Below are 72,089 nucleotides of genomic sequence, written 5' to 3'. Positions count from 1 at the left end.
TCGCCAGCAGTTCCCAGTAATACGCATTCCATTTCTTTTTCGAGTGGTCAGCTTTTTAGAGAAGAAAGCTACCAGCTGCCAGACCTCATCAACGTGTTGTTGATTTACGCCATATCACAGTCTGGCTCGCATCTACAACCACAGCCAACAGTGCATTTGGCTCAACATGTGTCAACAATTCCGCATCCGCTTGGTTTGTTTTCTTAAATGCCGCGATCATGTCGTCCTTCCAGGTAATTGTCGAATTGCCTTTAGCCTTCGGTCCCACCAGCACAGCTTTCAGTGGCTCTTGAACTTCAGCCTCATGCAGCAGATGCTGCCGATAGAAGTTCAGCATGCCTAGATAGCGTCTTAATTCCTTACATGTGGCTGGCTGGGGCACTGACGGATAGCCTCTATTTTGTCCGGCAGCTGTACCGAGCCTGATGGAGTAATGCGGTGGCCTAGGAAGTCAACTTGCAACTGTCTGAAGATACACTTCGCCACGTTCAGCACAATTCCATACTCACTTAGTCGTTGAAAAGCGTCGACGAGACGCTGGCGATGTTCTTCTGGTGAGAGTAAGAAGAACAAAACTTTGTCCAGGTAGCGAAACAGAATGACAGGCCTCGCAGCACTGAATCGACGAACCTTTGCCACGTTTGCGCCGCATTCTGGAGACGGAAAATCATAAATTTTCTTTCAAATAAGCCAAATGGCGTAATAATGGCTGTCTTTGGTATATCTCCGTCAGCCACTGGAATCTGTGTGTAGGCCTTGGCGCAATCTAGTACACTATACACACAAGTGCTGATCAACGCGTAGTTGAAGTTGCGGAGCAGAGGTATCGGGTACCTGTAGGTATTGTCCAGACATTCAGTGTTCTGTAATCCCCACAAGCCCGCCACACACCAACCTTTTTGGGGATAAGGAGTAACAGCGAAGACCAGGGGCTGTCAGATGGACACATGATGACCTCTTTGATCATGTTATCAAACTCGGTCTTGGCTATCTCCAGACGGTTCAGCGACAATCGTTGTGGTTGGCAGGAGATCGGCGGCTACTCAGTTCTCTTGATATAGTGCACAGTGTTGTGCCTAATGTCCTTCAGTATACCCGGTGGCTTTGTTAACTCTGGAAAGTCCTTTAATAGTGCAGTGTATTCATTGTCAGTGGTGGTAATCAACCAGACAGATTCGGTGGATATCTGGCATCGGAAACCCGCGGCCGTCAGCTCGGTGGTCTGGTCTTCAAGACGGGTGTTGATCATATCTGGCAAAAGGTTATAGTACACCAAGAAATCCACTCCTATTATTGGCCTGGCCACGTCTGCCACCGTGAAATTCCAAAGGAACGTACAGCCGAGGCCAAGATCCAGCTCTATTCTGTTCAAGCTGTACATTGCAAAAGGCGAGTTATTTGCGGTCACCAGGCAGAACGATATACACAGTTGGCACTGATGTAGCATTGTATGTGGGTATGAAGCCAGTACCAATCAAGTACTTACAGCCGGTGTGTTGATTGCACAAATATGTGCTGTGGTGTTGGCCAGCAATCGGATGAAGTGTCTACGTTCAATTGCCTCTGACATTTGAGAACGCATACAGTTTGGTGCAGTATTGCATACGTTCCTCGAATCGCCGGTGGTACCAGCACACGTCCTTCTGTGCATCAGGTGATGGCGCAGGCGAGCAGGACGTGGCCCTGCTGTGGGAGCATCTCCTGTACCTTGGCTAGTTGTGATCTCCACCAATGCTGCAACACGCTACTAGGTGACTAAGCTGCTCCATCAGTTGCAGCTTCGCTGCTAATGCATCATACCCAGCTTGTGGTAGCTGTACTTGCGCACTGTGTGGCTGGTACCATAATAGAGTTGGGTGAGATGGCATCCAGAACATTGTTGGCCAATTCTGCCATGGCGTCTAATGACATCTCTGACTGCGTTACGATAATTACCTTGAAAGATGGAGGAAAGCGACTGCTCCAGGTTGTACTCAGCAAATGATTGGGTATGGTACCAGCGTCAATTTTACTTCTAGGATGCCGCAGATACTGTGACAGCCTTCAGTCTCCAAGACCTTCATTTTGTGATGCAGATATGCGGCGGATCAGTTCTGTCTTCAACCACTTGTATACATTCCCTTCAGGTGGTGCGACGATGATATCTTGCACTTCTGCCACACATTGCTGCTCCAATTGGCTCACCACCAATGCAAATTTGGATGCATTTGCAGTAATCCCTGAATAAAAAGTTTACCTCTATCTGGGCAAATCACAGCACCAGATTTTGTGGCCAGGACGGCGGTAGCCTCACGGCTAGTCCTAATACTGCCGGGTTAGCAGCCACTTGATTCTCATTCATTATTTACTGGTGTTACATATGTGCAGGAAGGCCAGATCACATCGGGGTCACCACTTTAGCCACAGCGTAAATAAATTACATCCTACGACTCTGCCATGCCTGTTACAGAAATGAAGCATACATCAGAATATGTTAAACACACACACACACATGACTGTGAGTTGCTACAGAGTACAAAACCTCCTTGCTTTGTGACCAAGCACTTAAAAATATTCCTCTATCAGTGCACACTTGCAATGCACTTATTGCAGTCAGAAGTGAAGCAAAGCAAAAAAGGCTATGTACCAAAGAACTTGATAGATGAAGTCATGGAGGACTGCCAGGAAACGAACTGTAGAGGATGGTATACTTGAGTGTTGGACTGTGACAACTGATGAGGAATTGTGGGAGAGGCCAAGGTTCACACTGAACTACAGAGCCACAGAAGAAGAATAAGAAGAAGACGAAGAAGAAGAGGACCAAAGAAGTCTGTGGCCACGCTGATAGACTATGCAATTAATGATGATATTCTGCAGGATATGTAGCTCCCACACTTACCTATAGATATATAGAAAATACTCACAATTTGCATTAGCGACCTTGACACATTCTCTCAAACTGCTGACCAGATACCTAGCTGAGATGTAGCCATCCGCAGGCACTGTGAACATTTCCAGCATGACAGAGATTACTCTGAAAGTGCTGCAAATCAAGTACGTGAACTATCTAACACACGCATTCTGCGACCCTACAAGTACAGCACTGCGAATGGATCTACCATCAAGACCTAAGGCCATCAACTTACATCTTAACTTCAATGCTATATGCTGTTGTTGGATCACATCTCAGATCTTTTATGATTTCCTCTAACCATGCTGATATTGAAGAGATTGCTGATAATTCAACCTGCTTCACTGGTTCCCTGCAGAAATTTGTCCATTGTCTACTCTACCACTGGTAAATCACTCAGTGGTACATCATATTGTCATTATGCCAGGATGACCAGTTCATGACTGGCTTTATTGTCAGCCTCCAAGCAAAATCAAGACTGCAAACCAAGAGTTTTCTTCCATATTAGCACCAGGTTCTGTTGCCTTTCTGACAGTAGCTGGGCCTCATCACTTCAAAATTATCCTTGAGAAGAGCAACGGATGGTGTTCTTGTGTTGACTACCAGTAGCTTAACACCAGAACAATTACTAATCGTCACCCTGTTCCACATCTGAAGAGTTCGCTATATGACCATTGATAGGAAGACAGTTTTCACCTCAGTTGGCCTATCAATGCTTTTTATCATTTACTCATTGGAGCATAGTACTAAAACCTGTTGGTTACACTCCATTCAAAGTTACAAATTCCTGAAAATACCATTCGGACTATGCAATATTACCCAGGCTTTCCTGCACTTCATGAATGAAATCACTGGAGATTTAGTTATACTGCATTTATTTGATGACCTGCTGGCAATGTTGTCCAGTGAGGCAGAGCATCTAGGCCAGGGCTATGCAGTGTGCAAGAGAACTGCCCATCTGGAAGGTTGCTGGTACCATGGGCAGGGCACCAGCCATGAGAGCATGATGTGCTTGCAACATGGCTGTCATCCTAGTTGCCGATGGAAAATTCATGCATATTTTGGCGTACCATTTTAGTCGACTCAGTTTCCAAATGTTAGTTATGTTTTTACATTCATGGCTACCACTATGTATGTACACTGGTGGAAAAAAATCTCAACAGCAAGGAGTTGTGCAAAGCAAACAAAAGCTGGTAGGTGTGTTTCTACATGACGCTTTTCAGATTTCGAGCCAGTCACATAGGAGTGAGGATACAAATCAGGTTTGCCTTAAATACATGCTGTAACGGTTGTGAGCGTTAGTTACTTTTTGACCAGATGTGGTGAGATGATGTTAGTCATTAATGCCTTTAAGGCGACAAAGACGCCATTATCAACATATCATTGAGTTTTAACAAGGTCATGCAATATGGCTATGGGAAGCTGGATGTTCCTTCTGTGATACTGCAGAAAGACTTGGCAGTAATGTAGCTGCTGCACATGATTACCGGCATTGATGGTCACGAGAATGTACAGTCGCAAGAAGATTGAGCTCTGCACAATCATGTGACATTGTACTGCATCTGCAGCAACAATATGAGCAGCAGTTGGCACCACAATGACACAACAAACTGTTACAAATTGGTTATTTAAGGGCAGCTCCAAGCCAGACGCCCTGCAGTGTGCATTCCACCGAGTCCAAACCACCGCCATTTGCAACTTCAGTGGTGTCAAACAAGGCCTCATTGGAGGGCAGGGTGGAGGTCTCTTGCGGTTTCTGATGAAAGCTGGTTCAGTCTCAGTGCCAATGACAGTCATGTGTCGGCTAGAATGATGCCAGTTGAGGGTCAGCAACAAACCTGTCTGCATACTAGAGACACTGGACCTACACTTGGGAGTTATGGTCTGGAGTGCGATTTTGTATAATAGCAGGAACACTCTCGTGGTTATCTCACATATCCTGACTGCAGATTTGTACATCAGTCTGGTGATTCGACCTGTTGTGCTGCCATTCATGAACAGCATTCCAGGGGGTCTTTTCCAGCACGAAAACGTTTGTCTACATACCTCTGTTGCAATATAACATGCTCTACAAAGTGTAAACTTGACCTGATCGATCATCAGATCTGTCTCCAATTGAGCACATATAGGACATCATCAGACAATAACTCCAGCATCATCCACAATCAGCACTAACTGCTTCTGTGTTGACTGACCAAGTGAAACAGACATAGAGCTCCACCCCACAAACTGACATCTGTAACATGTACAACACAATGCGTACACATTTACATGCTTGCATTCAGCAGTGTGGTGATTACACCACGAATTGCATTTCACATTTGCAATGGCTTATCTTGCGCTTACATTAACCAGTGATCTTGCAAAGTTAATCACTTAAATATATTACCTAGACAAATGCATTCCCAAAATTTCAATGCTTTAGATTAATTATTTTTTGATTTGGAGTTTATATATAACAGGTAATCAAAAAAACATGCTATTTATCAAACATGTGTTAAGTTTACACAGAAGTGTGAGGTTTGGTCTGCAGCAGGCCTACTTCTTGTGAATGCGTTTTTGATAACCTTTCAATGTTTAGAATGCAAGCAGTGTTCATGAAATTGATTGCTCCAGTCAAATGAAAATCCTCAAGGCAACTCCTAGGCTTTCATTTCATTAATCTCAGTTTTCGGGAGGGAAAGATGAAGATCTAAAAATACGGCAAACTCCAACAGGTGTTTTAAACAGCAGAGGGAACTGTTCATCAGGAAAAATTGAGCAATATTCTAGAATTAGGTGCACAAATGTATTGTAAGCAGTCACTTTTTTTAGATGCCCTATAGTTTTAGCTGCATTCTGCTTTAAAAATAAGAAATTTGTTTCCTTTTTGCCTTGAGTCTTCAGTTTTCAAATATTGCACTGTTGTCTCTCTAATTTCAAACTATTACATAATAGTCACTGTTATTGCAAATGTTCTGGGGTGTTTCTATTATCAAACTGGTATCTGTAAACTGGGAACAATTTAGTTCTTCCACTGGCATTGGCCTTTAATGCATCAAAAATACATGATGCATCAATACGTGTATGCCTGGAAACTTGTGAAACTCTTTCAGAACTTATTGCACTTACCTAATGAATCCATTTTTGAATAATACCATTGTGAAGGATTACAGTATCTGGCCTTCTTTACTTACCATTGGGGAGCAGATTTTTTGTTAGTTTTTCTAATGTGCATGTAAATAATGAGTACGAAGTTGGCAAGTTCTTACTTTCAAAGAAAGAAATGGCAACAATCACTTCCAAAATTGCAATGAATGCACCAACTGAATATATAATGAGCTGCTGCTTTAATTCTTCTGCTACAATGGCTACAACAATGTAGTGAGAGTAACCTTCATTTCACATGACGTGCAGCAAAGCCAACTCACACTGGCTGCCATACCACACCACTGTCACATTAGGGTGCATTTACACTGTCTGTGACATCAAGTTGACTCACTTAGCCTAGTACCACAAGGTGAAATGAGGTTACGAGTTACCATGCGTGATAGAAAAAGTCTGCCTATAGTATCAGAATTGAGGATATAACTTTGATAAAGTTTATTAATAGCCAACATGGACCTCATTACGTATGTTCTTGATCAGTTTTGTGTGGTAAAGTGCTGAGATGTGAAACAACATTGAAACATCAAAATTTATTTGCTACAGAAAAATATAAGTTATATGCTCGTGTATCAGACAATATTTGTAAGGGAATAAATAGGGCCCGTTTACCTTACTCATTATATTTTTTTTTCTCACATAACTAATAACATCAAAACAACTGTACTTTCTACTTCATTACAGCTAACTGTTTCAGTTAAAATGTAATTTAGTGAGAATTGTATCTTCAACTTATTTTCTTGTTTACAAACAGTGTGTATGTTAACTCTGTCCTGTCATTGTAAAACCTAAATAATTTTTCGCTTTTAGATATCTAACCTTGCTTAAGGAGAACACTCAATGGAAAAAAAAATATCCAAGTTGCTATGAAACATTTGTAGTTTGCCATGAAAACAAAGTGCAATAACATAGTAAAGATTAAGAAAAAAACAAAAGTACAAAATCCACTACTATAACATGAATCTACGCTCCGAAAATGTGCTAACTTCGATGTTGGCAGACGACGACACCATCAAACCTCTCTTCCCGGGAAACAGGCATGACTTGGTGGTCCGCTGACGAAACATGTGAATGCAACCATCTGAAATGTATTGTGGGATATGTTATGACGTGATGACAACCAGTGTGAACTGGACTTCATGATGTGTACACATTGTAACGAAGATAACAGAAGCCATGTACCGACATCAGTGATTGTTCGAGACCATGAACTATCGTATATATCTCTGAAGACATGGTGTTGTGAATCTAAACTGCAGAAGCCATTCTAGCAGATGAATTATCAGTTAATTGTATCTTCAGTTAGTACATTCATTGCAAATTTTGGTAGCGATCTTCTTTCTCAAGTAGGTTGCAAGCTTTGATAAATCCATACACTTCACTATTGTTCAAGTCATACCTCTTTAAAAATTTTCAGCAGTGTATGGAACAGATAAAATTCAACCTTATACTTACCACTCTGCTAATGGTCTCATCAAATGGTCTACTGATAAAGGCCTCACTCAGATGCTATACTGTAGAGCATTGGACTGACAGCTTCCATATTTCAGAGTCATGTTTTCTCTCGTTTTTCAGGTTAGAAACAACTTGTGTAGCACAAATTTCATGAGGTTAAATTGTTTTTTGGTGTTATTTACAAATTCCACTGTTGTTAGTCCATATGTCTGGTTCTGGAGATGTGTTCACTCGATCCCCATGCTCCAGCTGGCACCATTTATTAAAATAAATGTAAATGGAAATGCCATGATAACTGTGACAGAATTCTCGTGTTTAGAAATATTGCCACTAGGAAGCAGGGTTTGGAAAGTTGTATCATTTAAGTTGCACCACTAAAAACTGGGGGTTCACACATGCAATTGCAGTATGCCACTACTTGCGACATCACTTTTGTGGCGTGTGCAAACCCGGCTTAACATACTCGCAATTTACAAAGATGAAGGAGAAGGTGGTGGTGGTGATGGTGATGATGATGATGATGATGATACTGTGGAACTCGGCCTTCAGTTTCTTCTAGGGTGCAGTTTGTAAGTAAAAAAAAAAATTTATAAAAAAGGCATGACATTTGAAACCTCTCCAATTAATATGCAGTACTGACACACCATGGCAAATTCAATGCCAACATTAATTGTTCATCTGTTGTATCATACGTCTACAGACTTATGCTAGCCATTACTCCAGCTGACATTCATTGGTTCTGAGACAGTATCTAGCATCCAAGATGCTACCACTGTTTGATTCCATGACACTGGATACACTCAGCCTTCCACCACCACAGCCTTTGTCTTCAAGTAACAAGCGAAACAACCTCCACCTACCCAAATATTACTGACACTTGGATGGGGGAGGGGGGGGGGGTTAGCATTATCATCTGTTATATTTTATGTGCTGTGATTACTGACCTTGCATCGATTTTGAACAAATGAATGATATACAGACTTTCTTTCCAATTGCTTTTATTTCACATGAATGCCATCCAAACTGGGTTTAACTGTGTAATTTCTATTTGTAAACAAACTTGTTTCTATTAAGTTCTGTCAGATTAATGATGAATACAGCCATAAAAAAATAAATAAATATTGGTATGAACTCCTGGGGATACAACCCGTTGGCTTTGACCAATGATTCCAGAAGTTACCAGATATAATGTATTGCACAGATTTAACAGCAAAGACGAATGTTGAGGAACGAAGGAAAGCAGGACAGAGAAAACAGATGTTAGACATATATCACGTACATCCATCCATATTTTGAACACAATTTTAGGTATATCACTCCTTTGAGTCCTAGTATCCTATTCTTCAATTGACCTATATAGCTCAACTGAATATTGGGATATTAGTCCAAAAAAGAAGACAGATGTAACTTTATCATACGCTACCTCAGTTGACGTACATAAGTTGTATCCTGAACTTCAGTTGAAATGTATAGGTTTACTGCAGTATGGGATACAAATTTAATGTATGTCAACTTTTTCACCTTTGCTAGCACTGGTATCCTATTCTTCAGTGGAGCTATGTAGGTTACTTTTTTCGCCTCCGCTTCTACTAGCATCTAATCTACATCTCCAGCTACATCTACGAGGGCGGTTCAGAAAGTAACCTCCGATCGGTCACAGTGCGGATTGTGGGGGGAGTAGCGACGCCATCTGTGCGTTCACGCACTCAACAGGTCAGTCGGCATCAAGCCGTGGTCGAGTGAACGTCGTACCTGTGCTAGTTTAGTTTTTGTGGCAGTTTGAAATGTGTGCTGCAATAGAAAACCCCGCCAAATGTGAAGTGCGTGCTGTCATAAGGTTTTTTACAGCCAAAGGATATTCTGCAGCAGCTATTCATCGTGAGCTTTGTGCCGTGTACGGACCAAGAGTTATGAGTGAAGGAGTTGTCCGTGAATGGGTACGTTTATTTAAAAGTGGACGAGAAAACGTTCATGATGAAGAGAGGAGTGGTAGACCATCATTGGTGACTGACGAACTCGTTCAGACAGCTGATGCAAAAGTTCGTGAAAATCGACGTTTCTCAATGTCGGAGTTGTCTACTGGTTTTCCACAGATTTCTAAGACTCTCTTGTACGAGATAGTGACAGCAAGATTGGGTTACCGTAAGTTCTGTGCACGATGGGTGCCCAAAATTCTTACCGACCACCACAAAACTCAAAGAATGGCCTCTGCATTAGACTTTCTGTCACGTTATGAGGACGAAGGAGAACCATTGTTAAACAGAATCGTGACCGGTGACGAAACCTGGATTAAGTACGTGAACCCTGAGACAAAAGAACAATCAAAGATGTGGGCACATTCAAATCCGCCTACCAAACCAAGAAAAGCCTCGCAAGATTTTTCTGCCAGAAAACTGATGGCAACGGTGTTTTGGGATGCCAAATGGGTGTTGTTGGTTGAATTCATGGAACGTGGTACGACCATTAATCAAGACGTGTACTGTGAAACAATAAAAAAGTTACGACGGGCTATACAGAACAAACGCCGTGGTATGCTGACTTCCGGTATCGTTTTTTTGCACGATAACGCCCGTCCTCACTCTGCTCGCAGAACAACGGCCTTTCTTGAGTCCTTCAAGTGGGACGTTATCAACCATCCACCTTACAGCCCAGACCTGGCGCCAAGTGATTATCACCTCTTCATGCATTTGAAGAAATGGCTCGGGTCACAGCGGTTTGATGACGACGAAGAGCTCAAAGATGCGGTCACAGGCTGGCTCCAGGCACAAGCGGGTGATTTTTATGCAGAAGGAATTTCAAAGCTTGTGAAGAGATACGATAAGTGCCTCAATCGCTATGGAGACTATGTAGAAAAATAGTGCAAAGATGTAGTTGTAAGATGTATATATTAAAATATTTTTATTTAACTTGGTGTATTTTTTTAAATCAACTGGAGGTTACTTTCTGAACGGCCCTCGTATACTCCGCAAGCCACCCAACGGTGTGTGGCACTGTCATTACCTCCCTTTCCTGTTCCAGTCGCGTATGGTTTGTGGGAAGAACGGCTGCCGGAAAGCCTCCGTGCGCACTCAAATCTCTCTAATTTTACATTCGTGATCTCCTCAGGAGGTATAAGTAGAGGGAAGCAATATATTCAATACCTCATCCAGAAACGCACCCTCTTGAAACCCGGACAGCAAGATACACCGCGATGCAGAGCGCCTCTCTTGCAGAGTCTGCCACTTGAGTTTGCAAAACATCTCCATAACGCTTACCAAATAACCCTGTGACGAAACGTGCCGCTCTTCTTTGTATCTTCTCCATCTCCTCTGTCAACCCGACCTGGTACAGATCCCACACTGATGGGCAATATTCAAGTATAGGTCGAACGAGTGTTTTGTAAGCCACCTCCTTTGTTGATGGACTACATTTTCTAAGGACTCTCCCAATGAATCTCAACCTGGCATCCACCTTACCAACAATTAATCCTATTCTTCAGTTGATACTCGTACTAGCGAAGGCAAAAAGACCGACATACGTGAAATTTGTATCCCTTACTTCAGTTGACCTATACAGCTCAACTGAAGAACAGGATACTGTACAGGATGCCAATGTTATGTATGTTGGTTTTTTCATCTTCGCTAGCAGTAGTATCCTATTCTTCCGTTGACCTATATAGTATGGGATACAAATTTTATGTATGTTGGTCTTTTCGAATAGCGACATATATAACATTTGTATCCTGTACCTCAGTTGACCTATATAGGTCAACTAAAGAACTGAGGCAAAGGCTGCCAATGTTATATATCACCTGTACTGAAGTACAGGATACAAATTTTTCATATGTCGGTCTTTTCGCCATTGATAGTACTAGTATCAACTGAAAAATATCTTAGTAATACTAGTACTAGCAAAGGTGAAAAAAGCGACAAGTGTAAAATTTGAATACCACACTGCAATTAAGATACATAAATCCACACCTAGAAACAAAAACATATATTTCAATTTACAATAACGACACCTCACTACAGAAGACCACCAATTTATTACCTACGACTCAAAAATACAGATATTAATATTCACGAGTAAACTATGATGTCATTGGTCAAAGCCGACAGTTTCTATCCCATTCTTCAGTTGACCCAACACCTGTCTTGTGTATCTTAGTTTTGCACATGTACAACAACTGCTTTTGGGGCTGTGACGGCTGGGGCTAGTGGATATGTAGCTTACACAGTGTGTTAAAGTGGTTAGCAACCCAGAGAGAACTTACTGTACTGGCACACTCTGAAAATCTGAGCCCAAGATGTATGTTGTATGATCAGTCTCTTTTTAGGTCTGTTTCTGGTTTTAAATGCATGCTTGTCCTGTATGATGAGAGTGGTAAATTTCATTCTGACTCATTGCTTTTCAACTGTCTGAGGCGGTGTTCTATCCTGTGTAACATCTTTCCAGAGGGCACACAGGAGCAGAGATCCTTACATTTAATAGCCATTGTAAATAGTAGATCATAATTAAAGATGACTCACTTTGCAAACTACCTCCTCAGAGATACTAGGAAAGACTATGTACGCACAACACCTATTATTCCCCTAGAGCAGCTAAATTATGGATGATAGCTGGTTTTCTGCCTATCTAACTAAACAGTGCCACACTAAGAAACCTGGGGAGTCCATAATGAAAGAGGAACTCCACAGTGAAGAATACTTACTATATAGTACCACAGGTATTGGTACCAGTCTGCTCTTGTGTATGTATCAATGATCTGCCATTGCATACCCAAGAAACTAAAATAGTTATCTTTGCTGTTGATGTAAGTAATATGTAATCAAATCAATTGTAGGAGCTTCAAACTTGAAAATATTAATATAATTTTCTTGAAAATTAATAACAGGCCTTCTTTAAAGTGACTGTTACTGAATTTAGATACACCACAAAACTTGTAATTTTTTACTGTGAAATGCCTGAGTGCACTGTTGGAAATAATGCATGAGGAAAACACCAGTTAAATATACTATTTAAATTACTGTGTGTTTTTATTTATAAGAACCTGAACTCTAAGTAACAAGTTACAGATTGTCTTATCCATCAAAGCTCTATTAATTTCGCATTGTGTGTAATAATCTTTGAAGATGCAAACATCAGAGTGGAATTTTCCTATTCAATTTGTCAATGATGAGGAAAGTTTTCAAAGCACAGAAGTGTGGAATGAGGAGAATATGAAGTGTCCACATTGGTGCTCCTCACTGAAACCTCTTTAGACAGCTGGACATACTAAAAACCACCTCACAGTACACTTAGCCCCTTATGAAGTTTGCTAACAACCAATCACAATTTTTAAAAAAATCTTCGACATAATACAAAATGAAGAAATGACCAACATTATCCATCACACAGCATTAGTGACATACAAAGGAGTAATTTATTCACACACAAAAAAATCTTTGACTACTTCCCTATGGATGGAAAGAATGTAATATATATTAGAATTAACTTCAAAAACCAACTGAAACCATATTTGCTTCACAATGACGCTGACTCCTTGTCAATAGGAGAATTCCTGAATCTGTAGTAGGACTATAGTTTAGTAGTGAGAGAGGGAAAGGACACACACACACAGAGGAGGGAGAGGGAGAGACAGGGGGGAGGGAGGGGGGGGGGGAGAGGGCTGCTTGTGCATTTTTCCACTAACAAATGTTACAAGGTTTCTTATGCAAATTAGTAGTTTTGTTTATGATACTTTAATTTCTAAAATTTGAAATGAAATTCACATTCCCATATGTAAATATACTGTTCACATTTGTGTACTTTTCTAAATATTTTTACCTAGTTACAGAAAACAAGACCTTAATGTAAACACCACTGGTGGACTCCACAAAGTGTGAGAGTCCTGGAATTCCCCATCCAAAACTCTTATAAAAACTGGCGTATGCACTGAACATAAAAAACAATGGAATGAATTAAATGCACAAACCACACCACTTCAATACGCTGGAGGAAATCAATAATGACTCAACAGAGCACCACACAAAATGTCTTCTGCAGTTTTAGGAAAGAATGACACACTGCAAGTGCCTCTACCATCCAGACGTAACACTTGAGACCAACCCAAAGGATAGCTGCGTCATCCTGGAGCATTACTGTGAGAAGTTTCACAACTGTGAATGTCATGCATTACAGCTGCAATTCAACACTTCCATCCCTAGCCAGGAATCATATAGCTTGATCCACGAAGAAATACACATTAAAAAGAAAATCCCTTGGAAAATGGTACAACTGTCCTGATGCTGAAGATTGCAGGCAAACTTTTAATTCACTAACTACAAACCGTCATTGTTAATGTGTGGCACAGAAGTTATAGCTGCAGATTGGAAAACAGCTGTGAATTACCCACTAGACAAAAAGGTCACAATGCTGACCCAAACAATTATCAAAATATTTCTTTTCTGTCATCCACAAAGAATTCTCACTTCCCCTCCTTAGGACTTGTTTTACTACGCATGGTCATTGCGGAGGTGATATGCTGCTGTCTTCCTGTCACCTTTGAACTCACTGATCCAGTCAGTTATAGGGGGACCTACAGTTTAATGAGGACTCCAAACTACAGTGCAGTTCAGCATTTTTCACAACAAACATTGCCAAACGTGAAAGAAGTGATAAGTGACAGATAATCCTCAGAGTAACTAGAGATCAGACCTGAGGGTTTTGGATCAATAGTCTGGTATGATATAATAAAAAAAAGGTAGAAGAAATTACCTGAAATAAATATAGGAACACAAAGTAAACAAATTAACATCACATACTTTGTCTTTACTGATGACATAGCAAAAATTTCCTAGACTCCACTGAACCAAGACACATCCTATAGAAGCCTCATGAGATCATTATCAAAAGTGGCCTACAGACCTGTTACACAGTACATGAACTCAAAGCTGGAGTCACTTATGATGAGTAGTGGCATCATAATATAGGTGAAACGCTTCAACTATTTAGGTAAAATTATTGGGAACATTGGAAATATCGAAGTCATCGATACCACTGTCAGTCGGACATTCTCCTGGAAGTACTATGCAGGTGAAACATCATTAACTTTAAAAGCAAATGCCATCAAGAAAGTGGAACAATAGATACTGAGGAAAATCTTTGGAGCCAGAAGGCTCAGAAGAATTTTATTTTCTTACTGGATTATTTTGTTTAATTGCATAGGACATGTCTGCAATCTTTAAGAACATACAATAAAAACAGAAGACTTAAGATTCACCATCATAAAAGGAACTCGATAAACCAAGGTACAATGGCTAGCCGACACCCAACATGATGTTATGGAAGGTGCTGTAGATCAATTGGTAACAACACTAAAAAAATACAGACATGAAATCAACACTCTTATGTTCAAGTCCAAATAATTGAAAGAAAGGAGCCAAACTTTAGAATGATTTATGCCTATTTCATTTGAGAACACAAAGTTATTAGACTGAAGAGCCTAAGAAACTGGTACACCTGACAAATATTGTGTAGGACCCCCGTGAGCACGCAGAATTGCCGCAACACGATGTGGCATTGACTTCGACTACTGTCTGAAGTAGTGCTGGAGGGAACTAACACCATGAATCCTGCAGGGCTGTCCATAAATCCGTAAGAGTACAAGGGAGTTGAGATCTCTTCTGAACAGCATGCTACAAGGCATCCCAGTTATGCTCAGTAATGTTCATGTCTGGGGAGTTTGGTGGCCAGAAGTGTTTAAACTCAGGAGAGAGTTCCTGGAGCCACTTGGTTGTGATTATGGATGTGTGGGATGTTGCATTGTCCTGTTGGAATTGCCCAAGTCCTTTGGAATGCACAATGGACATGAATGGATGCAAGTGATCAGACAAGATGCTTACTATGTCTCACTGTCAAGAGTCATATCTAGATGTATCATGGATCCCATATCACTCCAACTGCACAAGCCCCACACCATTCCAGGGCCTCCACCTGCTTGAACAATCCACTGCTGACATGCAGGGTCCATGGATTCATGTGGTTGTGTCCATACCCGTACACATCCATCCACTCGATAAAATTTGAAACAAGACTCGTCCAACCAGGCAACATGTTTCCAGTCATCAACAGTTCAATGTTGGTGTTGATGGGCCCAGGCGAGGTGTAAAGCTTTGTGTTGTGCAGTCATCAAGGGTACACAAATGGGCCTCCGGCTCTGAAAGCCCATATCAATGATGTTTCATTGAATGGTTTGCACACTGACACTTGCTGATGGCCCAGCATTGAAATCTGCAGCAATTTGCGGGGTTGCACTTCTGTCACATTGAATGATTCTCTTCAGATGTTGTTGGTCCCATTCTTGCAGGATCTTTTTCCTGTCACAGTGATGTTGGAGATTTGATGTTTTACCGGATTCCTGATACTCACAGTACACTTGTGAAATGGTCGTACGGGAAATTCCCCACTTCATCGTTACATTGGAGATGCTGTGTCCCATTGCTCATGTGCTGACTATAACACCATGTTCAAAGTCATTTAAATCTTGGTCATCTTTCATTGTAGTAGCAGTAACCGATCTAACAACTGTGTCAGACACTTGTTGTCTTATATAGGCACTGTCAACCGCAGTGCCGTATTCTGCCTGTTTACGTATCTCTGTAGTTGAATATGCATGCCGATAACAGTTTCTTTGGCTTTTCAGTGTATGTGAAACCCAGTGAAAGGATGAATTAGTTTTGCGAACATAACAGGAAAGTTAAAAGCTAATTAATAGTTCACACACTCTTTTAATGGTCAAACACACAAAAGTGGGTGGTGTAATAAATATATCTGTAACTAATACTACAACACACAATATTAAGTGAAGTATTTTCACAACTGTCACTGTTTATGGTGTCATCAATACAACCATACTCAATAGTCTAAACTGACCAACGGCAATTTTAGCAAGGATTAAAATTCTTTAATTATTTGATTAACAAAATTCTGCAAGGAAAAGTTGCCATGTTGCATTAGAATATATAAAAAAGTTTATTTTTCAACAATTGTCACTGACATTGACTTCATATTTACAAAGATTTACACACATTTCTGATACACAATGGAATGAAAACATTTTATATCAGAAAACATTATAATTATTTGTGGAGCTACTGTTTTGGCTTGGCCCAATGTATTCAGATGTAGAAATCCACAAATAGTGTTCCTTTGTAAGCATAAAGGTGTTTTTCCAAGCCAACTGAGCTCAGCTTTGTCATGGAAAGGCTAAATACACAAATTTATCATTAATGTTCAAAGTCTGAGAACAAAACTACTGCAAACTAAAATGCACAAAAATATAAAAGCTATATTTCCAGATTAATAAGCAGACAATGTTTGGAGTCAAAGTCAGTCTGATCACAGGTGCTTAGTGTCATTATTCAGAATCACAGAAACCAACACGGCTTACAAAAATTAATACTATTTTATTACAGCCTTAATTTGCATAAACTGTCACAAGCCTCATGGATATTTATTTGGTGATACATTAGCACACTATATTCACACCACCTTACAAGTAATGCACCTTTGGATTTACATAGCTTATTAACAAGAACAGTTTCATTCTTTAACAGATTATTTACAGATTACTACTGTGAGCGATTTAGCCATATTAATGTTTTCAAAACAATGTATGCGAGTCCACAAGCCAAAATAATTTTTTCACGCTGCTGCCTTTTAATATTATCCAACTCTATGGCCATGACACGACGATTTAATTTAGCCATTTGTCGTCTTAAGTGGGTGATTTCTTCGTTGTAAGAAAGACCTTCTGCTGGTCCTATTGGTGGTGTGGCCTCCCTGGAAATTATTTTATTTGTACATATTTTTCAGTATTTGTATTTAAATACAAACTTTAATGCAGTATGATACTCTTTATCTCCAATAAATTACCAGTTAACAATGAAAATATTTTGGAATAAATAACTTTTAAGTCATTAAAATAATTAAAACTAGGCTATGTCATCCACTTACTAACAAAATGCTACCTGTATTCATTACAACTGTGAATTCTGCATATTGGATTACAAATTTGTCAGTAGTAAGATTCACTCCTTTGGTAACTACATTACCCAGATTAGTTATTATTTATCTTCCAAGAAGGTGATTACATGCAGAGTATAATTTCAAACTTTTTTTAAAAAAGCATACTAGGATAACCTTCCTCTGAACCGTATTTAAAAGGTTTGTGATATCAGGTCTACTCATTTTACCAGTCTGATGAAATAAAGAAAAAAATATGAAATGGTTTAAGCATTTTACTCATCTGACTATGAAGCAAGTCATTTTCCTTATTGTGTAACACAAGCCAAAATTCATAATGAAATACTACTTCTCAAGAATGAATTTTCACTCTGCAGCAGAGTGTATGCTGAACTGAAATATCGTTGCATGTTAAAACTGTGTGCCAGACCGGGACTCTGTCTAGGACCTTTGCCTTTCACAAGCATGTATTGTACTGACTGAACTATCCAAACACGACTCACGAACTGTGTTCACAGCTTTGCTTCTGCCAGTAACTCTTCTTCTACATTCAAAATTTCACAGTTCTCTTACATACCTTGCAGGACTATCATTCCTGAAAGCAGAAAAAAATGCAAAGAAATGCCTTTTCCACCATCAGCAAGACAGGCAGGAGAACTTCTGTGAAAACTGGAAGGCAGGAGAAAAGGTACAGGCAGAAATAATACTGCGGGGGCAAGTCACAAGTTGCGACTGGATAGCTCAGTCGATAGAATACCTGCCTACTAGAGGCAATGGTATCAGGTCTATGTCTTGCCTGGAACACAGTTTTAATGTGTCACGTAGTTTCAAATTATACTTCACATTATATTATTATCACTAGAGTCCCACAGCTTTCATTTTATTCACTGTCGCAAGATTTAACGTATGCCTGGTCTTAAGTAGCTAAAGGTCTCTCAGGAACCACTAAATTTTAAGTTTAATGATAAACAAGAGTGTTCTAGTACAGTAATAAAAAAAAGTGATATGTAGCAATAATTCTTACATCTTCTATGTCACGTTCCCACATGCCTACAATTTTGTGTCTTCAGAAAATTATGATAATTCCTGCTGCATCCAACATTACAACTCTACTTCCATTAATATTATATGGTAGTTTTATAAGTGATATGCTGGGATGTTAATAAGGCTCATGTTCACATCCAAAACTGTCTGCGACTAGTAGCTTAAACAGAATAACTGTTCAACATAGTAATGGTTGAGCACAATTCCTTTCCTTGGAATTCTCCAAACTGGCTTACGACACTGGATTCAGTAGTTGTTAGTCAACAGAACTTACCATGTCATTCTTAAAAAGGGAGCAATCATCAGATGTAAATTTAACTTGAGGTATATCACATGGAGTGTTATACATTACAGTTCACAATATACAATAGATGATCTAGGAAATCCGAAAGAAAAGCGGTGCATTTCATTTCATTATGGGCATATTTAGAAAGCATAAGAGCAATTAATATTCATTGCAAATTGGTCCAGGGTGGGCCATAATGTTGTGTAATGTGTGTCAAGCCCTACTGTTGGGTAGCACATTGGCTATTACATTGTGGTCGTGAGTGAAGGCATGACTATTCACTTGGAACCAGCATCTCAACTTTTCATTGGTTGATGTCTGCCCATGGTAGCTGAGTGGTCAGCGCGACAGAATGTTATACCTGACGGCCTGTGTTCGATTCCTGGCTGGGTCGGAGATTTTCTCCGCTCAGGGACTGGGTGTTGTGTTGTCCTTATCATCATCAATTCATTTCCATCGACACGCAAGTCACTGAAGTGGCGTCAAGTCAAAGACTTGCACCAGGCGAACGGTCTACCTAACGAGTGGCCCTAGCCACACGGCATTTCTATTGGTTGATCATAGCATGGTCTTATATGGTAGCAGCCGCCGATTGCTCAAAAGCTAAGAAACAGAAACTCCACTGCAGCCAACATTGATTTCAGTGACGTCCACCACTGTGAGCAATCATCAGTGCAAGGTTGTGTGTTGTTATAGATAGTATTTTGAGCAGAAGTGTGTTCACCCCACAGATTGGTTATTATGCAACATCATTATTGATTCAGTAACATTTAAAAGTGATCTCTGTCATATTTAATGAGTTTTAAGCTCATGACTTATCTAGCAGTCAATCCTAAGGAATACTGCATAATATTTCATGACTGTATTTTGAACAGTGTTGTGGTAAAGATTTCAAAGCTGAATAAATTAATGGCACTCATTAAAAAGAATTTACATGTTCTTTACTGGAGAGCAGATTTGCATTTTTCCCAGAACTGTTTCACTGCCAAATCATAAACAGTACCTCAACCACGCCTGATCTTCAGCGAGAGGGACAGCAACTTCAGGAGACACAAGATGAGCAAATAGAGGTGTTACAAATACCATGGTGATGTTCCACCACTATAGTGGTACATGGTGTAAGTGAAGTCCTCACAGGTCCTGCAAAATCAATTTGTCAGCAATACGGCAGTTCACCTGTGTAATACTGTAGACTGTCAAGGTGCCTGAATCTGGTGAGGCAGATGCCTAACCTCCATCTGGTATTACTGACCGCCCCTGTAAGTTTACCCTAGAAACCTTATAGGCTTAAAAGACAGACAGCAAAATGGTGATAAAAACACACAGAAATGTGTTGTGTCAACTACAAGCATCAGCTATGCTAGAAGGAAAAAATATATCAACTGTGTAAAACGACTTACTGTCAGGACATGAAGGTGTTATCTGCACCCATTTGATCAAACAAGCCCTAGGGTCTACGAGCACACAATACTCCATCATACCATGTGATAATTATTTAACATTTTATGCCATTTTAAAATGATGATGATGATTTCTGTGATATTTTGATCATCTTTTATTTTCAAATAACCAGTTTTTTAACATGGAGTTTTAGTAACCTTTTAAGATAGAGATATGATACTTTACATTACCTGGAATAAAATGTTCATTCTTTGTCATCTTTATACGGTATGGTTATCACTTTAGTATGCTTTTTACATCCATGTTTGGAACAAATTGCAGACACTGTGGAATGCTTACTTTCATTTGCACTTGGGCACTAGTGACACCTCCTCTTGTGAGGTAGTGGCAGCTGGTCGTCTTGTTCACATCTTTGTGTGCTGGTACCAATTCCTCTCTGCTAGGTAAAGCTTCGTTTTTTGTCATAGAATCTGATGTTTATACGAACTGTTCATCGTTTGGACAATATAGTCCACTAATAAGTCCTCAGGCACATTCTTCAGGAATTAACTTCTTGTAACTTTATTACCAGGGCTCAATTTGTACAGGATGTGTGAATTCTGAGCAGGTATGTTTACCAAATACAAAAACACTACTAATAGCCATCTTTTTCTTGTTCTGCCACCACCGTAATTACAACATAACTGATGACAAATGCCTACTCCACCTTTCGTATGATTATAAAACATTATAACTTCCAGTTTTTTTCTAAAGGCCTCTATCTTAATTGATTTTTCCATCATAATGGATCATAGAGAGGAGTACAACAGATAGCAATATGGTTGGAAAATATGACACCATTGCTAGATTTTTTTTGTAAAACTGCACAGGTGTGAAGCTACAGTTCTTTGTTTATTGGGCAAAAATTGTAGGGAAAGACCTGGTTTGTTCTCTCATAATACTCCTACTAATGTCAACCTTTTTATCAATAGAATTCTTACAAGTCGCAGGCTAGTGTACCTGTTGCCAGTAGTTATATTTCTGCCAGTGCCTTCTTAAGGAATAATAAAACTTTGAACTATTTTTGAAGAATTGTTTGGTCTGTTGAAAGTACCATCTGGCTTTGTGCCTACATATATTTCAAAGGCCATTATGACAAAATACTCTCGAGTCCACTAATGGAAAAAAGCTTTGGGCCACATTTCTTTGGCTCTTCTGGCAGATTTTGTCAGAAGGAATATCGTCCATGAAATGGAATTAGTTGCCTGTCGATTGTCACGAATTCTCCAGGAGTGTATAACTCCAAATATTTACCTTCCAATGGTGCAGTAAGTTCACGCACAGCAGCTAACCTGTCTAGTCTTTTTCCTCTCATCTCTAATTCTTTTGCCATCTAAGCAAATACAGCAAAGTACAAACAGGAATCTTCTATATGCCATAGTAACTGTCCACCCGTGTCCCACATGTATTTCAAATGGAGATGAGAAGCTGCATGTAGCAGGAGACCTAGAAAGACACTCATCTCCATACGGTGAGTATCTTGTGCGTCACGAGATCCATCAAACTACCTACAAATGTTCATTATATACATGTTAGTGTTCATAATAATGTCATCCATCAATTTATTATGAAATTAAAGAGAGATGATTTCTGCTGGAGTCTTCACTGCTGTAGCCAGCACTAAAGCAGCCGGCTTGGCTTTTGTGTCTTCCCCTGTGACTAACTGGTTTCATATGCCATTAAGTCTGCCCATCTTTATTCATACTGAAACAATTGCTAGCAATGAATTCAAAGATTTGTCACTTGAAGAGGCAACTACATCTGAATCCATATCGTGCCAATTTGTTTCGATGATGTCCTTTCTATCTTCTGAACTACGATCAGATAGAGACTGTTCATCATCAGTTCATAACACCTCTGACAATTTCCTCATCTATGAGAAACTTGGACATTTTCTGAAATGACGTGAGAAACAACATTGAAACCTTCCATGTATTCAATGAACACTTCCTAAAACATGTAACTGACCTGAAAAGAAGTAACAAATTTACTTCCGAGTTGATGCACATCAAAGACTATGATGGTGATCATGCATAAGCACTCAGGTCTGGTCACTTCTTTGAAATACTGAACAGCACAAGTGGTCGTGTTGGGTTACTTCACTGAACACTGGAGCGACACAGGTAGTCCAGTCGGGTCAAAACACGCACAAAAAAACAATGACAGTGACAATGGTATTCAGCAGACCTCAATCACATAACAATGGAATTTACGTGGGACTGGCTACCTTTGTTTCTCACCATGCCAAAGACTAGGTACAGAAGAAAAGACTCTCAGGTCAAATTGACCTGACGCGAGCACCTATGACTTTATGTGAGAGAACAGCTAAGTGAATGATTCCTTAAAGAGTTCTAGGGGACTTTTTCCAATAAGATTTCAATATGCAGATGAATAAATAAAAAAAGGCTACCAGATTTCCTTCTAATATATTGTTAACCATTCCCTATTACAATTCTATCAACAAAAATGAGGAAGACATGGAGAGAGGTAGAGAGAACAACTGTGAGGTATCCTAAATGTATTTTGTTTTGCCTTCCTTCAGAAAGTAATTGTTTCAAAAAGTTTACACTTGGCAAAAAATTACTATTTTGTAAGTTTTTAAAAACTGAATGAATTTTTTTAAAAATCATATGGATATTTTTATCATTTTTACATGACGGATTGCAACTGAACACGCTATCTTAGCAGATAATTGTAATGAGAACAACGAACAATATTTTGCACTATACAGCACAATGGAGTAATAGTAGTGGCAGTGGTGGTTGTTATGTTCATAAAGTAAACGTAACATTTGATTATTTACATATTTTTCTCCTTATTAACAAACTGATGTGCTGTATGGTACATGTGCTGCAACAATGTTCATGCACCTCTAACAATTATTCATAATTATCTAGGGTACAAGAAACTGCACTAGAGGTGGTTTGCTCCAATCGACTGTATAAATCTAGCTACAGACCCTTAAAAGCTACGGCCAAGCATTTTCCTGGGAATTAATGTTAGCTATAAACCTACAACCATATAAATGCACATTTTAATACCTAAGTTCACACTGAATCCCACAGCAGTGACATTTTCCATAGCATAAGATTATGTAATTATTCGCAGTTTCAATGCTTCTGGTGGCACCCTCGTCTCAGACCTACTTACCCTAGGTTTACTGGTAATTTTTTACAGGTTGTAGATCTAACATAAATTAGTTTAGTGTATTAGTATTAAATCAATTATGCAGGTAGATCAGTAACAAAGGAACTGTAACTAATCAGAATTTTTGTTAAGTGGAAACAAAAGTACCTTGCAAACATTGGCCTTCACCAAAATTTATTCAAGACGGGGCAAAATTCTGAAACTATCTTTATTGTTTTAGGTGTCTCATGAGTTTGAACACGTCGTAATATTTATTTCTTGGGACACAACAGATACACAAAACCTTAATGTTTCTCAAAGGAATGATAGGCATCCACTCAATCTTATTATCGGCACCACCATTTTTAGTTAGTGATCCTAAATGATGCCTTTATATTATTAAAATGAAGTGTATTGAACCCTTATTGAACTGTTTGCTTTGTTTTAGGGTGCAAAAATAACTAGGGTCATAAGTGCCAGTATCAAAACTGTAGAACATGAGGATGAAAAAGAAGTTAAAACCAGCTACACATTAAGCCAAATCAATGGAAGGAAAGATAGCTAAAAATAGGGTCTTGGAGAAAGGTCCATGCCACAGAGACAACGGAGATCCTGAACTAAAGATTAATTCTCCTTCGCCATATTGATACAACAGATGGAAAGTAAAACGGTCGACAGCCTGTGCTTCGTTGCTAAAACTCCTGATAATTCACAAAGCAAACATAAATGAGAATGTAAGTGGTTAAAAAAAGGGCATTCTGTCATGAAATGGCAAACTGTCAAAGGGTGAGGGCAATGAGCACAAAGTGGTGGGGGATCACCACTTAAATGGCCATGGGTAAAAAGGCTGTGCCCAATACACAACGTAGATAAAATGATTTCCTCGCAGCAACGGAGTTGAGAGGAGGTGGGGAGAGGTTTAAATCCCTAGAGTTTGTTTGCATGAAAGGAAGACCAGTGAGGATGCCAAAGTGACACCATCTGCTGACAGATAGCAACACATGAGATCAGAGGGAATGGAAGAACTAGCAAGTCAAGGAACGAGGACTACAGCCTTCGCAGCAGTTGCAGCAGCCTCATTTCCTGTCAGACCGACGTGACCAGTGACCCATATAAATATGGCAGTAGCTCCATCAAGACTGAGCAACTGAAAGCTTTCCTGGACCCGTTGCACTAAGAGATGGACGGTGTGCAGTGCGCACAGGCTCTGCAGGGCACTGAGAGTGTCTGAACAGATGAAACAATTGAAAAGCCTGTGTCGCCGAATGTACTGTGTGGCCTGATACAGGGTGAAGAATTCCACTGTGAATACTGGGCAGTGTTCCGGAAGCAGATATCAAAAATCGTCAGTACTAATAATGAAGGCACACTCAACACCAGTCAGTCAAAAGGTATTATCGCGAAGTTCCATGCAAAGCTCGAGAAACTTACGGTGACAGAGCGAGGCTGGAGTAGTGTCCTCAGGAAGCGAATGAATTCAAAGGTGAATACGGGCCGCTGCATGAAGCCAAGGTGGTGAAGGGTTTCACACCCATTCGGAAAATGGCAGGTAGCATGCAGTTAAGCTACTGGAGCAATAGCCAAAAACAAACTCCAGGAGGTAACAGAAGTGGCATGCACTCCATACTGGTGATCAAAGGAGTCATTGAAGAAGGAGGCACAGAATGGGTGGCCAGGCATTGTAGACAAACAGCATACGTATCTGCTGAGGAGAAAAATCATGGCGGTACGACAGCAGTAGTTCGGCAGTGACTGCATACAGGCACTCAACCGGGCTAGTTTAACAGGAGCCAGTGACCAAATGGATGCCATGATGGTGGATTGTATTGCGAGAGGGTAAGATGGATGGTCGTGAAGATGCATAAACAAAACACCCATAGTCCAGTTGCAAAGGGACAAGGGACTGTTACAAATGGAGAGGATGGTCCGATCCGCTCCCCAGAAAGTACCACTGAGGTCACATAGGACATTGAGGGACTGCAAACAGCAGGTGGCCAGGTAAGACGTGGGAGGACCAAGAAGGTTTCCTATCAAGTATTAGCCTCAGGAATTTCGTAGTTTCAATGATTGGAAGAGCAACAGGCCCAAGATGTAAAGACAGTGGAAGAAACCAACTGCACCGTCAGAAATTCATACAAAGGATTTTGTCAGTGGAAAAGGGAAAGCCATTTTCGATGCTCCATGAGTAAAGATAATCGAAACAAGGCTGCTGATGTCGCTCAAGTAGACAGGTCTGTGGCGAACTGCAATAGATGGCAAAATCTGTCAACAAAAAGGAGCCGGAGATAACTGATGGGAGACAGGCAATAATAGGGATATGGCAATACCAAAGAGGACAATGCTCATGATGGAACCCTGAGGCACCCCGTTTTCCTGGATAAAGGTGTCCGACAAGGCAGAAACCACATGCACCTTGAAAATTTGGTCTTTTAAAAATTTCTGAATGAAATGGGGCATGCGGCCTCGAAAGCCCCACATGTAGAGAGTACAGATGATACCAGTCCTCCAGCAGATGTCGCAGGCTTTCTCCAAATCTAAAAACATGGCCACAATCTGGCATTTCAGCAGAAAAACATTCACCATGTGGATTGACAAAGTGACAAGATGGCCAACTGCAGAAGGGCGCACTCAAAATCCACAATGTGCAGTGGTTAATAAAATGCGAGACTTGGGCCACCGCACCAACAAGACATGAATCATACTTTCCATCACCTTGCAAACGTAGTTAGTGAGGGTAACTGGGTGGTAACTAGAAGAAAAGTGTTTGTCCTTACTGCACTTAGGTATGGGTATGACAGTGGCTTCACAGCAACATCTAGGAAATGTGCCCTCCGCCCAGATGCGATTGTACGTATGAAGGAGGAAGTGCTTGCTCACAAGAGAAGTTTCGCAAAATCTCAATGTGAACATCTTGTGACCCTGAGACGGAGGATTGGGATGAAGTGATAACATGAACGAGCTCCCTCATAGTGAAGGCAGCACTGTAGCACTCTCGACTCTGAGAAGAGAAGGGTATTGCTAGAGCCGCCTCCACTTGTTTCCGATGGAGGAAGGCAGGGTATAGTGGGTGGAGGTCCAAATCTCCATAAAATAGTGGTCCACGGAGTTGGAGATAGCAATAGGGTCCACTACCACATCATCTGCTAAGGTCAAGCCAGACATTGGGGACTGGATCTTTGTCATAGAGAGTTGTCAGAAGTTGGCCCACACGATGGCAGAGTGAGTGGAACTGTTAAAAGAACTAGTACATGAAATCCAGCTAGCTTTCTTGCTATTCCAAAGAACGCTACGACACTGTGTATGCAACTGTTTATAACAAATGCAGTTTGCCATCATAGCATGATCATTAAAAATATGGAAAGCATATGCATGAGACAATCTCAAGAGGAGGTTGCACCGTCACCACTGCAATTGATGCAGTGGAGAAAATGGAGGTGGACAACCAACTTTGTGAGCATCCCTATCACAGGTTACACATTTGGCTGAGTGGGGTTGTAACGAAGACACTGGTAGCAGGACATCAGGTTTGGAATGTATGGTCAGACTGCGATCACTTGATAGCCTGCTTTGTTCTTTTATGTCAGCATCACTCTACCAAAATTGAGAAAAAGAGAGCGCGTGGACACTAAGGATGCATCTACCTTTTTCATCACCCGATGAACTGTAATGACGCCCCTATCAGGGAGGTACATTTGGATTTCTGCCTCGGTCAGACCTTCGAGCAGCCTAGTGCAAATAACACCACGGGAGGAATTCAGTGTTTGATGGTCCTTGACACCAACAGGATAGCTGAGGAGAAGCGAAGCTGCAAGCAGTTGTCACGCTTGGGAATCAGAAGTAGTCTCCAAAAGCAAAGTGCCATTGTGTAAATGAGAGCAGGATTTCACAGGGCCAGCAATTGCATCAACACCTTTCTGAATAATAAACTGATTTCCTGTAGCAAAGGACTGACCGTCTCCAGTAAGTGAAACCACGAGGAACCGTGGTGCAGCAGGGAGGGTCTGTGAATCTAGAGCCTCATTCCGTTAGTAGACACTGACCGTGGAGAAGAAGATTGGTTCACTGAGAGAAAATCCGCTATAGTTGCCAGCATCTCCGATGGCACGCTCTGCTTCCAAAGGGGGTTCCTCCCTCAGAGGGGAGTGTACCCTCCTTAGGTGATTGTTCACATCTCAGATCAAACCTCTCGAACACTTGACAGAGGGACCAATTGGCAATTTTGGAAGGTCCGCAGCTCAGGCAATCACCCATCCCCTCTGGGCTTGGCCTGTACCAGGAGGTACATGTGAAACCTACCTGTCGATCCGGGACTGGCAATTATGCGTTACCCAGTCACCAGATATGAGACAGGCACATCTACATGGATAATCTGTAAATCACATTTAAGTGCCTGGCAGAGGGTTCATTGAACCACCTTCACAATTCTCTATTATTCCAACCTTGTATGACATGCGGAAAGAACAAACACCTATATCTTTCCATACGAGCTCAGATTTCCCTTATTTTATCGTGGTGATCGTTTCTCCCTATGTAGGTCTGTGTCAACATTTGGAAGAGAAAGTTGGTGATTGGAATTTTGTGAGAAGATTCCGTCACAACGAAAAATGCCTTTCTTTTCATGATGTCCGGCCCAAATCCTGTATCATTTCTGTGACACTCTTTCCCATATTTCGTGATAATACAAAAGGTGCAGCCCTTCTTTGAACTTTTTCAATGTACTCCGTCAGTCCTATCTGGTAAGGATCCCACACCATGCAGCAGTATTCTAAGAGGACGGACAAGCATAGTGTAGGCAGTCTCCTTTGTTGATCTGTTACATTTTCTAAGTGTCTGCCAATAAAACGCAATCTTTAGTTAGCCTTCCCCACAACATTTTCTGTGTGTTCCTTCCAATTTAAGTTGTTCATAATTGTAATACCTAGTTATTTGGTTGAATTTACGGCTTTTAGACTAGACTGATTTATCGTGTAACTGAAGTTTAACAAATTCCTTTTAGCACACATGGATTACCTCACACTTTTCGTTATTTAGGGTCAACTGCCAATTTTTGCACCATTCAGATATGTTTTCTAAATCTTTTTGCAATTTGTTTTGATCTTCTCGCTATCTGGCTTAGCAGCTTATTTGTAGCCTTGCCCACTGGACTACTGAGTCCTTAACTGTATGACTGCATGTTGCACTGTGTTGCACCCTGCAAGATCAAAGCTTTGTCAACTTCTACAGAGGATATGCTTTTGACTTTGAAATTTTACAATTTTCCACTGTTTTCTAATGCAGAATATGGTTAGAGTTTTTACAACATATATGAGCAGATCGATAGTATAACATGGCCATGTTTTTCATGGTTTACTGTACTCCTCTGACACAAACTGAATGTAATCTCAGAAAACCACAAAGGGTTTTGTCTGTCCACAGATAAAGGTAAACTACCATTGTGATTACGTTGTGCAGCAGGAGGAGTGGGTATCCTTGTGCCCTAGCAATTAGCACCAAATTCTGCATTGGGCATTGGATCCTGCTTAGTAAGCAAGTGAAAGAAAAAGATAGTGACTGCTAAACCCACACTATTTTTCTTGTGATTGGAAATGCTAAATATGCAGTTAGTAGAATCGCAGATAGTTATTTCCAGAAATCTATCAGAATACTGACATGAACTGGTGCCTGTGGTGATGGGCATACTATTCATTTATGCAGGTAACACTGCAGTGACTGCATAGCTTGAGCATGGTAGAATCTATGAGAGAGTAACTTGGAGCTTAAAATGTTAATTACCTATGAATCTAACCCTGTACAGCTGCTTATTGGCAGGCAGCAACCCAGTATATTTTATGTTACGAAGAGGAACGCAATGCAGCAGTTCAATGTGATTATGTTGAACAAACAAGTACAGCACAGTTTAACAATGAAACACTGCAGTTTGAATTTCCATTGAGAAACTGCTCTTGTTCAGTTCATCTCGTAACTGTACTGTTCAATACAAATGCGGAAACAAGGCACTCCAAACCTGTAGTGAAACTGCTAAAGTTCCCACAGCTGTTTATCATCATCACTGGACACAGTGATGTTGATACAGGAAGCGCCATCCAGCCAACATTTACCTGGATGCAAGTAGCTGTTTCAATCACCAACCATGTTTACATAGCGAAACAGGACGTTATTACGGTGGCTGTCTGTAACAGTCATCCTTCCAACTGGCTAACCAGTTGCAATGTCAGTGCATCAGACTGGGCAACCAGAAATAGGTCACATTATGGACCAGCCCGGAAATTTTTTTCTTCACTTTATCTTAACTGTTGGACTGGGCAACAGCAAATAAAGAGGACTCAATACTATTTGGCAAATAAAAGTTGGAAAGTTGTAATGGAACTGGCTGAACGGACAGAAGTTAGCAGTTATGCAGTAGGATTAGCACATTTTGTCCAACATTATGAAAAATGGCTCTGAGCACTATGGGACTTAACTGCTGTGGTCATCAGTCCCCTAGAACCTAGAACTAGTTAAACCTAACTAACCTAAGGATGTCACACACATCCGTGCCTGAGGCAGGATTCGAACCTGCGACCGTAGCGGTCGCACGGTTCCAGACTGGAGCGCCTAGAACCGCTCGGCCACTCCGGCCGGCCAACATTATGAAGGCTGGTATGCATGTATTCGTAGTTTTTGAGAGACTGTTTTAACACAGTCACCAGATGAAAGCCTTCGACATCAAAAAGTGTTGCTGTGTTACATAAATGTTGCTCTGAAGTGTGTGTAAGTCTACTAAGCTAAAACAATCTTTTTACTTTTCCGAAACACTTGCAAACAAAACTTACCTGCTAATTAATTTCTGGTCCACACGTGGTTTAGGTTTAACAAGTGCACCAGGCTTCTCTGCAGGTGCCTCAGAAGTGAACTCAAATGCAGAAGGAAAAGGGTATTCATCAAGTCTTATGACTGATGGAGGAGTCTGAAATGGAACAAATGTTATTCAGTAGAACAATAGTAGTAGTAGTAGTAGTAGTAGTGACACATACAACAGCTGCACTGGATGGAAGAAAATCTTGAGACCATGAGTAATGTTTTTTTTACAATTATAATACATATTGAAGTGAATAAAATTGTGAGAAAAGGGCTTCTCTGAAATTTTGTACTTGAGTTTTACTCTCCCCACTCTAAAATATAAATGTGAAGGTATTAACAAAACCAACAACAATAATAATGATAATAATAACAGTAACACCTAAAAGGGAAGCGGAGGTTGGAAACCAACAGAACAAATGGAAAGCCAGGATTCTTACTGGAAAAGTTCCTCCTCCTCCTAAAAGAACTTTGCCATCAGACACTACCTGGATTGTATTTTGTACAATAAGACTGAGGAACTTATGGCGGTATTTGAAATATAATGCAAACTGATAGACATAAAACTGTGAGAAAAACATTACAAAAAAAGGACATGCACAGAAAGTGTCAGTCAGGAGGTGAATCAGACACAGACACAGACACAGACAGACACACACACACACACACACACACACACACACACACACACACACACACACATAAAATGACCCTACCTGACACTTTAATAAATCAAACACATCATCATCTTATAAACACAGGGTGAACCAGAAGGGAAGTTACATGCTTACAGCAGTGATAGTAGTAGTGATTCTCAACAAAAAAAAACTTCATATGGACATATGCCCTATTCTGAATGATTTCTGGCATAGAACACATTTAATATTCTCCAGGAGTAAAAGTTTGTGCGAAGAGTGTGAGAATATTGAAAATCTTGTGTGACGCGCATATGCTGTAGCTTAGGTAGTTTCTGTATGCCAATATGACGTAGTTTTCTGACTTGATAGACCACAAATTGCTCATCTCAACTTCCTTTATACTGTGGTACATTGTAAACAATGGCAATGTTTGAATAATACAGAGAATAAACAATACTGCAAATTAAATGTGTTTTATCTTCGAAACCATTCAGAATATGGCATGTGCCCAATGAAGTTTCTTGTTCGGGATCATTAATACTATCACCCCTCAAAACATATATTTATCCTCCTGACTCACCCTGTATACCCCATATCCTATTTTTTTCTCATCTAAACAACACTGTGATATTTGGATGAATCAGTGCTGACTGATGAGACAATGGACAACAACAGATGAGATGTAGTTATGTTCTTCAGTACCAATATGGAGAAGATTAGTGCTTAATATTCCGTTGTCGAGGTCATTAGAGACGGAGCACAAGCTCAGATTTGGGAAGGAAATCAGCCATACCCTTTCAAAGGAACCATCCTGTCATTTGCCTGAAGTGATTTGTGGAAATCGCACAAAACTTGAATCAGTACAGTCGGGCACAGGTTTGAAATGTCGTCGTCCTGAATGCGAATCCAGTGTGCTAACCATTCAGTACCAATAAGACTTTTACAATTATTCACACTGCATTTCTTCTAAATCAACATATAAAGAAAACAGAGAAAATGCAATGAATTATCTACCCCAAGATTGACATCTGCAGAGGCGATGAAATACGCTATGGCAGTAAAATATTCAAGGAACTTCCCGAAAATGTACAGGCCTATTGTCTGCAAGGGTCTTTAACAACAGAATGCTATTTTTCTGCAGGCATGTAAAATGAGTGGAAAATTTTTAAATAAAGAAAGGAAACCCATGAGGCTATATGATTCTACTCTTCACTGCTTATATCGACAAATGAAAAGTTATAAACATATAAAATCAGGATAAGGCTGGAATTATAATAAAATGCAATTATTATTAGTCACTGAATGAATGGGCAATTTTCCCCACTCAGGCTGTTATTTATTTAAACTTCTCCTTCATTTCACAACCATTTTCAGCTTTTTAAAGCCTTTATCTAGCAATTATCAGAATGGGAAAGCACTCTATATTATCACTATGAAACGGGAACACAATGGTGTTAAAGTGAATTACTGGAAGGACAGTTACCTAGACAAGTTTGTGTGTGCGCGAGTGTATACCTGTCCTTTTTTCCCCCTAAGGTAAGTCTTTCCGCTCCCGGGATTGGAATGACTCCTTACCCTCTCCCTTAAAACCCACATCCTTTCATCTTTCCCTCTCTCCTGATGAAGCAACCGTTGGTTGCAAAAGCTTGAATTTTGTGTGTCTATCAACATGCCAGCACTTTCATTTGGTAAGATACATCATCTTTGTTTTTTTATATATATATATATATATATATATATATATATATATATATATATACTTAAAAACAAAGATGATGTGACTTACCAAATGAAAGTGCTGGCAGGTCGACAGACACACAAACGAACACAAACATACACACTAAATTCAAGCTTTCGCAACAAACTGTTGCCTCATCAGGAAAGAGGGAAGGAGAGGGAAAGACGAAAGGATGTGGGTTTTAAGGGAGAGGGTAAGGAGTCATTCCAGTCCCGGGAGCGGAAAGACTTACCTTAGGGGGAAAAAAGGACGGGTATACACTCGCACACACACACATATCCATCCACACATATACAGACACAAGCAGACGTCGTTGATCCTGTGGTGAACTTGGGTTGGTAGACAGCGATGTGGAAAAAGGTTAGGTGGTTGTGTTGCCGCTAAATCACGTCAAAGGACGGAGAAATTCGGGAAAATTTCGAGAAAATTTCGAAAAAACGTATTAAAGGAGTGGTGTTGTTGTGAAAGATTACGAAAATGGGGCTAACAATTGTAGAAATAATGACGTTAAAACCTGTGGGGAGCGGCTAAAATGATCAGTGATGTGCGAAAAACGGAAGTGGAAATAAACTTAAAGTTATTAGAACTAGCCAGAATGGTTGTTAAATACGTGAAAGCAGCTGTTATTGAACCGAAACGGTGGATTTTATAGCAGCGGTAGTGTTGAAAGCGGAAAATAAAATTTTTTGGTTATGATTGGGAAGTGGGTTACGTATTGTTGAGCATATATAGGCGGGATAAAATTGTATAGTAGATTACGGTAAAAGGGGAAGGTGAATACAAAGTGAAACTACTGGTAAAAATAGAAAGAGAAAATAAAGAGAAAAAAGAGAAATAAGACGACAGGAAAGATTTCGAAATGCAAAGGCGACAATAACAAACGTAATTGTTGGGTTCAAATTAATGATATGGTTATAATAGAAGGAAACATTCCATGAAGGAAAAATATACTTAAAAACAAAGATGATGTGACTTACCAAATGAAAGTGCTGGCAGGTCGACAGACACACAAACGAACACAAACATACACACTAAATTCAAGCTTTCGCAACAAACTGTTGCCTCATCAGGAAAGAGGGAAGGAGAGGGAAAGACGAAAGGATGTGGGTTTTAAGGGAGAGGGTAAGGAGTCATTCCAGTCCCGGGAGCGGAAAGACTTACCTTAGGGGGAAAAAAGGACGGGTATACACTCGCACACACACACACATATCCATCCACACATATACAGCCACAAGCAGACATCTGCTTGTGTCTGTATCTTTGTTTTTAGGTATATATATATATATATATATATATATATATATATATATATATATATATATACCTAAAAACAAAGATGATGTGACTTACCAAATGAAAGTGCTGGCAGGTCGACAGACACACAAATGAACACAAACATACACACAAAATTCAAGCTTTCGCAACAAACTGTTGCCTCATATGTTTCCTTCTATTATAACTATATATATATATGCCAGAGCTTTCGTTTGGTAAGTTACATCATTTTTGTTTTTATATATCTAAAAACAAAGATGATGTGACATACCAAATGAAAGAGCTGGCATGACGATAGACACACAAACATACACACAAAATTCAAGCTTTCGCAACCAACGGTTGCTTCATCAGGAAAGAGGGAAGGAGAGGGAAAGACGAAAGGATGTGGGTTTTAAGGGAGAGGGTAAGGAGGGAGTCATTCCAATCCCGGGAGTGGAAAGACTTACCTTAGGGGGAAAAAAGGACAGGTACACACACACACACACACACACACACACACACACACACACACACATATCCATCCGCACATACACAGACACAAGCAGACATTTGTAAAGGCAAAGAGTTTGGGCAGAGAAGTCAGTCGAGGCAAAAGTACAGAGGCAAAGATGTTGTTGAATGACAGGTGAGGTATGAGTGGCGGCAACTTGAAATTAGCGGAGGTCAAGGCCTGGTGGGTAATGAGAAGAGAGGATATACTGAAGGGCAAGTTCCCATCTCCGGAGTTCTGACAGGTTGGTGTTAGTGGGAAGTATCCAGATAATCCAGACGGTGTAACACTGTGCCAAGATGTGCTGGCCGTGCACCAAGGCATGTTTAGCCACAGGGTGATCCTCATTACCAACAAACACTGTCTGCCTGTGTCCATTCATGCGAATGGACAGTTTGTTGCTGGTCATTCCCACATAGAACGCTTCACAGTGTAGGCAGGTCAGTTGGTAAATCACGTGGGTGCTTTCACACGTGGCTCTGCCTTTGATCGTGTACACCTCCCGGGTTACAGGACTGGAGGAGGTGGTGGTGGGAGGGTGCATGGGACAGGTTTTACACCGGGGGTGGTTACAAGGGTAGGAGCCAGATGGTAGGGAAGTTGGTTTGGGGATTTCATAGGGATGTACTAAGAGGTTACGAAGGTTAGGTGGGCGGCGGAAAGACACTCTTGGTGGAGTGGGGAGGATTTCATGAAAGATGGATCTCATTTCAGGGCAGAATTTGAGGAATTCGTATCCCTGCTGGAGAGCCACATTCAGAGTCTGATCCAGTCCCGGAAAGTATCCTGTCACAAGTGGGGCACTTTTGGGGTTCTTCTGTGGGAGGTTCTGGGTTTGAGGAAATGAGGAAGTGGCTCTGGTAATTTGCTTCTGTACCAGGTCGGGAGGGTAGTTGCGGGATGCGAAAGCTGTTTGCAGGTTGTTGGTGTAATGGTTCAGCGATCCCGGACTGGAGCAGATTTGTTTGCCACGGTACAGAAGCAAATTACCAGAGCCACTTCCTCATCCCCTCAAACCCAGAACCTCCCACAGAAGAACCCCAAAAGTGACCCCACTTGTGACAGGATACTTTCCGGGACTGGATCAGAATCTGAATGTGGCTCTCCAGCAGGGATACGACTTACTCAAATCCTGCCCTTAAAAGAGATCCATCCTTCATGAAATCCTCCCCACTCCACCAAGAGTGTCTTTCCGCCAGCCACCTAACCTTCGTAATCTCTTGGTTCATCCCTATGAAATCCCCAAACCACCTTCCCTACCCTCTGGCTCCTACCCTTGTAACCGTCCCCGGTGTAAAACCTGTCCCGTGCACCCTCCCCTAATTTCTAATTTCAATTTTCCGCCGCTCATACCTCACCTGTCTTTCAACATCATCTTTGCCTCTGTACTTCCGCCCCGACTGACATCTCTGCCCAAACTCTTTGCCTTTACAAATGTCTGCTTGTGTCTGTGTATATGCGGATGGATATGTGTGTGTGTGCGAGTGTATACCTGTCCTTTTTTGCCCCTAAGGTAAGTCTTTCCACTCCCAGGATTGGAATGACTCCTTACCCTCTCCCTTAAAACCCAAATCCTTCCATCTTTCCCTCTCCTTCCTCTTTCCTGACGAGGCAACCGTTGGTTGCGAAAGCTAGAATTGTGTGTGTATGTTTGTGTTTGTTTGTGTGTCTATCGACCTGCCATGGGACAAATGAAGCCTGAATGGTCATGGTCAGGTATCTGCATGGAACCTGGGTCACTGAACTTGCCAGACAGTCAAACTGCTTTGTCATAAACAAACACTGCTGGCGATGAAACTAAGTCCGGTTTGTATGTGGTGCAAAGACCACGCAAGACTGTGGGTAAGGCAATTGTCCAACTAATTTCATGGAATGTCAATGGATCCTTTCAAGAATCGTGCTAATGTTTGGTCACACTGTTATTCACTGAGTTGCTGCTGATTGTCCTATGATGAAGAGCACCACAGAATTTACTATGCTGAGTAAATAAATCCAACTCCAACTGTCAGCTGCAGTCTGCAGTAATGTGCAGTAGATAACAAAAGCACGAAATTCAATTTGACACATAGGCAAAGGTACCTGCTGATATGTTGTCAACCGGCATAACTTCTGGGCAATAAGTGAAATGATCAATTGCAGTTAATAACTAGTGCTGATCATTTCATGGTGGACATGGTCCTACTATGTTGTGTTATCTGCAAAATCTCCAAATGGCGCATGAACAACAAGAATCTTACTGTGCTGACATTGAAGGAACGCACAAGCCCACTCTTGACAGTCCTACAAAATGGAAACCAGATGAGTTGATGATCTGACACCAGGGTGGCACATGCAAAGAAGGCTGCCAAAAGCATGTCTGAGGTATGCGGGTGGCAGAAAAGGACTAGACATTCCACCTGAAATGTTGCAATACAGCTTCATCTCTGAACTGGGAGTGTCAACAAGTTGTAACTGAAGGGTGAGTGATGTATCATTTCGTAGTTTCTGGAGTTCCTGATCAGACTCTTGCGCCTTTGCATTTAGGACAAAATCAAAAACATTTGTTACACTGCTAACTCGAGACAGACAGTCAGCAATCACTTTGTCAGAACCCGGAATATGGTAGATGTTGGTCTAAAATGGGCAACAATCCCCATGTGGTGGTATTTTTGTTGCTCTGTTTGAAGGTTTAGACCAGCAGTTTGTGAACTGTAAAAATTGCAAATTCTCTGGCTTCCAACTGGGGCGAAACTACTCGATTGGTTCAGAGAATTTATGTAAAGGCTTTTGCATAGTCCGACATATCAAACACAGTCACATGCACCACATAGATCGTAGCTATAATCTCTTAACAGGGGTACCGGAAATCTGAAAGGAATTGTCCTTGCATTAAGCGCATGATAATCACCCCACGAGTGTTATGCACCACACTTCTTGGGAAATAGATGGAGATGTGACGACCATAGACTGCTGGAAGGGTGAATAATACCTTCCCAGAGCACTGAGACAAAATTCTGCTTTTGCAATAGCCAGTTGATCAGAAGCTAAACGCCATGCCATGAAACGGGTGAGTTATCAGTCATTTTTAAATAAAGAATAATACTGTGTCATACCTCTCTTAGGGTGCCTGATGGTCACATTATGATTGGAATCCTTTCAAACGACTCAGCATACTTGCTTTCTCCTGCCTGCACAAGCTTGGCACTGTGTCGCTGTACTGCTTCAGAATCCAGCAGTCAGAAGTCCAGTGATACTAGCAGCGAGTCTCACATTCGGCAGTAGATGATTATGCACCAGGAAGTCAGCTCCAATAATGGGCAACAGTGGTGTAGTCCGAGTCCAGCTCAATACATTGTGTACCCCAAGTCGCTGCAGATGAACTGTTTGTGCCAGAAAGACAGAACCATGTTGGTGGCTGACAATTGTAGTGTGAAGTCCAAGGATAAATGCACAAGTCTGACCCAGTGGCCACGAGAAATTTTTGTATAGTCTTCTGATAATTAATAGAGAGATGGGCAGACTTCAACCCACAACTGGATGCACCTATGTCTGACTGCCACTGCCATTAGAGTAGGCACAAGGTGAGGAGCAAGCACCATTCAGGGCCGAAGAGTACATCGTGGAATGACTACATGACCTCCTGCAATAAGATCCTCTGTCATTGCTGAAGCTGCAATGAGAAAACAGTCCACTTACTTGTTTAGCTAGAGCAATGACCTTATCTGAGATGCAATCAATCTGCACAGGTCACTGTCATTGATGAAGCACTGTTGCACAATGTCACTACTACATTGGCTCGTATTATATATTATTGCATCTTGAATTCCATCAGCCACATAAGGGACAGTGACTAATGGCATTTCTGCCTGTGTTGCTACTATAACTTTACCATGGGCTGGAAGATGGTGCTCCTACACATACATAGCAAGTTGTCAAGTACAGTAGCCTTGCTGCTTAGGCGTCTTAGGTATCATGACTTTCCTTTCTCCGATATCCTCCTGTTTAGAACTATAGATGTGTGCTCTTCTTGGAGGGTGGGAACTCTAAGAATCAATTTCCTCTTGAGTTTGTGACAGGAATCTTCTGCAGGAGGAGCAGTACTTGTGCCTTCCACTCCAGTTGCGTAATGGCGGTTGAGCTGACTGACCATCAGAGCAAATTTGTTTAATTAGTAGCTATAATGTGTAATGGAAGCTTGCTTCTATCTGGGGAGAAAGAAAAGGGCTGGACTGTGAGGCCAGAACAGAAGCAATCTGACAACAAGTTACAATATTGTCTGCCCACTAGTAGACACTCAGGCTTGCATTTTCATGAAAAAAATCCTTGTTTACTCTTGAGTGTTTGAATGACTATTTCTGGTCTTTGTAGGCTGTTCACACCTGGCGATATTGTGTTTTGGTCACCAATGTCAGCACGGCTAAGTGTTGAACATATGAAATAATTAAATTTTCATGTTCAAGCAACTCAACCAAAATAGCATACGAGATATGAGCAATTGTGTACCAGGAATAATAAACTTTTATTAACATAACAGAACACAGAAGAAGATCTGAAAGAACTTGAGACTATTATCTGCATTGGATTAATGTTAGTCATGATCTGTATCTGACAGTGTGCTTGAACTTCTTTGCTAATAGTAAAGAAGTTCAAGCACACTGACACTTTCACAGAATGTCACTTGAAACACCAAGAACAAATCAACTGCCAATGGCGAATAACAGTGCCCCTGGCATTTTATGTGCAAACTCTTTGATAGTTGCGATGAATACAGTAGTCAACAATTTTGACTGTTACAGGACTAAGACTTCAGTGACGTAACATTTGTCGTGACTATCAGCATTATTGTTAAATTCCTTTAATTTCTTCAGTATGGTTTATGAACGTGTAAGCCAAGATTCCCATCACACAGCTTCCCATGGCAAGTTTGTCCAGCTAAGAGTTATAAGTAGTTATAAGAAATAGTAACAACATCTGAGTAAGTTCACAGATTTCACCCCAGCTAGTTTCTTGTGCTTAATTAAGTTATTTTAATTATATCTATGGTTTCCTTTGTGGGAATGTTTGTATAAAAGATTAGTAATATTGAATAAAACCAGTTTACTGTTGTGAGGAATGCTAGTGTTTTTGATTCAGTCGCCTAATTCTTTTGTATTCTTCACTGTGCATTTTTTGTCACTGTAACAAACCAAAATTATAGGATGGCTATGTAAAATTAATTTGTGACACCATCATCAGCCTACTGACAACTGTGGTACTAATTTTTTTTTTTTTTTTTTTTTTTTTTGCAATGTTCATTTTAAACACAGCTATGAGGTACAACACTTAAGTCTTTTGGACTAACCTTTTATACTAAAGTATTTACAAAAATTCTACACTTTACCAAATTATTTCACAACCGATTGAAACATTATCTACACCTTTCAAAGTAAAAGGTTTTGGTGGTAAAAATTAGTTACCTTATAGACATCATTTTATGTAAATCATAATAAATGCCACAGGCATCAAACATTTTTTTCCAACTGTACTTTTCCTAATATTTCATGGAAATTTGTTGTTCACTAAATTGGAAACTATTATTGAGTTCTAAACATACAGCTGTAAGGGCAAAAACTGTAGAGGAAGACAGAGATTGGAATACAGCCAACAAATGATTGAGGACATAGGTTGCAAGTGCTACTCTGAGATGGAAAGGCTGGCACACGAGAAGAATCCGTGGTGGGGCATCAAATCAGTCAGAACACTGATGACTACGAAACAGTACACTTCTTTTGTAAAGAACTGAATATTTTGTAAAAGCAAAATATATGCTGTTCTTTACATGTGGTATATTTTAGAATCCTAAAGTTTCTATTTTGCAACTTTATAAAATAACATTTACCATTATTTTATTCCTTTGAATTTAGTAAGAGTGGAAAAAAGAGAACTTAACACAAAATTGTTAACAATACAAAAACTGAATGTCATTACAGTAAGTAATCTGAACAATGCAGAACCTGTAAGAATTTCATGTTTTAATACAGTATATGGAACTGAAAATGCATCAAATTATCAGTGAATACCATCAACATGTGCATCAGTCCTTGTTTCAAGTGTGCCTACAGCAAGTCGTTTGTGCGTGCTGTCGGTCTCTAAAAAGTACTAGATAGTGCTAAAAATCTGAATGGTGTATTTTTACTGTTATAAGTTAAAACATGAAATAAAACATGCCATTATATTGTGAAAACATGTCTTCACTTTGTTAGTAAGAAACAAAGCCCTGGATCATCTCCTAGCAAAATAATGAGCACTGTATTAACATTACTGATCATGTAACTTTTTTGTAAATCATTGCTCTTTCCTTGGACTTTAAACATGTACTACATTAGCAATTTGTGAAGAAAAGAGGGGTGCATAATTTGGGTACAAAATCACAAGAGTTGTTTTTCACATAATTTCGGAAAGATGACCATTTCATCATACACACAGAATTTATTCAATAAACGAGTTTTTTGCACAACAGGTTGAACATGCACATCTTTGTTTTTACAAAAATTCGGTTGTGCATGTAACAATGGGGCTCTAGGTTTCATAATCAAGCATTATCTTATTTCTTTTTATGTAAGGAATAAATTACATTTTCAAGGACTTTCCCACTCTGTGCATTAAATTTGTGCACAGATTCATGTTGTTGCTGTTCTTTCCAAAAAATTCTTAAATTTTATTTTAACAGTCATCGGTCAGCATAACAAACATGTTGGCTGCCAGCTTTTAAGCCTATGCTTTCAATTTCTTGTTAATACTTCACAGTGTAGATTGGTCATTTCCTAGTATGTGATTTTCTTCACTGTCACACTACTATTGCTCTGAAATGATTGAAAAGTAATTTTGTTTTGATCTACGATGGGGAGTTGTGCATTGTGTAGGCTATTTTTGTGTTAACCAAAAGATTATTAATCACACTACCATGCAGCTTTATTCAGAAGATCCTATGTAGCTTTATTCAGAAGATCCTGCTCTGCTTTTGTGAAATGTTTATCTGTCAGCTTTCCTACATGTCCGAAAATTTTGAAATGTCTGATTTGTGCTGGCCATCTTTACAAATTCGTTTCATTCTATTGTGAACTATGAGATTACTTACTTTCTTTATACATTTCTCTCTATCTTCCTAACTCGTAATATGTGCATAATGTTTACTTTGATTATTAAGTCACATTGTACTGGACAGAGAGTTTTGGTTAGCATTAAGCACTTCACACACATTTGGTGGTTGAGTCACATCTTATGTTTAAACTTATCTCTAATTTCATACTTGGTCCATATAATTTCACTGAATCTTTTCATGTGTTACCAGTTTATTAGTCAACAAAAATTCTTTTTTCCTAGCATATAATTTGATTCCTTTTGTAATACAAGGCTTTTTTTATACCATATCAATGTTGTACTTTATTCTTTTCTCAGGAAAGCAGCTTTCAAACACTGACAAAAAACTGTAAATAAATACATTAAATTTGGAGCTGGGATTTCAACATTATACAGGGAGTGCCACTGATGGTCACCGGGCCAAATATCTCACGAAATAAGCATCAAACGAAAAAACTAGAAAGAACCTAACTCGTCTAGCTTGAAGGGGGAAACCAGATGGTGCTATGGTTGGCCCACTAGATGGCGCTGCCATAGGTAAAACGGATATGAACTGTGCTTTTTTAAAAGGAACCCCCATTTTTTTATCACATATTCATGTAGTATGTAAAGAAAGAAATATGAATGTTTCAGCTGGACCACTTTTTTCGCTTTGTGATAGATGGCGCTGTAATAGTCGCAAACGGATAAGTACATGGTATCACGTAACATACCGCCAGTGCGGACGGTATTCGCTTCGTGATACATTACCCATTTTAAAATGGACCGTTTACCAATTGCGGAAAAGGTCGATATCATGTTGATGTATGGCTATGTATGCTGCTCGGTATCCTGAATGACATCATCCAAGTGTCTGAACTGTTCGCCGTATAGTTATGTTATTTAAGGAAACAGGAAGTGTTCAGCCACATGTGAAATGTCAACCATGACCTGCAACAAATGATGATGCCCAAGTAGGTGTTTTAGCTGCTGTCACGGCTAATCTGCACATCAGTAGCAGACAAATGGCGCGAGAATCAGCAATCTCAAAAACGTCGGTGTCGAGAATGCTACATCAACATCGATTGCACCCGTACCATATTTCTATGACCCCAAAAAATTGCATGGCGACGACTTTGAACGTCGTGTACAGTTATGCCACTGGGCACAAGAGAAATTACGGGGTGATGACAGATTTCTTGCAAGCGTTCTATTTAGCAACAAAGTGTCACTCACCAACAGCAGTAACGTAAACCGGGCATAATATGCACTATTGGGCAACAGAAAATCCACGATGGCTGCAACAAGTGGAACATCAGCGACCTTGGCAGGTTAATGTATGGTGTGCGGCATTATGGGAGGAAGGATAATTGGCCCCCATTTTATCGATGGCAATCTAAATGGTGCAAGGTATGCTGATTTCCTGTGTAATGCTCTACCAATGTTACTACAAGAGGTTTCACTGCATGACAGAATGGCGATGTACTTCCAACATGATGGATGTCCGGCACATAGCTCGCGCGCGGTTGAAGCGGTATTGAATAGCATATTTCATGACAGGTGGATTGGTCGTCGAAGCACCGTACCATGGCCCACACGTTCAGTGTATCTGACGCCCCTGGATTTCTTTCTGTGGGGAAAGTAGAAGGATATTTGTTATTGTGATCCACCGAAAACGCCTAACATGCGTCAGCGCATTGTCAGTGCATGTGTGAACATTACGGAAGGCGAACTACCCGCTGTTAAGAGCAATGTTGTTACACGTATTACCAAATGCATTGAGGTTGACGGACATCGTTTTGAGCATTTATTGCATTAATGTGGTATTTACAAGTAATCACACTGTAACAGCATGTGTTCTTAGAAATGATAATTTCACAAAGGTACATGTATCACATTGGAACAACCGAAATAAAATGTTCAAACCTACCTGCATTCTGTATTTTAATTTAAAAAACCTACCTGTTACCAACTGTTCGTCTAAAATTGTGAGCCATATGTTTGTGGCTATTACAGAGCCCTCCATCATAAAGTGAAAAAAGTGATCCAACTAAAACATTCATATTTCTTTATGTACTACATGAATATGTAATAAAAAATAGGGGTTCCTATTTTAAAAAACGCAGTTAATATCCGTTTGACCTATGACAGCACCATCTAGCGGGCCAACCATAGCTCTATCTGGTTTCCCCCTTCAAGCTAGACAAGTTTCGTTCTTTGTAGTTTTTTCTTTTGATGCTTATTTCGTGAGATATTTGCCCTGGTCATGATCAATGGACCACCCTGTATACCAACATCCAGTCAGCTTCCTGTAAAACTGCCTAACATTTCTTTTGTCTGTTAATTACTCTGTTATCCATGACATGACTACATATTAATTGGTAATTTATCAAGTATGGCTAGTTGTGCAACATCGTTATGGAGGCCATTCACAACTGGGCAAACTTTTATATTACTCACGCAGTGTTCACCTACAAGCGAGTTGTCAGTTACTGTACTGTTTTCCTCTGCAATTCTGGCTAGAAAAGGAACAACACAATTCTGGTTGTAAGTGTTTAATAATACTTCCGTATCATTTTCCTACCTGCATCTTCCAGAAAATTAACATTAAACTCTCCATGGACTATTATTTCCTTTCTTTTGTTGGCTAGGTGACAGTAACAATTCAATTGATATAGGAAACATTGGGGACTACAGGCCAATAGCCCTATTGTCATCCTTTTCCAAAGTGATAGAGACAATAATGAAGAACAGGCTTATTAGCTATCTAAGCAAATTCAACCTCCTCTGCAATGACCAGTATTTTTTCAGGCCTGGCAGAGGCACAGAATCTGCAATAGCACGAATCACAAAACCGGTTTTAGAAGCACTAGATGAGAACAGCTATGTAACTGATATCTTCCTAGATCTGTCTAAGGCATCTGATACAGTTGACCACCAGAAACTGCTGCCTAAGTTAGAGGCACTAGGAGTAAGGGGAGTGGTTAACAAATGGTTTCATTCATATCTAGAAAACAGTACAGTCAGTAGAGATCACACACGTCTCGAGTGAATCAAAGTACATTGAAAAAAATATATCAGATCCACAATATATCAATATTGGGGTCCTCGAGGAAGTGTATGGGACCCAGTATTATTTCTGGTATGTATATAAATGATTTCCCACAACATATCAGCCATGGAGAGAAGATATTGTTTGCTGATGACAGCAACATACTAATCAGCAGTAAGACACCAGCACAAATGCTGGGAAGTTCTACTGAAGTGCTGAGGGATGTCTACAAATGGTCACAGGAAAACAAAGTAACCAACAACCTAAAGAAAACACATACACTATGCTTTAGAGTGAATAGGAAACAGAGTCCCTTAAATTTAAAACTAGATAACATCTCCATAGATGAAGTGCCTAAAACAAAATTCTTAGGGCTGCACATTGAGAGCCAAATGAAATGGAATAAACATGCTATGAAAGTCTCAAAAAAGATATCCCTGACATGTTATGCACTTAAAGAGTCCTTGCATCCGCATGCAGTGGTGAATGTCTGAGAAATGTATAATTTAGTTATGTTCATTCAGTGTTCAGTTATGGTATAATTTTCTGGGGAAACAGTGCTCAGAATTTACAAAAAGTATTTAAAATGCAAAAGAGAGCAGTAAGAATTACAACGAAAAGCAGTAAGTGGGCCCACTGCAGAGAACTTTGCAAAATGTTATAAATTCTAACTGTTCCTTATGATTTTTTTTTTTATATTCCAAACCATAGTATATATAAAGAAAAATACAGAAAGGTATAGTACAAATAGCAGTTTTCATAACTATAGTCCAAGAACAAGTCACTGTCTTCACATAGACATGAAAAATAAACATAAGACTTAAACTTGTTTGAAGATGTAAATCTGTATAATAAACTGCAGCAGAAAATAAAAGAAACAGATAATATGTACTGCTTTAGGAAAAAATCTTAAATTGTATTTGCAGGAACACTGTTTTTATACTATATGTGAATTCCTTAGAAAAAATGATTGTAAATAACTTGTAACTCACAATGTTTAACTACATGTAACGAAAAACTGTATAAATAAATATGCGAATGTATACATTTTAAAATGTCTATGGATAAAAAAAAGAAAGGAAAAAAAATTGGGAACATGTGATTTAAAGTGCACACTATTTCTTACCTTCACTCTCACTGATTCTTTCAAGGGCATGATGCTATTTTCATATTCAATTTCTCTTGGAATTCCTTTGATACCTATGTGTTGCTCATTCCCTGTTAAAAATACGACAACCACAAAGTAAATAGGGATTCAATTTGGGATACTAGCAATTACTAATTGAATAATCCAGTATTACATTTTAGAGAATTACAGCTGTTACTGCTGCATTATCAAAGCTATTCTCGTGAAATAGGTTAAAGTACTTAAAAAGAAATGCCATGAATATGTATACACGGCAAGACTTAAGAAGAGCACCCACACACAAACTGGGACAGACTGCATAAACACAAATAAAAATAATATCAAATAAGTACCAGATGTGGAAGTCTTTAAAAAAGAAGTAATAGTTTCAAGTAAGGTTGGAACACAATTAATCTTTTATCGTGAAAGAATATGTGAAACACATTGGTTTTATATTTATATATATGTTATTTGAAGCCAAGATCACTTGCTGTGAAACTGTTTATTTCATGACCAGTTTTAACAGTAACTAGCTGTTATCTTCAGATTCTTGTATCTCCCAGAGCTGTAACTACACATCAGTCTTATCAATGTGTTGAGAACATGCTCAAATTCTAATAATACAGTTCCACACTGGTTTGTCAAACACATACAACATGCCAAGTAAAATATCCATAGCACCAGTAAGGAGTGCAGGAGAAAAAACTGGTACATCATCAATAATGAAGACCTGCTGATGTCGATGAGACTGATGTACGGTTATATTTCTGAGCAATTCTGAGAATCCAAGGATGCTGACAGCTAGTTACTGTTGAAACTGGTCATGAAATGAACTATTTCACAACAAGAGGTCTTTCTTTCTAATATTATATATTAGATCACCCCAACAACACATGTAAATTATATTTACATGTTTGCTAGTTCTAAGTACCAGTCTCCCAATGAAGGAAGTGTTCGAAAATATACAAACGTGGGTCAACTTCTCTGTTTCAACGGGCCATGCTTCTGTTTCAATGTTCTTCTGTCATGTAATCATTTAACTTTTCCATTTTGAATACACAAGTTAATATTAAGTTTCATTTGTGATTACACATTACATAGAATCATTCCTTCCATTACTACAGCTTTATAACATACATTCTGTCTCACAACCACCACAATAGCACAGTTCCTACAAAAAAACTCTAAAGAACTTGCAAAACTTGGTGCTTCTGTTTACAGTTAAACACTTTAAATATACCAACATCTAAACCAGAACTGAATGTCACAATAAAAATTACATGAGAAGTTATCTCAGCATAATGAGTATTACATGAGCTTTTGTGACTGCAAACCAATGGCACTGCCATCCTGCGCAATATTTTGGGCTGCCAACAATTCAGCCACCTTCAGGTGAGTTTTACACTGGTTATTGCTGGTAAACACACGAAGTCTGTGCCAAAAATTGGCATGGTGCTGTCTGCATATAGGTTACCACTGCCTTACTGTCCTCTGTCAACAGAGGGATACTGCCTTTTTACATGGTGGATAGCCCTAACACGAACACTGTTACATACAGATCACTATTAACACTGGCAGAATACAGTAGTGTGTCTAAGGGAATGTGCAAGTGAGGCAGGGACCAGGGAGGACTTATGATATTACACCCATTCCTCCAGCCCAATTAAAATTGACAGTATCAAAGTTAGTCTTGATTATTTGAAACACACATTTTACTCACAAATCTACTGACCATAATCATTATGTACATATCTTCATTATATATATATATCTATTGCAGTTAAGTGGTTTCAACTCTCATGAGTCATCACCAGAACTAAAAACAAAGAAGACACAAGAATGCAAGCTAAAAAGAAATACATACCTAGTAACCGTTTTGACAGTATTACTCAGAAAGGCAAACTGGTTATGCTGCCAAACTTGGAAACAATCTGACCATCTAACTAGGTACAGTCACATTCCAATTTAATGTAGTGTCTGTTTAATAATATATAAAGTTCTCCACTGAGCGTATTGCACACGTGGCTACCAGTATATGCTACTCTTTGCTTGTTGACAATTCGCTGGAGACCAGTTATTGTTACGGTGCGAGTTAGTTGCAGTTGGGCTCTCGGCCAGGACAGAGTGAGCCGAGCTTGGATAGTGCATTTGTCAGCACTGCTTGGTGGCTGTCAATGCTTTTATAGCATGTCCATGCTACAATCAGTTGTTGCTTTGGTGACTGTCAATGCTTTTATAGCATGTCCATGCTACAATCAGTTGTTGCTTAAGTTTCAGTGTAGAAGGGATCAGTAGCGAATTGTGGCATGTGGAAAACTGCTGAATGTTATCAAAAGTGTTAATGTTTACTGAGTGTTTGAATAAATTATGGTGACCCTTAACAATCAATGTTCTCACTTGAAACAGTTATCATAGTATCCCTGGAGGAATTATTTAATGACATTAGCTGTATGGTAAGTTTCTTGGAGAAGTAAGGAGAGACTGCAACATAATATGGCAGGCATGGAAGAATACCGACAGGGTCATTATAATGGGAAATCACAACTCGCTTTTATCATCATTAATGTTGCTGACAATGTGAATGAGGAAAGGAGTGATAATGCCTAGACAGAAGGCTACACACAGTGCAAGCAAATGTTGACAAGCAATAGTTTCGCAAGTCAATGGTGTTGGAATTATGGAAGGAGGGACACAATGCTGACCAGTGGGATAAGGATATCATGTAGAACAAAGCAGGAATCATATCAAAATGTTACAAGTAGTCACAATCAAGCTGCAGTAGCCCATTCCAAACAGTATTGGAAAGCTAAAAATTAAACTCCGTCCAAACAGGCCACAAAGGCCCAATGGTACTGAATGACCGCTATGTCTTCCTCAGCTCACACATCACCGGAAGTGGATATGGAGGGGCACGTGGTCAGTGCACCGCTCTCCCGGCTGTATGTCAGTTTATGAGACCAAAACAGTATTGTAAGGTGCTTGAAAATGTTATTAGGGAGGCTAAAGTGTGTAGCATGCAAACAGAATAGCCAATCCAAAGGATAAAATTAAAATCATATGGTCAGTTGAGAAGGAAGTGTCTGGTCAGCAGCACAAGGTCGGCAATATGAAGTCAGTTCATAGTAAAAATATTTCTGTTACTGATAAATCAGATATATGTGCAGTATTTAACAATCATTTTCTGAGCATTGCTGGTGAATTAAATAAAAATTTAGTTTCTACAGGGAATCATATAACTTTCTTGGCAAACGACTTTCCGAGATCGATGTCTGAAATACTCCTCTGTGATACAGACAAGGGGGAGACTGAGTCAATAAAAAAGTCACTGAAGACTAAGGACTCTAATGGATATGATGGAGTGCCTAGCAGAATACTAAAGTACTGTGCTGCACATGTTATCCCAGTATTTAGCCATATTTGTAATTTTTCCTTTAAGAATAGTCAGTTTCCTGAATGATTAAAATATTTGGCAGTAAAGCCACTTTATAAAAAGGGAGAAAAGGATAATGTAGTCAATTTTAGACTTATTTCTATGCCATCAGTGTTTGCTAAAGTTATTGAAAAAGCTGCGTATGTAAGGATAATTTATCATTATATATCACATGATTTTGTATCAAATGTACATTTCGGCTATAGAAGTCGTTTAACAACTGAAAATGCTATATTCTCTTTTCTCCGTGAGGTAGTGGATGGGTTAAACAAAAGGTTTCGAACGCTAGGCTTATTTTTTGATTTAACTAAGGCGTTTGATTGTGTTGAACACAAAATATTGCTCCAGAAGTTGGACCATTATGGAGTACGGGGAGCAGCTCATGATATGCTCTCTAGTATTATGGGTAACTCTAAAATATTTCTGTCTGCTGATGACAGTAGCTTGGTAGTAAATGATGTTGTGTGCAACATTGGCCTGGTTTCAAATAGTTTAGTTCATGGCTTGTAGAAAATAAACTAATGCTAAATCACAGTAAAACTCAGTTTTTACAGTTTCTAATACACACTCCAACAAAGCCTGATGTTTTTATTTCACAGAATAGGCATATGATTAGTGAAACTGAACAGTTCAAATTACTAGTAAACTGTCATGGAAAGCCCACTTTCAGGACCTTGTTCAAAGACTTAATGCTGCCATTTTTACTATTTGAATGGTATCTGAAGTGAGTGATCATTCGACATGCAAATTAGTCTACTTTGCTTATCTTCATTCAGTTATGTCGCATAGTATTATATTTTAGGGGAAACTCTTCCCATTCGAAAAGGATATTTTTGTGAGACCATAGCTTTTCCCGGCGAATCGAATGTTCAAATAACTTACAGGTTTGCTGCAAACCCGTAAGTTATTTGAACACAGGATATTTTTGGTTCAGAAACGGGCGGTTCAGGCAATAAGTGGTGTAAGTTTAAGATGATGAGACTTACCAAACAAAAGCGCTGGCAGGTCGATAGACACACAAACAAACACAAACATACACACAAAATTCTAGCTTTCGCAACCAACGGTTGCTTCGTCAGGAAAGAAGGAAGGAGAGGGAAAGACAAAAGGATTTGGGTTTTAAGGGAGAGGGTAAGGAGTCATTCCAATCCCGGGAGCGGAAAGACTTACCTTAGGGGGAAAAAAGGACAGGTATACACTCGCACACACACACATATCCATCCGCATATACACAGACACAAGCAGACATATGTCCTGACGAGGCAACCGTTGGTTGCGAAAGCTAGAAACATTCCACGTGGGAAAAAATATATCTAAAAACAAAGATTTTGTGACTTACCAAACGAAAGCGCTGGCACGTCAATAGACACACAAACAAACACAAACATACACACAACTGTAACTCTTTGCCTCTGTATATGTCTGCTTGTGTCTGTATATGTGTGGATGGATATGTGTGCGAGTGTATACCCGTCCTTTTTTCCCTCCGAAGGTAAGTCTTTCCGCTCCTGGGATTGGAATGACGCCTTACCCTCTCCCTTAAAACCCAAATCCTTTCTCATTTCTTTTGTACAATATTAGCTTACTCCCAAGAATAGGCAGCTTTCACTCAGTCAATACTCGGCAGAAATCAAACCTGCATTTGGATCAGTCCTCCGTAACTATTGTGCAGAAAGGTGTGCAGTATACCACTGCATCCAGTTTCAATAAGCTAACCCCCTCGAATTCAAAAACCTTAGCAGTAATCCACGCGCTTTCAAATCTAAACTGCAGAGTTTCCTTGAAAAATTAAGCCGTTTCTTGTTGTATTGTTGATTGCATTTACTTAAACTTATGGATTGACTTTTTTTGGGTTCATAAACATTTTATTTTTATCTGTTATTACTTTTATGTTGTAATTTCACGTACTGATGTGTTCCATGAACTTGGAGATTTGCTCCTCAATTTGGTCCTATGGAACCTGACATGTAAATAAAAAATAAATAAAATTCTGAGCAGAACAGGATTAAAGTATCTGTCCCAAAACAGAATAATTAAAATGCACATAATAAATATTTAATTGGTGATATAAGTAATTAGATAGCTATTTCTGTGATTTTATGAACTACACTAGCAAATACTCTCTTTGTACAAACTGCACAGCTTTTATCACACAGAACTAGACTTGCAGGTCAGCAAAGGAACTGTGAACACCTATTTGATCTATGGAATTAGAATTTAAAAGGTGCAAGAATGAAGGACTCACTATGTGCAGAAAAAAGGAAGCAGAATTACCAAAGTGGTGAGTGGTGAGTGGGTTCATATGCTCTAGACTGTGAATATATGCTACAAACTGAGACTGTGCGAAGAACGTCAAACAGCAATGCCATGCAGCAATTCATTGTTATGAATAGAGAATTTCATTTCATGTTCACTTCTTTGACTATAACAAGACCATCGTGCAGAAATGGTCAGAAACAATAAAAAAAATTATGGTGACAAGGAAAGATGAACTTCTGACATTAATTAAGGAACAGCAGCCTTCTCCTCTTTATTTAAATTATCAAATTTAGCAAAAAATTGTTCCCTTACTACTGCCACTGTACCACCTACATGTAAGTCCTATAGAACTTGTCTGATATCTTGCAAAGAAAAAGATCAGCAGTCTCTCAATGTATCAAGCATCTCCCTCTCTAGTCAGAAAAATTAACAGTTGATACTTTTGCTACCAATTAATAATAGTCTCGTGTTGCACAGCTTTTCGGCATAACACTACCTTGGCAACTTCTGCATCAATTTCACTACTTTTATACTTAAGATGCTTTTCAGTTGGCCTCATAAGGCTGAGCCGATCACCATCTAGAGCTTTCCAGAGAAGAAAAATTTGAAGTGTCACCAGGAATCCAATCCAGGACCTTTGCATTAAGAACCAGGAAGTACTAACCCCTAGACAAAGCAGCCAGTTTTCTTTTGCAGGTGTGATATTAGCTTTTAACTTTGAGTCATTAGAAGACTAGAAAGGTTGTATTTCAAACAAAAAAGTGTGTGATGACTGCTGAGTGGAACAGATGTGAAAACTGAAAATATAATTAAATAAATTGTCATAGTTTTAAACAGAAAATAATAATAGAGTAAGTAATACAGGTCAAAATATAAACTTTATTAAAATAAAAGTATTTACACATGGATTTGCATTGGCAGAATATCAATAATTATTTATTTAGAAGTAATAGTGAAGTGTCTTGTTTGGCGAAGCTGCAACATTTCCTCGCGGCAATGTCACGCCACCGTCTCAGGAGCAGTAGGTCAGTTGGTGTCGCCTCGCGCTGTTGTTCCACGTAGCATATGGCGGCCTCAAGAGCAGCGTAGCCATCGGTGTGACTCATCATTGGTGCAGCCTCTGCCTCGTCACTCTCACACTGCGATGGAATTTTAACCATGTCAATTATAGAAGAGTCTGTCACTTCCAACTGTTTGTCCGAATTTAACCACTCGCCTACTTCCACCTCTTCTGCCTCTTCGCACCCTGGCAATCTGCAATCTTCTGATTAAATTACACAATGGTTGATCGTCCTCATCTGCTAAATCTTCAGTTTCTGTGTCTGGCATACTTTCCTGTAGAATTTTCCTCCACGACTTAGAAATTGTGTATGACTTTATTTCGCTCCAAGATTCGCTAATCCAGTACACGGCGTCCTTCAAAGTCACTTTCTTTATAGTTCCTACAATGCTTTCATTGTCTTCGGAATGCAGGATTGACCATAGCAATCGCCGTCAATACTTTTTTTTAGACATTCCAGAACGCGCTGATCCATGGGCTGAATGAGACAGGTAACGTTTGGTGGGAAAAACAAGGCACGGATACCGTCGCACTGCAGTTCTCCTGCACTTGAATGTGAGGACGCATTATCCATGAGCAAAATTGCTTTGCATGGCAGTCTGCTTTCTTTTAAACAATTCTTGCAGTCAGGTACAAATGAGTTAAAAAACAAGTTCTTGAATATTTCCCGATTCATCCAGGCATTATTCTGATGTGTATAGACAACCAGAAGAGCTGAGATGGATACATTCTTGAATGCTCTTGGCTTGGCAGACTTCCCAATCACAACTAGTTTTAGTTTGTGGTTTCCAATTGCATCTGAAGCTGCCATAACTGTCAGCCGCTCTTTGCTTTTTTTTGGGCCCAGGAGCACTTTTTTCTTCACAAGAAGCAAGTGTTCTCGCTGGTAACATTTTAAAATTTAGCCCAGTTTCGTCACAGTTATATATTTGTTCATTAGACAAATTTTCGTCAGTTATGATTTTTTTTAAACTCGACGATAAATTTTGAAACGGCCTGAGAATCACCAGAGAGTTTTTCTCCACATACGTGTAGTTGATGCACTCCATACATCTTCTTCCACTTGTTGAGCCAGCCCACACTAGCGGCGAAATTGTCATCTCCTTCCTACAGCTGGTTTCTGAAAAAAGAAAGCTTTTTCTTGCAACATTGGGCCAGAAATCGGAGTACCCTTCTGACCAGGTTGGGTAAACCACATGAATAATGCCTCACTTGTTTTTTCGAAGTCTGACTTCTTTATACTTCGACTGAGAGATTTGTGTGAGCATTTCTGTGAAGAAAACTGTTCCAATTTAAGTTGGTTTCTTTGCCAGTCACCAATAGTAACTTCACAGACACCATATTCGAGGGCAAGTTTTTTTATTGTTTCTCTTTTGTCAAATCATCTTAGTGCTTCTAATTTTAGATGCAAAGGCACAAATTTCCTCTTTTTTGTTACAGCACTCACCTTTGTAAGGTGTACAACGGAACACACAGTCAACAAACAAAACGACACACAACACTGGAGAGTACAGATACTGGGAACTACAGCAGCGTATGAACTCCCCAGGTTTGATCGGTAGCAGCCGGCAGCAGTCGGGGTATTTCGTGCCATACTGACTACAGATGTTCGTGCAACAGGGCAGCGAGATAACCGTCGGTGTTGATTGCATTGTTCTCTGCTTTGTCACTGAGCTGTACTCTACCTATCATTTGGGGGGGGGGGGGGGGGGGGGGGAAGGGTGGATCGTTGCAACTTTTTTTTAAGAGGCTTGGATTATTGGAAACCCAAACTATCGAGACTCGAACTATCAAGACTCTACAGTAATAATAATAATAATAATAATAATAATAATAATAATAATAATAATAATAATAATCATCTTCATCATCGTCTACAACAAATTACCAGTAAGAATAACTTTATAGACACTTCCAATGAAGTAACATGAGCTATGCTATACAATGTATTACCATTCTTGTTCTAAATGGGCTCCTCATTGAGGAGCAGGTACAAACATGTTGCGTGTGGCAGCTCTCCGTTTTTAAGTGTACTGAAGTCTATGCTGTTACTGCCTCCTCTGCCCTCCCTGCTTCTTGGACATAAACACGTCAGTGCTGCCACCTTGACCAGGTAACCAGTTAGTTTTGTCAACTAATAACATGTTAAGTTATCATCAAACACCAATTGCGATCACTTAAAAACAAGTGCTGTGCCTATTCATGCATCATACCTTAAAGCTGGAACTGTTATGTTTGTAGAAGGAGGGTGAGCATACTTGGCTTGCATGTGCGAGAAGTATAATGTAAAAAATTATTTGTGTTCAATATATTTTAACAATAATTAATTTTCAGAATTTAGAGGACTGAAAGAAATTTAGATAAGCAAGGACCACATGTATGATGAAATGAAACTAACAATGTTTCATTACAGTTACTGTAATTAACAAGTTCCTACTTAAACTGACCCAATGAACACATTTTGCTCCTTGGTAATCCTGTGTCAGGATGGGGCAAACACTAAATGGTAAAGGTCTGTTAAAACACCAACAATTTGAACAAACAACAAATAATGGTACACCTTAGGGGCAATGCAGCAAGGAATGGGAAGGACGGCCTTGTGCACTGATTGTGTACATGCGGAGGCCTTGTTTTTTCAGGTTATTCTGGCAGCCAGAGGGAATAGGGTTTAATCAACTGCAGATGGTGGCACACCTTAGAGTGAATGATGCCTGTCATCTCTGCCATGATATCAAACTTTGATCATATCAGTGAACGGAGGAGAAGGTTGAGAAGCAAGCCTTGCATACAGAATTCAACTAAGCTCACAATCTGCAGCATTGTCCGCAGAAATGATTATGGGCATCTGATTCTGAATCAGGTGGAAAGTTTGAACCAGACTCCAAAAGTTCTGTGACAATTTAGACTGCAGTGTCTCAGATTTGTGCCATAGGGTTGAGAACGGAACGATTTCCCTAAATGGGTCTGTGGTGCACTATACTTCAAGGGCTGCTACCCTGGTACCTGAGTGTGTGAGAGGTGCATACAAGTGTGTCCTCCTCCCCCCCCCCCCCCTACCCCTAATCAGTCCATATATTTATAGCTGTAGGAGACCCTGAAGTATTAGTGTCAGATCTGAAGAACTGTTCCAAGAGACTATGAAATACTATTTAAAAAGTGCAAAACATAGTTAAGAGTCAGGGTTAGAAGCAGTGGTGCTAACACAGTAAGCTGTCTGAAACTGATAGCAATGAGATTTTTAAGGCAAAATCAAATGCATACTGAAAGGATGGACCAACAAGAAATGGAGGTGATGTATTTGTTGCAGTAGATAAGAAACTCAATATAACCAAAGACAGAATTTGAAGCTCCACGTGAGATTGTATGGACACGATTCAGTATCAAGGGTGGGCAGAGGGTGGGTGCAGAGATATTCATTTTTTTGCTAACGTCTGTAAACAAACCATCACGCGCTTACAAACTAAAATGGCTGCCATTCAGCAAAGGTGAAAAGTAAAATCTTTTAAAAAGTGTTTTGAACTTCTCAATTATAGGGTAACCAAATATAAAAAATTAAAATATTTAAAAATGGTCGAACAACCAACCTTTTTTATTTTTTTGGGGACCACTTCATTTAGATTGACCCATTTTACAGTAGTTGTTGAGGGCTTCATGTATTGCCCTTTTGACTGTCAAATGCTTCATTTAGCATTTCACTATCTATAGCCCTATGCTGTGTTTTCACCTATTATGCAGTAGTCACTGTTTTGTTAAGTGTTTTTACAGGGACCAAGGTACCATAGTGTGTACTTCCCATGTCCAGTGCTTGCCCAATTATTCTTCTGAACTTACTCTACATCCTCCTTCCAGAGGTAAATGTTACAGGTTCCTCATTGAAACGTGACACCCACACAATGTCTTTATCTGGTTTGCAGAACACATGAATCTTTCTTCTTCTTTTAGTTCCCATTTGTGCTAAGGTAATGATGGTTGTTTACAACTGTTTATTGCTCACTGATAGCAGTTTCAAAATTGGAACTCCTCAAAGAAGATAAGTCTGCATGTTGCCATTAGATCTAACATATTTCCATCGCGAGTGGGCCTCTGATCTGTCTGGTCTATATAGCTTTCAGAGTAATCACTTCGTATGATTTTGTAAAGTGTCTTGCTATCCCACCACAGATTAGATTAGATTAACATTCATTCCATTTGATCCATAGTGAGGAAGTCCTCCAGGATGTAGAACATGTCAGAAAAACAATAATACATGGCAAATATTTACAACTAAAACAAATAAGCTAATGTACCTTCCTCAGGTCCCAAGTGGAATGATTTATTATTATTATTATTATTATTATTTAATGAAACTATATGAAAAGATCATTTTACAACACTCACGTACTAAGATCGCATTAATGCACTGAATTTAAAATTTAAGAAAAGTTCTTTTTATTTATAAGGTAATAAACATATAATAGAACTACTATAATACTTATTTACAGTGAACACAGTACTGCACTGAAATGGTGCAGAAGTGTGTGTGTGTGTGTGTGTGTGTGTGTGTGTGTGTGTCAGTTGTGACCCACTGTTTGAAGGTAATACTGTCTGGCATTTCCTCATCATATTCATGAAACAATTCAATAACGGTTTCCTTACCAGGGCATTTATTACACAAACTCATGATGCACTCATAACTGTCAGTGTCACAGACCATTAAATCTAGCCACACCTTGTAGTTAAGATCACTGAGTTCTGTACCAGCAATCATCAATTTGACATTTTGATGATATAAACAAACACACATGGACTGTGTCCATGAGGATCCAGCTAAAATGCACCACTTAGGGCAGAAGTCACAAAATTTTGACCTTCCAATTTTGCATTCAGGATGATAATTTTGAAAGCTACATAAAGTTCATTTAAACCTGAAAGCCCTAGTCATTTCTGCTTTGTTACTTTAATTCCATTTTGCTATCTTTGCAACCTGGGCACATTCAACTGTTATCATCATCTTTTAAAAAAAACTGTTGGAGCTTTTTGTTTCTTCACTTATACCTAGTCCTTTCTTCTTTCCTAAAACTGGAAGAATGCCTCGCTCTTTCACTAATTTTCGGGTTAGTTAAACCCACCACTGAGAAATGTTTAATTCATGAACTATTTTCTCTCTTGACCATGAGTCAGGGAGCAAACTTAAAATTTTAACTTTTTCCTCTGTAGATGTCACTTAACATTCAATTTTTAATATATCTCTTAAGCTCAAATATTCAGTGTCAGATGATGCTGGTGGTAGGTTTTCTTCTTCTTTAGAAATAATGTTGGTATCTGTATTATCAAAGCATGATTCCAAGTCTTTTTTAATGGTCTGAAATTTGTTGTACCTTATTTTCAATAGCTGCTATTCTTTTTCTGCTAATTAATTTTATTATTTTCGAATCAGGAGATAGGTCTAACTTAGAACAAGCAAAATCCAATATGCTAACAGCTTCCTCATTACAAATAGAAATGTCATTAACAAAGGTACGATTCTGATTCTGGATTCACAACAAATATTTTTGAGTAACAATTTGAGCACAGGGAATTTCCAGGAATCACATTACACTTCACTTGGGAAACTGTTTCACTCTCACATAACAAGGACAAATGTTCAAGTTTTATTTCTCTCAAAACTTCAGTAATAGGCTTTTTATGAACTTTAAGTGGATCACAGCACTTTCTTCCAAAAATGTGGTTGTATTTCAGAATATTTTTCTTCTCATGATACTAACACACTGATTTTACAGAAGAACTTACTCGAAATTTAAACAAAGTTTGTCTAACTTCATCAAAGTCACTGACATTTTTTCAAGTTTTTTGAAACTGAACTGTAAACTGTTTTGTGAGACATTTCACTTGCTATCTGTCCAACAGAGCACTGTTCATCCATGTTATTGCATTCCAGTTAATCTCTCAAAATTAATTACAAATTACATACAGAATAAAGCACATAACACGTTCTGCACTCTCGATGAAGTATGTACATCGACTCTAACAGAGGTTTCAGAACAGACTGACTACAAAAATGCCGTGTAAATAGGCATGTTTATTACCACAGAACAAAAGCGAAATCTCCTATTGTTCAATATTGCATTACTAAAAATAAATAAACTAAATGAATATTGGGTGATAATGTCACAATTAAATTTTATTACAGTGAAACACTAAACCACTTAAAGAGGCAACAGCCGAAGATCAGTTGTAGAGTGATGTGAATTATTTCCTCATTTTCAAAAATTCATATCTCTGTTCACAGTCAGATATCAATGTTGAAATTTTTACAGTACATTGCTATTATATAGGTGGACAAACTGTGCAAAAATAATATTTTTATATTCAGTCCCACCTGAGATAACTAACCCCAAACTTTACAAAAAATGAAAATTTTCAAATTTCAAAAATTCATAAAAACTTAAGGAAACATTTGTAAGTGTTCTTGCTCTATATGAGGCTAGTAGTGTATGACATCTAACTACAGGAAAAATTAGACTGCCATAAACCACTCTTTGTTTGTTATTTTTTGCCTAAAAAGAGGATTTTTGAAAATTTGGATACCAAACTTTGGAGGTAATTTTGACTGGTTATTTTTGAATTCAGGGTATTTTGTGTAATAGACAATGTTGTAGAGGACACTTTTCTAAAAACAATCATGTCAATTGCAATGTTGTAACTTAACCCAGTGCAGAGATATTCAATTTTTCGCTAATGTCTCCAGACTGAAAAATCGTTGCGCGCCTACAAATAAAAATGACCACCATCCAGTAAAGGTCCAAGATAAATTATTTTAAAAAACTACTTGCACACACGTCTGCAGTCTCAATTTGCGATTGCGCGTGCGTGCGTGTGGCCTTAATGGGCAAAAGCTATAATTGTGTGAATCTTTTTCTTGTGCCTATCGTGACTCAGCATCTCTGCTATATGGTGAGTAGCAACTTTCCTTCTCTGGTATTGTTACATTCCATTTTTTGATTTTTGTTTTGAACTTCTCCAATATAGGGCAATCACATATAAAAAAAAATATTTAAAAATGGTCAAGCAACCATCACTGGACCACTTCATATGGATTGACCCTAGTAGAATATTATCAAAAGATGTTGCACAAAATCGAAAGAAATTCATGTCATATGTAAAGTCTGTCAGTGGTGCTAAAGTTAGTGTCCAGACACTCACAGCTGACACAGGAACTTATAGTTAGCAAAGCAAAAGCGATGAACTAAATTTTCAAATGCTGCCTTACAAAGGAAAGTCTAGTAATACAGCCCTAGTCTATTTCACACAACAATGTACAAATAAGTGAAACTGATACTGTTGTGAGTGGTATTGAGAAATAGCCGAAATTGTTAAAATTGAATAAATCTCTAGGGCCTGATGGAATACCTCTCAGATTTTATACAGAATTTGCACCAAAATTAGCCCTTCTTTGAACCATAATATACAGGAAAATCTCCAGACAATATACTGTGTCCAGTAGTTGGAAGAAAGTAATCATACCTATCTACAAGAAGCTTATCAGAGGTTATCCACAGAACAACTGTCCAATACATGAAATTCATCAGTTGGAGAATCTCAGAACACATTCTGAGCTCAAACATAATGAACTGTCTTGAAGAGAAGGACCTCCAGCATGCCAAGCAGCATGGATTAAAAATCATTCACCTAGAACCCAGCTCGCACTTTTCTTACACGGTACCCTCAAAGTCATGCAACTAAGAAGTTAGTTAGATGCAGTATTTCTTAACCTCCAGAATGAATTTGACACAATACCACAACATTTACAACAAAGACACAATCACGTAATGTATCAAACTCTGTGATTTTATCTACAAAAAGATATTGTCTGAAAAAAACTACACAAATATTCAATGAGCTCTTGATAAGAGTTCAAAGCATTGCAAAAATTGCAACTTGCTTTAAATATTCATAAATGTAAAATTTGAAATTTCAGAAAATGAAAAATATAACTATATCAATTAGACAATTTGAATCAGTCAATTCATATCAACACATCCATAGTCCAAACAGGATAAGACACAAGGTTTATAGAATAGCAGAACTGTGTGTTCTGCTCCCCAGGAAGTGTTACTAAGAAATCTGAGGGTATTAAGTTTCCTCGTGAAATTTGCCTTTGGCTGCCATGTGTGTGGTAACCATAATGAAGGGTCTAAAAATTTGAAATTTTCAATGACTTCAAGAAACCAGTTACCTAGGTAAAGTTCTGGGTGGGGATCACAGTCCTGAATCTAAAAAAATGCACAGTCCAAGTTTTCATGAGAGAAAATTGATGTCCGTGATTCGGGGTCCAGTTTTGCAAATTCTATTCAGCTCTCTGGGGTTTGAACTCTGCAGTGTGCATTGATGTAAAGCAACAAAACAGGCAAAGATTGTCTACATACACCGATAGTACAACCAAAGGTCTCACCGCAGTCATGATACCTTCAACTGCAAAGGCAAAGACGGTTACACTCAAAATCAATCCCCGAGGGGCTCCATGTTCATGTACATATTAGTTGCTGATGGCTCAACCCACATGGACTGCGAACAGTTGGAGGGATAGGAAATTCTGTATAAAAATGGGCAGCAACCCTACGAAAACCACTCATGCAGTGTACACAGGATGTGATGGCACCAGGTGGTATCATGTATCTTACACAGTGTAAAGAACACACTGATCAGACGTTGGTGATGCACGAAGGCACTGTGAACTGCAGATTGCAGACTTAACAGTTGGTCTGTTGTGGATTGGAGTGTTCAAAAATTGCTCTGAAAAATGGGATGAATGTCTACTGGCTTTTAGACAAAACACAGTCGTTAGTTTATCAATTTTTAAAATAATTTACACAGTCTGTTCATTACGAATACTAGTCAATAACTGATCAAAATCTGTGGGTCTTTTCCTAGTTTTAGGTGAGAAATAAAGCAATACTCTCCCCCCACAGGGATGGAAAATACCCTTCTCATCAAACAACTGAAAACCCTGAAAGTGCATTCTATGCTGACAACCTGTTGGCATGTAACCATTCAACTGTGGACTTTACTGGGACCAGGCTGTGTCTCAACACACTGCTAAAACACTGTGGTGCTCTCATTCACTAAGTGGAACACTGTTCGAGTCGAGGTTTTGAGCCTGTCAGGCAGTTAGGATGATAGTTACTGCAAACTGACACTTCAACGAAGTGTGCCATTAAACATTGAGAAATGACCTCAGGATCAGTAGAGATGTTGCCATAGAGGGAGACACCAATCTACTGGATAGAAGCAAATGTGGCAAAGTTCAGTCTGTACTTGAGACAATTGGCTATGGGTACTCATAGATGATACATACTATTGCCTTTTCTAATCCAGTGTTTACAGGCAAGTGCCCAGTGAAAGTGAATGAATGTATTAGATCCTCTAGATGCTCTCTTGGTATTAACAGGACTTTTAAAGCAGGAGTTTTAATTTTTAACATTAGGTAGTTGGATTTCTGAAAATCTTGTGTCCTGAATTGCAAAGGCAGCTGCAGAGTTCAGTCATGTGACGATAGTAGCCATTACAACCCGACTGAAGGAACATCAGACTGGGCTCAATGCAAGGGGAGTTCAAATTACTTAGCTGCTGAGTCATGCTTCACCTGAATGTGCGGTTCTACATCGATACTTCCAGGCTCAACCTTGCAGGGAAAGGAGGCTAGATCGAGTGGAACCTGGCCTCACTTTAGATTTTTTCTTTTTTGGTTTCTGTAAAATCTTACTGTCTTGACTTCTGAGATGGAAGATGACAACCCTTCGGTACATGTCACAGCCTGCAGCTCTTTCAGCCAATGAATGGTGGTACACTATCAGGTTGTTTGGTCCTGAGAGTGGTGGGGGCACCTCCTCAGGTGTCCTCTTCCCTAGTGACGGCGGAGGACAAGGTGACTCTGGCTGTGCCGGTGGGGTGGTGACAACTGGTGTGGAAGTTTGGAGGTCGAGGGAACAGATGTCTTCCCCCTTGATTGAAAACGAGGCTTTGCTATGTGGCTAGGACTGGGAGTTAGTTTTTGACACCTTATAATTGCCATGCTATGTGTGGACTTTGTCACAATGTGTGATGTGTCAAGTGGGTGGGGTTGTTCAAACTTTTTCTTAGAACGTTGATATGGTAAAGGGCCAACAGTTTTAAATCCATGGATTTTCTCCTCCTCTTGAAAACTCTACATAACGGCAAATGAGGGTAGTGTTATAGATAGTTACACATGTAGGAGGTTCTTTGCAAGGTTTGCCCAAGTGCATTATCCTTCTGCATGGTCCACAAATAACTTCACTAATACATTAATCTGATACTAGGTTTTCAAAGTACTCTGCAGTTAGATTTTCCCGACATGAGAAAAATCAAATGTCTTTAAGAATTGTTTAGTACATTTCACACAGTACACATTACCCTGGTAGCTGCCTCGCATGCATAATGTATGTGGGTTATTTGGCAGTTCTCAACCAATGGCAAAGTCTAGGCATACGTAGCTTAGACTGTCACAAAAGTTCTGTGTTCTTGCTAGTCCCTTTCACTTTATTTGAAACTATCGTTCCACAGCGAGTTCCATGTACAACTGGACACATTTTTAACAGCATTAGGAAGACTAGTCTCAACTAAATCTGTCAGTTGTTGGAAGAAACCAAGCAAGACTTCTCAGCCAATACAACAATCATAATTTTTATCTACCAGGTTCACAACCTGCAACTGCTTGCAATAAATGCTCTCAATTGCTATTTGGCTGGCAGACAAACTTTGAAATCTTGAATGAGCTCTCCCCGTCCATATTTAACAGTAACATGTGTTGCCTGTACAAGGAAAAACCTTTCTTTGGATTAAAATGCAGATGATAGCGAAAACAGTTTTTTTCACGTGGAGATGAAGTAAATTTACTGCTGGCCTGCTCTTAGTCTTGTACATGTTCTCTTTATCTATTTGCAATCAGTATGCTGTACTTTTGTTCCTTCCTTTAAATTCTCCATAGAATACAAACAGAAGTAAAATTTTCTAACCCTCTTTTTAGGACACATATATAGTGACGTAAGGTTCAGCTGTCACTATTTATGGAAAAGTCCGAAGAATGTTACTAGTGCAGCAGGGGAGGGGGGAATTAGATGTTCTCATTAACAAAGGGGTCACATTAGAGATGTGGTAGTAACTCAGCTGCACTTTATTTGACAGCGAACTGCCGACTGCTCTGTTGCAGGATCTACCTTGTCATTGCCTGAAATTGATTAGTGATACTATAGGAAAATAAAGAATTTCAATTGCCACTCCACCTGAATACAAGTGGTGTATGAATACCATTAAACCATCTTGCCAAGATCTGCAAGAGAACTGGTGACACACGCTATGAATTAACTATATCTGAGTATATTAAATGCAAAGAAGTCGTGGCAGAATTCCGAACAAACCTGCTACAACTATCCTTTCTGGAACACGCATGTCAAAAACTTCGTTGGGCATTATGGTCGAATTGTACAGTTCATCCGACGAACCATCAATTCTTAGCCTTTCTGGTACTCTCATTCGCTGATTAATGTAAGCTGTATACTCTGGATCATAAAGGGTTCCTTTCAGTTCATCTACCAAATGAATCGGTGATCCTTCCGTTGACATCTGTAAACACAAAGCGCATTAATTATTGATCTTAATTCCGCGAACTCATAAAATGCTCTGAACCGTTTTCCGTATAACAAAATTGCACTCAAAAAACATAAACTAATCTTGGCGGTACGCTACTGTAAGATGCAACTGTCACAATGGCAACACTGTGCATTTGAATGACATCAAAAAAATCAGTAAGTAGACACAGGGGAAAAGTTTACACATTTTGAAACAAGTCACCTTAACCGTTGCTTGAACATTCAGTGACGATTTCGTACCTTTCAACAGGGATGTATACAAACACGCCACATAATTAGTTATTATCAGCATATCTCTTACCACACAGTCAAAGAGAATTAATGAACGTACATTTATTGGCCAACAGAGGTAGTTGTCTATAATATTACTTACACTAGCAAAATGGATAAAAGTTACATATAAAAAAAAAAACAAAGGGGAAAGTCTATTTCGGCGGACAACGTCACACGTATAGAGCTAACTCGATGATACAGCTTATTATTATCCAGCACTATAATGTTATTACAACCTTCCGCATTTATTTACCCATAACAACATACTTACTTCAGAGTAAGTAATTATGTGCACCTAAGTCAAAGAGGCTAGAACCTTGACCCGTACGGCAGTGTTACCAACTCGATGCCACAAGTTAGCGCTAAAAGTGAACCTCATGGTTTCACTATACGCTATTGTTGAGCAGTGTAGTAATTATTTTGCAGAGGATCCACAATTAATTCACATTCTACATACACGTACCTAAGAGGCAAAGAATTTTTGTGTATAGCGGTAGTTTCCATCTCGATCATAGTTCACAGCGCCGTTAATACTTCAGAGTAGAGTGAATTAACAACGCTACCCTCTACCACCTTACGATAACAAACCACAATTCTCGTGCAATAATAGGAACTGGGTTTTAAAAATCACATAGAAATTAAACAGAATGAACTGTAGTGTACAAATCAGCAGTCTACAATACATCAGTATCATCTACAAATATAATCTTAAAGTAAGCGAAAAGAGTAACAGGACGTCGATGGTAAACCTTCTGCTTACCTTCTGCCCTAGTATTTTATTTAATCCTTTGTCTAATGAACGATCCATAAGTTCCTTAATTATCTAAAAAAACCAGGTGCCAAATCTTTTGCTTTTCCGTTACTAGATTCATATGTCGTGAACTAATTGCTACTAATTTCGACTTCTGTACTTGTCATACTACAGTAAGTGCAAAATAGTTTTCCGAACACTTACTTCACTGCAGTAAACACAAGATAGTTTTCCTAATCGTATAGATGTAAATACTTACATAGTCTGTACAGTGCTCCAGTTTATCAGCCAATCAGGGAACGATATTCCGCTAACAGAGTGTAACATGAAACTAAATTGGTTGAGCGCCGGTTTGAACAGCAATGCCTCCCGTTCAGATTATTAGATATTTATGACTATAAACATCAGCATAACATAGGACTAGCAAGACCAATATTTCAACTTTTATATGGAATATCGTTCATAGTAGTACGTGGGCAGTACAGCCACAAACAGTATACAAAATAATCAACATCAAGTGTCTCCTCAATAGCTCAGTTAATTAATTTGTTACACTAACATGTGTATGATAAAGTATTAAAAAAACAGAGTTTAGTGAGGTACGCAGCAAAACATGACAGAGTTTAAATCTCATCCGAATAAATTCTCTCGCTCTTTCTCCCATTTACACGAGTGCCCCCCCTCCCCCCCCCCCCCCACACACACACACATACGCACAGCCTCATAATATAACAAGTGCTTAGGTTATTTGCTTCACAAATGCTGCTGAACTTGGCATCGGTTAACTTTTAGTCTGTCTTTAACAATTCGTTAAGAAGAAACATGTTAATCAGTGTTAGAAAGTCTGGCCTTCTGTCGAGCATCATGCTTCAAATCTGAAAATCTGACACAGTTGGTCACTTCGTGATCTTCATTCTAATTGTCATTTCTATTTCTTATACTACCATTCAATTAACAGAAAACGTTTTTATTTCATCTTCTTCTACTGCCACATTAGTTGAAGTTAACTTCTACATCAACATCTAAATCCATACTCCACAAGCCACCTGATGGTGTGTGGCGGAGGGTACCTTGAGTACCTCTATCGCTTCTCCCTTCTATTCCAGTCTTGTATTGTTTGTGGAAAGAAAGATTGCCGGTATGCCTCTGTGTGGTCTCTAATCTCTCTGATTTTATCCTCATGGTCTCTTGGCGAGCTACTGAGCGTCTCTCTTGCAGAGTCTTTCACTGGAGTTTATCTATCATCTCCATAACGCTTTCGCGATTAGTAAATGATCCTGTTTGGTTGGTTTGTTTGGGGAAGGAGACCAGACAGCGTGGTCATCAGTCTCATCGGATTAGGGAAGGATTGGGAAGGAAGTCGGCCGTGCCCTTTCAGAGGAACCATCCCAGCATTTGCCTGGAGTGATTTAGGGAAATCACGGAAAACCTAAATCAGGATGGCCGGACGCGGGATTGAACCATCGTCCTCCCGAATGCGAATCCAGTGTCTAACCACTGCGCCACCCCGCTCGGTAATGATCCTGTAACGAAGCGCGCTGCTCTCCGTTGGCTCTTCTATCAACCCTATCTGGTATGGATCCCACACTGGTGAGCAGTGTCTTTTGAAGTTATATGCAGTATTAGAACCAATTTCTTTCACCAAGTCTTCTGGAAGTTCATAATGGCAACAGTATTTGTTCCTTCCTTGTAACACACATCTTAGTGTCAACACAGCATTTAAAGTGTCAATCCCTATTTGATTCAGTTATTTGCTTTTCAGTATGTTCATTGCAATGAACACCCTTTCCACTTTGGCCTTACTATGAGGTATAGTTAACACTGCCACAGCCTGATTACTCAAGTCCTTAAATGGGTCGAAATCTGCTGCATTTCGAAACCGTTACACTCGTATTTCAGCCCAAAATGCCACTGTATCTTCTTTGTTGTTCCAGGTTTGGTGAGAGATATTTCGATACTGGTCAACGATTCTGTCAAAACACTTCTGCCAATTATGTAATTTTCATTCTTTTGTGTATTTTCAGCGTTTCTCAGAGACTCAGCTGAGGCATTACCATCAGTGTTTCCACTTTATCAGGAAGACGCTGCTGTAACTGTTTGGAAAGTTTGACAGTAAAACCTATACACTTCTCCCTAACTCATCGTTCTTCACCTGTATCGACTTTCAAGTCTTTTATTTCCTTTCCAAGTAGTATCCATGATATGGTGAAGGATTGAGGTATCCTTCAATGTCACAGTTAGTAATGTCTATTCTTGATCCAGGCAACAGCACTTTGATGCATATAGACATCAGAAAGCTTAACACAGTTGCAAGGAGTTTGGTTGGATCTATTTTGTCGACCTTGAACTGTTTCACAGCTGCACCTCTCCTAAGGAAAATTTGAGATATATTAAATAACTCTGTTTTTTCCATCAGCATACTTTGGATGTAGAAGATCAGCAGTGCAGCAGTATTTTTTTTTTATTTTGAGAGCGAGGAGTGCTGCTTAAGGTCAACCCATTGTTGAAATATCCTAGTCACAACAGCCTCTATTCAAAGTCATCTTGTTACACACAATTGCAGAACTTTCAAAGGAGCCTCTCCATAATTAATTGTTTTGTAGATTCTGCAGTACTCCTCTTGCTGATTATTTAATGAATCATGACAATAGCCTTCAGCTTGATAAAAATTGGAATCCTATTATTAAAATGATGCGGTCATAACGTAATCGACATCCTCAGTCGATTCTAGCGATTAGTTTGTTCCTACTTTACCACCAAGGGAAGCACACACAACTTCGCTGGCATGTGCATGTCACCTCTTAATGCATGAGCCGTAAACCGCCAGTCGATTCGCATGCGCGGAATTCGCTATAAATACCATCACTGCATCAGGTCTCTTCATTACTTCGTCTACTCACCTGAGGATAGCTGGACGTTCTGGGACGAAATATCATGGCATAATGTTGGTGGTATCCGGCTGCAAACCCGAAAATTACTGGAAGTACTCGTCTTGTCTACTCAAGGACTGAGAGAACCAGTTATAATCTCTCTTATCAGGAATTCAGTATCTCATGGAAGACTTTCCTGAGATGTTTGTGATACACTTAAATGGACGGAATGACATAAACAACAAACACGTATTAAAAGCGGTAGCTCATACTCATCTTTCACTATTTTAAAGGGACTGTTATTGATCCACATATCACTAGTGCATCATCTGTACCAACACCAATAACATTAGCAAATTTCATTTTTTTCTCAATTAGTGCAACTAACACATCAGCAATGCTTCTTGCCTTTGCGTTCTCCAAACTAATTAATCAAGGAAATGTTGATATAATGTAATTTTGTTTTTCGCTGAAATAGCACACTACAATTTCTAAATGTTTATGGTCACTGGTATCTGTAGATTCGTACAGAATTACACGAATTTTTTTTCTGCAATATCTTTATGTAGTTCATCTTGAAGTGTGGTTTCAAAACAGTTTTTATTATTTCTGTGCACTTTATCCTATGCAACTTCAAACCAACAGCAGATTTGGAATCACAAAATGTCCCTTTACACAATCCACCAAGATGATCGCATGTAACAATGGAACAATGTTCTGCAATGAACAACGATAATGTTCCTTTCACCTTGTGCACAGCTTCTAATTTTTCATAAGCACTACACAGCTTAAAATGTAATAGCTTTTGCTACTTAGAAACAACCTATGCCTGAACTTTCCGAGGACGATTTTTTCTAACATTGAAGCTTCTCAATTTAAGATGGAGAACATTCCACATTATTTAATTCTGAAACTGCTGAGTGAAACTGAACGTACTGAGCCTACTTTCTCTTTACTTATTCTTATCATCTCAAAACCGACCAACAATATCCTGGCGCAACACAATCTGACTGCTCAAAAAATGATAAACTGACTTCAAATAATTGATACAAAAGAATGGCCCTGAATTAGAAGAAATCCTAACAAGAAGCCACACATTTCATAAGTCACTTACCTCACAGAAAATCTCCATTAGACGAACTACAGCAATGCCGCAAGCACCAATCTCTACTAATAGGCATGTGGTTAGCAAAGGAAAGATTTTGTTGCAGAGCAAACAATGTATTTACCAGATTTTACCGTAATCAACTGACAACCAGTTCAAAAAAATTATATAATCATCAGAAATAAATGTCCATGACAGATACACATTCAGATCATCCGCTCGGCCTAACACTGCAAACCCCCAACACTGCTAATCATTAACCTCTAACCTCCATCACTGCTGACTACTCACAACCAATTTCCATCACTGCTGGCTGCTCACCTACAACTGCTAGTCCAACCAGCCACAGAGTCTCTTAGAGAGTGTCCATAGTACTGTCAGAATTATTAATGCAGAGTGCTACATAGCGCTGCCAACATACAAACACATAAACAGGCTACTTACATAGCCCCCCTGCTCCTCTCAAAAAATTTTTGCAAAATGTTTTGGGCAGTGGCCAAAACTAATTTGTTAAAATTTTGTCATGTTAACAGTATCAGGTAGATCAGATGCACAGAATTAGTAACATACTGTTGGTCAATAAATCAAAAAATTCACCTCACTGTCCCCTAAAGACAGTCCTAAGAATTCATCAGAAGAGTAGTCTATGACAGTTTTGCGCACAAATTCTGAGCAATAAAAAAATGCACACGCAAGTAGTGGACCTCCATGCAGTCTTGAAGAAGTAGTGTTGGCCTCCCATCAGAAATATAGTGCTGACTCTTGACACAAAGACACTAAGATTGGTAATGGGCCACAACAGAGCAAACCCACAGCAGAGTCAGTCGAAGTCTTAAGGAATATTGGTAGAATTGGTAGGTCACCACAGAGCAGACCCATAATATTTCTTGTAGAGATTATGGTAGTAATGGGCCACCAAAGGTGCAAACCCACTGTAGTCCTTGTAGAGATTATGGTAGTAGTGGGCCACCAAAGATGCAGACCAACTGCAGTCCTTGTCGAGATGGCTAGCAGCCATCTGTTGCGACTGTGTGGGTGCACAGTCACAACTGAAGAGTCTTGATGACAATGTAGCAAGTCCATGAACCACCACTTGTGCATTCACTTATGTTTCTTTTTTTTTTTTTTTGCAATATCCTTAGAACCAGGAATGCTGTTAAAAAGTCCCTTGCTGAACTATCAACACACGTGCAAGTACTAACACAGTCATATGACCTGTGACATTTTATAGATATACTATGACCAACAGACAAAATGTATGCAGTTAAATGAATCCATACTATTTACTCAACTTGAAGAACTGGTGTCTACACAGTTACAGTTTTACAGGATAAGAATACAATTACTAAGGTAAAGAAAATATCATTGCAGTAAAGAACATGATAATACAGATAACATTGTAGTAGTACAGGCTTTACAAGAAGAATAAAAATAAATATATACATGAGTATTACACGAGTTATGACATAAGTAAATAAAGGAGAAATGAGAGTATCCTTTGAAACATTAACTTCACATATGAGCATTAAAGAAAACATAACAGAATAAATAATGTCTGAACATCTTTTTAAAGTAAAAAACAAGTTAGATTTGAGGATAACAGTATTCCTCATCATAGTGAATGCAGCTTATTATTAGAAGGAAAAAAATTCAACCAAATTTATCTTATCAGGTAAACACGCAGAGACAGGAAAAACACAGGCAAACAAGGGTGCACATAAACATATAGTGGAGTAACAAAATTTTGTACATGGCTGCACTTTCAGAGACAGTGAAAAGTTGCAATTGAAAGAAAACAGCAATTGGTCACTATTTTTAACGAATTAACTGGGTTTCAACACTGCTAGGAGTGTCTTCCTCTGAATTTAAATCAAAGAATGGTCTATAACATCATCACAGAATTATGACTAAAAATGTATGATACAGAGTATAAGTATGGAATCATCATGAAAGACTGGCAGTACTTATATGTCATTTATAAAATAATAAATATTCCAAAAGGGCATTAGTCACAAAGATATTTAAGATAAAAAACTGTGATGGCGAGCCACTAAGGGCTGCTCGTTACTTATGCCGTTACAGGTTACAGGTTTCAGTCCATTTGCAACCTGTAACCGCGTAAGTAATGAGCAGCCCTTAGTGGCTCGCCATCACAGTTTTTTTATCTTAAATATCTTTGTGACTAATTCCCTTTTGGCATATTTATTATTTTATAAATGACATATAAGTTCTGCCAGTCTTTCACAATGATTCCGTATTTATACTCTGTATCATACGTTTTTAGTCATAATTCTGTGACCATGTTATAGACCATTCTTTGTTTAAATTCTGAGGAAGACACTCCTGGCAGTGTTGAAACCTGGTTAATTCATTAAAAATAGTGACCAAGGGCTGTTTTCTTTCAATTGGAACAATTGGAGTAACACAAAAGGAAAGGACAGGGTTTGTTTTCAGTGTAATATTTAGTACTGCAATAGATGTGGTACTTCATTCCCACTCAAAACTTCGTTTTCCCACAGATCTTTCTTCTTATTTCAACATTTGTTCCCAAGAAAAGTCTTATCTATCTGTATTTATACTTTCATAACTTTCTTACCTCATCACCTGTATCCCCATCATTTGTTTCCAAGAAAGCCCAGTCCTACCTAAACCTGTTGTCACTATTCCCTACATCTCTTTATTTCCTCTATCAAAATAATTATTCCTCATTGAACAATACTCTTTGGCCAAACCTTTTTCACATAGCTTCTCAATGCATTTCTTCCCAACTCATCATAACCCATTTTGATGTTTAACATACCCCCTCTTAAACTAACTTAAATCTACTGAACTCAGATATATAAACTAGAGAATGAGGCAATGCAGCAGCAAAAAACAATTAACATAAACAACAACAATAAAAAATGTAAAGTAGTAAAGCAAGCAGCAGCATATTTAAATTAGCAAAGCAAATGCAACATTATAACTAGTATAAGGCAATATACAGCAAACAAAAAAGGTAAATCAGTGGTAAAACTGGCTTATCAGAGTAATACAAGGTAAAATTCAGTAGGACAATGTCTGACAGGTAGCAGCAGCAAAGGCAATAACT

The 72,089-nt window shown here is 39.2% G+C and overlaps 1 protein-coding gene across 3 annotated transcripts; it reads right to left on the bottom strand.

The window, feature by feature from the left end:
* Positions 1 to 16,216: 16,216 nt before the first annotated feature.
* LOC126162866 (transport and Golgi organization protein 11) lies at positions 16,217 to 64,659 on the bottom strand. 3 transcript variants are annotated; one of them, XM_049919644.1, is made up of 5 exons: positions 64,544 to 64,659; positions 63,769 to 63,973; positions 45,606 to 45,697; positions 30,182 to 30,315; positions 16,217 to 17,290 (listed from the first exon to the last, which is right to left on the bottom strand). In XM_049919644.1, the coding sequence occupies exons 2-5, from the start codon at positions 63,971 to 63,973 to the stop codon at positions 17,080 to 17,082; spliced, it is 642 nt and encodes a 213-aa protein (XP_049775601.1). In that variant the 5' UTR covers positions 64,544 to 64,659; the 3' UTR covers positions 16,217 to 17,079. The 3 variants fall into 3 exon arrangements, with proteins under 3 accessions (XP_049775601.1, XP_049775600.1, XP_049775602.1); XM_049919643.1 differs by lacking the exon at positions 64,544 to 64,659 and adding an exon at positions 64,373 to 64,537; XM_049919645.1 differs by lacking the exon at positions 64,544 to 64,659 and adding an exon at positions 64,240 to 64,339.
* Positions 64,660 to 72,089: the final 7,430 nt, after the last annotated feature.

This window comes from Schistocerca cancellata, chromosome 2 (genome assembly GCF_023864275.1).
Source record: "Schistocerca cancellata isolate TAMUIC-IGC-003103 chromosome 2, iqSchCanc2.1, whole genome shotgun sequence".
NCBI lineage: Eukaryota > Metazoa > Arthropoda > Insecta > Orthoptera > Acrididae > Schistocerca > Schistocerca cancellata.
Note: the sequence above shows the minus strand (reverse complement) of the source record. Positions and strands in the feature narration are given on the sequence as shown.

Bases quoted from the DNA above. Each gene is read 5' to 3' on its own strand.
- LOC126162866 (XM_049919644.1), bottom strand. From the start codon at position 63,973: ATGTCAACGGAAGGATCACCGATTCATTTGGTAGATGAACTGAAAGGA. The intron at 45,698-63,768 runs GTTTGTTCGGAA...TATTTTTAACAG, and splicing joins AGAAAGGATAGTTGTAGCAG to GGAATGAGCAACACATAGGT. The intron at 30,316-45,605 runs GTAAGAAATAGT...GTTCCATTTCAG, and splicing joins AAGAATCAGTGAGAGTGAAG to ACTCCTCCATCAGTCATAAG.